Here is a 72089-nt window from a genome sequence, read left to right as displayed (position 1 = left end):
GATCGAATCTAACCTTTTAAAATAATTCGGAGACAACGATCAGAGATCCATAGCAGTTGCTCCTCAAGTGTGAAGCACTCCACCGATATCCACCAAGAAAACGATGTTAAGGAGGAGGAAGGAGGTGGAGAGAATTGGGTTTTCCAAACTTTTTGGGTTTTCGGGTTTGATGTGGGTTAGAATAAAATAGGGTCTATAATAGTGTATTTATAGGCAAAATTTTCAGCTGAAATTTTCCCATAAATAATATTATTATTATCCCATTTATTATTCTAATTAATAAATAAAACACCTTTTAATTATTAATCCTTTTTCTAAACACTTTAGAAATAATTCTCTCTCTTGATTTAATTTCCAAAAATTAAATCCTTAATTAATAATATTAAGAAATTTTCTTAATTAATTTATAATCAATTAAATCTCATTTAATCAATTATTAAATTTGCCAATTAATTATTTATTTCATAAATAAATAATTATTAGCCATTATTAATTAATTCCTCCACCATTAAATCATTCTCTTTTTATGGTGTGACCCTGTAGGTTCAATATTAAGCCGGTAGTAGAAATAAATAATAATAAAACTATTTTATCATTATTTATATAAATTCTCTAATTTATTAAATATGATTAATTAATTAATCACATTTATTCTACATCGTGATGGATACTTCTCAGCATATCGCGACTATCCGGATAATATGAATTCACTGCTTAGAATACCCAGAACCTATTCAGTGAATAGTTACCGTACAATAAACTCCTTCTACCCTACAATGTCCCGATTAAATACAAGGCATGGATCTCGTGTCAAGCCTATCTAATTTAATCACTTGCTTACCATTTACTATGCTTAGTTCTATGCAAATTAGAAACTCCTTTCTAATTTCATTCACTCTGGCCAGAGATTCCTGAACTAGCATAAGTGGATCAGCCTTGAACATTCGCTTCCTTCACTAGAAGGGGTAGATCCTTTATTGATCATACACTATCTTCGTGTACAAATTCCTATACCCAGAAGAGCCCTAATAATTGTCCCTAGAGACTAAGAACTAAACCAAAGCATAGTTCAGTGTACACAAGATGACTATGATGACCTCAAGTCTAAGGATACTTGTACAACTATCACTATGTGAACAACTGCTGACACGTGAGTGAACTCCATCAGTTGTTCAGCTGTGCGAGTCATGTTCAGTGAACTTATTCCATAATAAGCCCCCCAAATCCGGGGTCAGGATTGGGTGTCACTACACAACTTTAAATAATAAAAAAAACTGTATATTAAAATAATATACAGATAACCCCTCATAATCAGGATCGCTTACAGGTTATATTATGAAACAAGAATCTAACCTTTTAAACTTTACATTGTCTAAATACAATTTTATTACCTCACTACTAATTTCCTTGTATTGATCACTCCAACATCTCCATATTTCTTCAGCTGGAATCTCACCACTTTTGCTGTCTACTAAAAGCTATTCACCTTGCCCTCATTTAATACTGAAAGAAATAAGAGTTCACAAAGCAAGAGTGAGCCAAACATGCCCAGCAAGTATCATAAATGGTTTCCAGATATCAGATCAGAAAACTCCTGGAAACGATTGTTGAATGATTTTAAAAACGTCTTTACGTATCTAAATAGTTGAGCGAACAAAACATCGGCCCTCATTGGCCTTCAATCATAAATCACATTTTTTCGTAAAAGGACAGTAATCCTTTCACTATTTCATATTTTTAAAATAAATCTTGGTGTGAGTTTGTAATTATGAACTACTCGGAAAGGAATGCCATTATTGGCGATCAACAATAAATTAGACTGGACACTAGAACCAACATATGCACTATAACCTGCTGATCAGTCAGGAGATAGTACGGATCTATACCCAACTGCATAGACCCAACCAACATATGGGGCACCCAGGCAACTATGGCCTAAAGGGGTCCGGTTCATCTCCGGCCCATAGGATCCAGCTCATCACTGGTCCTCATAATAACCATCCAGCCCGTAGAGTATTTTGATATCAAATCATTTTGATTTCAAAACATCCCAAATTAGGGTTCGCAAATAACCCGAACGAATGGGAATTTGCTTAAGAGAGTAATCGAATTATAGAAACAATAATGGAAAGAACATGCATAATAAAAGTAATTGCAGCGAAATATAAAACAGTTTAACTATTCTGAACTTAGAATAGGAGCGAATAAATATTTACAGTATTTAAGGAGAAAGGTTAGGAATACTTGCAGTATTTAAAGGAAAATTAAGAATACTTGCCTCAATTGATAATCCTCCGATCTTTAACTAGCTGCCATATCACTCAGTCCTGTCGCATCTGTATTACCCTTGACGGGCTACTTGACCTTTCTTATCATTTACCCTCTTAGGTTTATCCTTATTCTGAATCCACTCGTTTCAGTATTACACGCAATCAGGCTTTAATTCTACAATCTCTATCTGGCTTTGAACGTCTCGCACTATGTGCATCTATCACAAATAATACTATTCAATGAACTGACAATATATAATTGACTAGTCTATACACTTATCCCTATCGTCTACCCGCCCGATAATAATATATAAGAATCACATTTCATTCAGATAACGTTCAAAAGACAGGCTGACTCATTATTTACATAATACGTACATATAGAGCATTTAATCATATTATCCACATAACACATAATCACGTAATTCATGTAGCACATAAGTTGAATCGTCAAAAGATAGGTCTCGATATGTTTAGAGTTGAAGTTGGGTCAAAAAGAATATTTTATCAATCAATTATTGACTCGGAATGATCCATAAAATAAACGTCATTTAGATACGAAGGAATTTAGGTCTCGAAATTATTTTTAATAAAAGCAAAATATTTTTCTGAGTCTAGAGGCGTTCGATTCGTATTAAACTGACAAACGGTTGATTTATTATGAATTTTTGATCATTTTTCGGAATTAAAACGATCTCCGAATTATTTTATAATTAAACAATAGGGTTCGAATACCCGAATTTGGCTTTAAAATAATTTTATAATAATTATCGAGCCTTGAAAATAATTTAAAATAATATTTTAAAGCTCGAAACTATTTTTCAGAATTTTTTAAATCCAAATAAATAATTAAATCTAATTAATTAATCAGTTAAATTTAATTAATAAATAATTAAACTAATTAATCAATTAATATTTAAATTAATTGACAAATTAATTAATTAAATATTAACTAAAATTAATTAACTAAATAATTTAGATTTATTTTTGAATTTATAAATCATAAAAATGAATTTTCAGAAATTAAAAATAGATTTTAGAAATTAAAAATACAATTTTTGAATTATTTGAAAATAGAATTTTCAGAAACATTATTTTTAAAACAGAATTGGGGAAATCCGGATCGAACCCGGGTCATGGCGGGTCAAAATTCCGGGTCGAAAAGAACCAACCGGGTCGCGAAGAACACCGGTGGTTCTTCCCAGTTTCCGGCTATCACCGGCGGTTCTCCGACCAGTCCCAACGGAGGTCAAAACAGCTCGGTTCGGCCCTATTTCTTGCTGCAAATCATTCGTATACATTAATAAAACACCCAGGAATTGGTAAACATCAGAAACGACCATCCATCGTCGATTCCGGCGACTTTCCAGCGAAACGTCGGCCATGTCCGGCGAAAAATGATTCTGCAGAATCGGAACTCAAACTCGACGATGTCTATACGAAAATGACGCTTGTAATATGCACAATCAAACCCCCAAGCTCATACTAACCTCAGATCATTAGAAAATCAAAAACGATTATTCGAAATTATTTAGAACCCTAGAATTCGAATATGCCACTCCGGAAATCGTTTGGTTCAAATAAATATGGGAATCAATTGCAAATGATAAGATACAGCTAACCCAATCATCAATTGCATCCAATAACCCCAGAATCAAAATCCCCCAATTATCAATTAAGAATATTTAACCCAAGAACCCTAATTTTAATTTTCGAAAATCAAACACTCCTTTCTATATGATGTGAAGCTCAAAATCAAACATATGATATACCAAAGTGATCAGAAAATTATTCCCTACATGATTATAGCATCAAATCATATCAACAACCTCAAGAACAAAAATTCGTATTTAAATCCTTAATAAATTCGAATTAAAACAATTAAACAGAAAATTACCTGATGTTTCTGGGTTGAAATTGATGATTGATTCAGTTTCTATATTTCGAGAGCTTCGTTTTGATATGCTGCACGCCCGAATCGGAGTTCGATAACGCCTTCGTTCGTACGATTGATTCTCAGGAACGTATCAGTTTCTAGGATTTTCTCTGTATTTACGGTATTTTTTACTGGTTGCAAATGAATAAACGAAATAAATGAAATAAGAAATAAGCTATTTATATTTACGGAATATTGGATCGTTCTGGATCATTTTGGATCGTTAAATTAGTTGCTTAGCCGCTAAGTAACTACAAAAACGATACAATTTAATACTAGAATTGGATAATCATCAAAACCGGGCTTTTCATAAAACACCATATACGAAAACAATATAAAAATATCTCGTCTCTCGAGAATACGGGTTTTATCGATTTATCAAAATAACTATCATATCGAAAATTTTTGCGTCGGGCCGCGCACGGGTCAAACCGTAATCCAGATCGAAAAAGTCAAAACACCAAAAATGTCCGGAATTACCAGATTAGGTTAGGAAGGAATTTTCGGAAGAGTTTCGGGTTATAAAAACATAAAATTGGTTGAAGTCGGACGATTCATAAAAAATTACTATAAAAATACCTTAATTATCTATATTTTATTCTGGACATATTAAAATTAACATACTCACATTTTATTATATACAAACATCCAAATATTATTATCAATCATCAGATAATTCATCAAAAATTCATATAATATTCACATAATAATGATATATTGATACAAATAATGACACGATATTTCCCGGATGTTACAATAATCCATAAAAAGCTTTACTCTAAACTATGGTATATCTTATTTAAACACTTAAATAGATAAAGCCCGTAATAAAAACAAAACAAGTCTTTATTAATATCAATGAAATCAAAACAGATTACATAAAAGTTATTCCTAAATCCTAATACACGATTGGACTTAGGACATATTCCTTTCAATCTCCCACTTGTACTAAAGCCAATCACTCTGGTATCTAATACCCATCTTGACGATCATAGTGACTTTCATAAAGTAGCTTTGTTTGTTATGTGTGTCAACTCTAATTCAATACAATATAAGAAATGTTACCGCGCTCCCACTAACCCTTTTGTAGACGCATGGTTCATCTGCGTTTTTGATAAAATCAAACTCTTTGATTGTCTCAGCAAAACGAATGTTCCATCTTTCGAGAAGCTTGCTTTAAACCACATATGGTTCGCAGCAGCTTACACACTAGGTTTTCATTTCCCTTGGAAAGAAAACCATCTGGCCATCTGCCAGATTTCATAGTCGTAGTAAGCAGCATTCGCAAGCAAAATCCGAACTGATTTTAACAGGGCTACAGGTAAAAGGTTTCATCAAAGTCAATCCATTGCCTTTGTTTGAATTCTTTTGCCACAAGCCTGGCCTTAAAGGTCTCCACCTGGCCATCTGCTCTAATCATTCTTTTGTATCCCGTATACATAGATTTCTTTCCGGATTTCATGGCACTATGTCATTTCTCTGAGTCAACACTACTCATAGCCTCATTATAGGTCACAGGGTCGTCATCATCAATGATCGACAACTCATTGTCATTCTCAATGACAAGGCCATAATACCTCTCAGGTTGGCGAGACACTCTCCCTGATCTATGAATGGGCTGTTCCACAAAAGGTTGTTCAGTCAGAACAGGTGTTTCCACTTGATCCGTAGTAGTTTGTGCTTCTTGAACTTCATCAAGTTCAATTTTGCTCCCACTGTTTCCTTCAAGGATAAACTCCTTTTCCAAGAAGGTAGCATGTCTGGATACAAACACCCGATGATCGGTGTAAAAGTAATACCCTAAAGTCTCTTTAGGATATCCCACAAAACTACATTTTACAGATCGATATTCCAGCTTATTTGGGTCAACTTACTTGACATAAGCTGGACATCCCCAAATCTTAACGTGTTTAAGACTCGGTTTCCTTTCTTTCCATATCTCATATGGAGTTTGATGAACAGATTTGGAAAGCACCTTATTCAGTAAATATGCTGAGGTTTCCAATGCATAACCCCATAGGAATACTGGAAGATTTGCATAGCTCATCATGGACCGAACTATGTCTAACAAAGTTCGATTTCTCCTTTCAGATACCAATCTGGAGGCGTCCACTGGGAGACTATACCATTTACTTTGACATAATCTAGAAACACTCCATTAAAGTACTCACCACCTCGATCTGATCGAAGAGTTATAATACTATGTTTGGTTGTTTCTCCACTTCATACTTATATTCTTTGAACTTTTCAAAGGCCTCAGACTTGTGTTTCATCAAACACATATCCGAATCCAGATCTATTATCTATGAAAGTAATGAAGTATGAAAATCCACCCATGGCTTGCGTAGACATTGGTCCACATACATCTGTGTGTACCATTCCTAGCAAATTTGCAGCCCTCTCTCCATGTCTACTAAATGGAGACTGCAGTGCCACAATGAAGTGAGATTTTCATCATCCCTTTTCTTTTATTAGTTTGTTCAATCTGAAGTAAATTATGTCACATATATACATACCATTATTTAAAGCACCACGTCCATAAAGAATATTATCTCTAAGAATAGAACATTCATTATTCTCAATAATAAATGAAAATCCAGCCAAGTCTAAGATGGGAATAATATTCCTCATAATCGAGGGAACAAAATAACAATTATTTTAAAAACAATAGTCTTGCCCGTAGGCCTATGTAAATGAAATGATTCTACATCTTCAGCAGCAACTCTTGCTCCATTTCCATCAGTAGAATCACCTCCTCTTCCTCAAGAGTCCTACTTCTCCTTGGTCCCTGCAACAAATTGCAGATTTGAGAACCACAGGCGGTATCTAATACCCAAGTAGAAATTTGATTTAATGACATATTCATTTCTATCATGAACATACCTGAATCAGAAGCGGTAGTCTCACTACCCTTCTTCTTCTTCAATTCTGCAACGTAAACCTTGCAGTTCCTCTTCCAGTGCCCCACCTTGTTACAGTAAAAGCAAACAACTTTGCTCTTGGGGTCTTCAGCTTTTGGTGGAACCGGCGTTTTCTCACCTACTTTCTTCTTCTTGGAAGAGTTTCTCTTCTTTTTCTTAGGATTGGAACCTTCACCAATTAGAAGAACAAAACTCTTCTTAGGGGGAAAATTCGATTCCGCAATCTTCAACATGTTGTGGAGTTCAGGCTGGCTGACATCCAACTTATTCATGTGAAAGTTCACAACAAACTGCGAGAACGAACTCCGAAGCGATTGCAAGACCAAGTCTTGGCTCAGCTCCCCATTCATGACAAAACGAAGTTGTCCAAGACGTTTAATCAAATTGATCATCTTAAGTACATGGTCATTCAGATGATCCCTCAGACATCCTACAACCGAACAGCTCCTTCGATATCTCATATCGAGCTGTCCTCCCCGCCACATCATACAACTCTTGTAGATGCATGAGGATAGTGTGAGCATCCATATGCTCATGTTGCTTCTGTAGCTCAATGTTCATGGAAGCTAGCATGATGCATTGAGCAACATTTGCATCATCTATCCACTTACGATACACAATATGTTCATCATTATGCGCATCGCTAGCAGGTTCAGTAGGCTTAGGTGAGTCAATCACGTATTCCAGCTTCTCAATCCTGAGAACAATTCTCAAGTTTCGAAGCCAGTCAGCATAATTAGGACCAGTCAATTTGTGAGCATCTAGTATGCTCCTGAGTGATAGTGCAGAAGACATAATGTATATTGTAAATCTGTAAATGATAAACACATAACAACACTTAGCAAATATTTGATTTCATTTTAAAACACTATATAAATCGGGTCTTTATTCATAAGTGGCTCCCACTAGTTTTCCTAATTTATTCAACCCCCTACGTGAAAAATTAAGCATTCATAATGCTAGTGGGAATAGGGATCCTACATTCCATTACACGACCCCGGCTGTAACACGAACCGCCATGTAATGTTCAATAGGTAGACAACTCTTGTCAATTACATCTCATGTTATTCCCTAATCAAACTTTAGCCTCTTGAATAATTGAGTCACGGCTGTGGCACGACAAACTCAATATTCTAAGTCAAGTCTAACCCAACATTTCGTACAATTGAATCAGTCCCCAAAGGCCCACGGCTGTGGCACGTAACGACCTTTAGATTTTTATTCAATGTACACATCTCTATGTAATAGACAAGTATTTCTTATTTCGAAATCAAAGCCCTCGGCTGTGGCACGAAACGACAATGATTTAAAAATAAGAACTACTTTCTACCATGTTGGAAGGCTATGACCGACACAAGCCCGTTGTGTCATTGGCCAATTACTACTTGATATTATTTAATTTTAGAGGGATTATATTACGTTACAATCATAATCATATTATAAAGTGATTCTTCCTTTTAAATTAAATATTTCAAATCAATAATCAATAATCAGATGATTCCCAGATCGGGTGGAGCATTGTCAAGAGGCGTCACTTAATAACCCTTTCTTACAGATAGAAATATGTTGTTGACAGAATCATCCTTTCTCTCATATCGAAAATTCATATTCAATTACGTGTTTCATAAACACAAGAATCTCATGATTGTATTCATAATATTATTATTAAGGTTATGAAACAATTTCACTATACTAGGTTGTCTAACAAACGCCTTATGTTTATTTAAGTTCACCTAAATCTATCATCGCATGATAAACTAAGCATATATCACATATATTAACATGAATAAACATCAAGGTAGGCATGTTACATCATCTAGCACATTAGAACAAGCAATATACATCTCTATGTATCACATGAAGCATTTAAAAGCAATTAAAACAGTCAAAAACAACTTTAAAACACTTCATGGAAATATAAACAGTTCAAAACTTTTATATAAACTAAAATTGATCACACCATTAGATCCGTCTCGAAAAAACGAATCCAATGGTATATTGCACGCCCAAAACGGAGTTACGAAACTCCCAGAAAATCAATTTTAAAATCAACAGACGGGCTGTAACGCCTTACAGGAACGCGTTACAGGACCTGTAACGCATTCCGGTGATGCGTTACACCCCTCTTCAGCCATTAAAGGGTGTAACGCATTCCGTGAATGCGCCACAGGTGTGTAACGCATTCCCGGAATGCGTTACACCCCTATTTTTTTTTTTCGTTTTTCCTGCAGCAGCCGCCGTTTTCCTCGGTTGATGTGCTGCCGTACTCTTCTTTGCTTTCGTGTCATCAGATAGACAAGACAGCAGCAGTACATATGCAGATGTACATATATATACTTTATATACAAACTAACAATTTATATATATATATATGATTATTTAATTACGAATTTAATTGCAAGAACTTCAAAAATTCATAATAAAAAATCTATACATCCTAAAATTATGAAAAAAATACCCAGACGATCTACAACACTTGTAGAACCCAGATTAACATTCAAAATTATTCTGAGAAATGATTTCTCATCAGACAAAATTAAACCATGATATAACTTGTAAAAATCATAATTAATTCATACAAGCACATAAAATTTTGAAATTTTTACCACAGATCTATATGCATACAACCTATGCTCTGATACCATTGTTGGATTTTAATCGCAGCGGGGCATGGTAAAACACTTTTACACATATAAAATCCAAATAAAAGCATATAAATCGTGAATAAAAATTCGAGGGATCGAATCTAACCTTTTAAAATAATTCGGAGACAACGATCAGAGATCCATAGCAGTTGCTCCTCAAGTGTGAAGCACTCACTAGTATCCACCAAGAAAACGATGTTAAGGAGGAGGAAGGAGGTGGAGAGAATTGGGTTTTCCAAACTTTTTGGGTTTTCGGGTTTGATGTGGGTTAGAATAAAATAGGGTCTATAATAGTGTATTTATAGGCAAAATTTTCAGCTGAAATTTTCCCATAAATAATATTATTATTATCCCATTTATTATTCTAATTAATAATTAAAACACCTTTTAATTATTAATCCTTTTTCTAAACACTTTAGAAATAATTCTCTCTCTTGATTTAATTTCCAAAAATTAAATCCTTAATTAATAATATTAAGAACTTTTCTTAATTAATTTATAATCAATTAAATCTCATTTAATCAATTATTAAATTTGCCAATTAATTATTTATTTCATAAATAAATAATTATTAGCCATTATTAATTAATTCCTCCACCATTAAATCATTCTCTTTTTATGGTGTGACCCTGTAGGTTCAATATTAAGCCGGTAGTAGAAATAAATAATAATAAAACTATTTTATCATTATTTATATAAATTCTCTAATTTATTAAATATGATTAATTAATTAATCACATTTATTCTACATCGTGAGGGATACTTCTCAGCATATCGCGACTATCCGGATAATATGAATTCACTGCTTAGAATACCCAGAACCTATTCAGTGAATAGTTACCGTACAATAAACTCCTTCTACCCTACAATGTCCCGATTAAATACAAGGCATGGATCTCGTGTCAAGCCTATCTAATTTAATCACTTGCTTACCATTTACTATGCTTAGTTCTATGCAAATTAGAAACTCCTTTCTAATTTTATTTACTCTGGCCAGAGATTCCTGAACTAGCATAAGTGGATCAGCCTTGAACATTCGCTTCCTTCACTAGAAGGGGTAGATCCTTTATTGATCATACACTATCTTTGTGTACAAATTCCTATACCCAGAAGAGCCCTAATAATTGTCCCTGGAGACTAAGAACTAAACCAAAGCATAGTTCAGTGTACACAAGATGACTATGATGACCTCAAGTCTAAGGATACTTGTACAACTATCACTATGTGAACAACTGCTGACACGTGAGTGAACTCCATCAGTTGTTTAGCTGTGCGAGTCATGTTCAGTGAACTTATTCCATAATAAGCACCTACATACTAGCTATAGTGTCACCACACAAATGTCTATGAGAACAGACATCCTTCACAATGAAGCAAGCATAATATGTACCGATCTCTGCGGATTATTAATTACCAGTTAGTAATCCTACGACCAGGAACTATTTAAGTTTAGAGTTATCATCTTTTTAGGTCTCACTATTATGATCTCATCATAATCCATAAAAAACTTTACTCTAAACTATGGTATATCTTATTTAAACACTTAAATAGATAAAGCCCGTAATAAAAACAAAACAAGTCTTTATTAATATCAATGAAATCAAAACAGATTACATAAAAGTTATTCCTAAATCCTAATACACGATTGGACTTAGGACATATTCCTTTCAGTTGATATTCGACGGATAACAATATCAACAAATGATGATGTCAAAGGATGATGAAATTAGTATTTGTCACATCAGTTGATCTTTGAGGAGGAAAAGGAAACAGGAACTCAAGTCAATGAAGGACTTTAACTCAAAAGCAATTGTATAGGTTTCCTTGTTGTTAATAGAATAGGATTCCTTATACATTGGTAGTTGTGCTCTATATAAAGCATAGTTTAGGTTCATGTTATAAGTATTGCGATATTTTTATATCTTTCGTATAACCTAGCAGCTCTCAAGGATATTTGTTCATCCTTTAGAGAGAGTACATGTGTAATAAGTTTTTATCAAATAATATAAAAATTGTTGATTCTGTTGAAGCTTTGTCGAATTGATAATATTAACTGTATTACCCCCCTCTACAGTTGATTAAGGGCCTAACAAGACTTTTGATGCCAAGATTATTTGATATAATTGTTACTATAGTTATTTGTTGAGCCCCGTTGCTCTTTTTTTATATAACCTTAGCAGTTAAGCAAGAAGATAGCAATCCTTAGGAGCACAACACGTAGGTGTATTTATAGTGGCCCATTTTGGACTGTTAGGTTTGCTGTTCTAGCACAGGTAGATGGCAAGTGGGAGGATCGCTTTGGTTTGTTTATGTAAACTTTTTGGTTTTAGATACAAATGGGTTATATGGCAATTCCAGATCGGAACTGTAAACTTTTAAAATTATTAAGTTGGTTATGTAATTTTAAACTCGTGGTTGGTAGTTGCGATCTTGTTTCATACCTTATCCTGTATAGATCTTGTTAAGGTCTCGGGGTTAATTATTATATCAATTATGTTGTTTAATATATATATTGTGAGCCCTAAATCAGTACCCCGGGTTTCGGGGCGTCACACTCTACCTCCATACAACCATCTTCACACCTCCAAACAAACTGGATTCAAGATACCCAAGCTCAACCTACTTATATCAATATTATGCTTGTGGATCAAATTGAAGGCTTTGTAAAGATAGCTCAATAATTGCTCACTTCTTATATGGCTAATCAAGACTATCAAGCAATTCTACTATCTTACAGGGAGGAAGTTGAATATTAATAAGCCAAGATAGTAGATGAGGCCAAACATGATGGTTCTTGACATCTAAAGAAGCTTGCTTTTGTTCTTGTTTGAGCCTCACCTTTTCTTCTTTCTTAAGTTCTGCAAACTGTGGATGTCCAGCCACCACACAGATCAATTTGCCATTCCTGTAGATTTTTGAAATTCTTTTCTTTAAGACTGAGTCTCTGGGATCTTTGAAGAAAGCAATAGATCTTCCAAGCAGCTTCTTCTCATCAGGCTTGGGGGTTTTATAAACTAGGTCCAATGGATTTTTGTCTAAATTCTTTGGATAGTTTTTCTTTGGATGAAAAATCACATTGGCCTTTGGAGATTTTATTGCTGAGGGTTGATACCTTTTCAAGCTCACTGAGCTCATTTCATTGACTGAAATTGGCCTCAATTGAAAGAAGTGAGAGAATTGCTTCACAGCTTTTTCTTGTTTCTCAATTGGACCAAAATTCTTTTTAATATTGTCATCAAGCTTCTTCCATTTTTCTATCAGCTCTAGTTCAGCTGCTGCTATCTTGATTAGGTAAATGCTTTCTAGCATTGGTGGCTTTGTGAAGGTAATTGCTGGAATTATTACCTTGCTGAATTGATGTTGAGCACTTTCTCCCCCTCACTAACTAACTTCCCCTGACTAACTGGAATGATAGAATCTTCCCCCTTTTTGTTAGCATCAAGTTGAGCAGAGTTTAAGGTTTGTGCAACCACCAATTTTTGAAGAAGCAGTGTTTGTTGAACTTGATGGAGTTGGACTTTGGTGATAGAAGTTTCTAGGACTTTCAGCCTTGTGTCCAAAGAATCAACCTTTCTAATGAGATCAAAATCTTCCTTGAGTTGCCTGTTTACATCTCTCAATGTAGTGTCAGGAAGAAGATATTCTAATCTTTCATTGATATCCTTCTTGACTTGTCCAATTTCTGTCCTGATCTCAGACACATCTTGATTTTGCTTGAGAAATTGGATTTTGTGTAGGTGAAGAGACTCAAGGTGTTCTTGAAGAAGACTCTTGGTGTTGGCATTAGTAGCTAGAAGAGTTGTCTGAGTCTGATAGATTATATGGAATAGAGTTGATTTAAAGTGGTGCTCACTGTAGTCTTTGCTAAACATCCATCTAGAGTGTTTGTGCTTTATCTAGGACCTGCATCTCCCCCTATGTCCTCCTCTTCATCATTAGAAGCTTCCCCATATGTGCCACTAGAACCTAACTCAAAATCATCACCAGCTGCAGATGGAAGTGAGTTGATTGCATCCGTGGCCCTTAGCGTTGAAGCTGTTGTGTGCACCAAGTTGAAAATTCTCTCAACAGCCTCATTATCCTGTTTAGCCAAAGTTTGATAAGTTGGAATAGGGCGAGTAAATGCCTCAGCTTCATAAGAAACAAAATCTAAGATAACTTGATATTCTTGCTGAAATAGTTGCTTCTTTTTAGCCTCATTGACATCCCTTAACTCACTAACAATGGGCTCTTCCCATTCTTCAATACCCGCCTTCCTCTCATTTTCTCTCTTTTCTTGCATCAAGGGCTCCCCTTGGCTTCCCACCCTCACCTTCACCTTCTAAGGTGGGACTCCTCTAACTCACTTTTGCCAAGCTGGAAGAAATAGCTTGCATTTGTTCACTTATTTCCTCTCCTTTTTCCTGAGAGCAACTCAGCCTCTCACTCTGTTCATTCTCTTCCCTCAATCCTATGAGTGATTTTACAACCACTAAATCATATGCACTTATAACAATAGTTGAGATTTCAAGTGGTGCAGTGACATTCAACGGATGAGAAACATCCATTGAGGTAGTAGTTGAGAGTTTCAACGGATGACTGTTGTTAAACATATCCGTCGAAATACAATCAATATTCAACGGATGAAGAATATCCGTGGAGATAGTAGAAATGACAGAGTTTGGAGTTGAAATTACTATAGAATTTGTGGTGATTGATTTGAGATTTTGCATAGATTTTTCAGTAGAATCATAAAGGAATAGCAAGTGAGCTAACAAATCATTCAAAAGATGATGCTCACTTGCTTGAGATTTTGGCTTCTCCATGAGAGTTAAAGATGGAGAATCAGGAATTGATGTGTGAATCATATCCACGATCGAAGAATTTGTGGGTGAGTTTTATATGTGAGGCAATTTTATTGTAAGAGATTTTGGTTGTGACTCCATATTTATAGGAGCAACATCAAATTGACTTTGAGAGGGTGCTATAACTGAGTCTTTGACTACAGTTTGCACAGTGTGTGCACCCTGTGTATCCCCAAGTTTTTTAGATTTCTTCTTTCTTGTGTAAGTTTGGGGTGAGTCTGTGTCCCTAACCCTTTTCGCCTGTGCTCTTGGCTGAGAGCTTTGTTCAATAGTTACATCCTTTTGGGAGGATACAACTACTAATGAGCTAGAATCCTTATTGAGCACTACAATTTTTTGGGAATCTGCAGTGTGGCTAGGCTGGGTTACACACACCTCTCCCTCCTTATCCTTAGGATTTCTTTGATTTTCACCCTATCCCTCACCAAGCTCAATTCCCTTCACACTCCCCTCTTGATATTTAGTAGATTTTAAAACTAGTTTATTTTGAGAGATACTAGAGTGGGTTTTCTTTGACATGGATTTGGAAATTCTTGATTTTGTGGCTTGGATAGGCACCTGTTTGGTCACTGTCACAGATGCCATAGCCACGGTTTTTTGCAAAGACACTTGTGATAGAGAAGTAGCAGGGATAGAAGTGCTTACCTCACTTACCTAATGCTGCTCTATAATTGGCATGTAGATGAGGGGAACCTCCTTATGGTGATTAGCCCTGTTAAGATCAATAATAACTATTCTCTCTTGGACCCAATAATCCAACTTGTTTGTTGTGTTCACAATTGAGAGATCCTCAGAAACAAAGTTAGCTATCATCATAAAGAATCTAGCATAATAGATGTTCTTAGACCTCTTCTTAATGTCTCCTAATTTACTCCCCAATTCCTATATTACAGAAGTACTAAAATTAAAATACTTATCACTTAGAAGCATATAGAGCAAGTTAACAAGTGAATGAGTTACAACATCAAAATTGCTAACTTTTCCAGAAAATACTTTGATAAAAGGGTCACATAGAAAGCTCCATTCTTTTCTAAATCCTAGTCTCCTAACCTCACCTAACTTGGTGGCAGTAAGAGCATAACCCATAGAAATAAGCATGTTACTCTCATATGTGTCTGTGTATGGAGGAAGAGTATTATTTTCAGGCAATTTAAAGCATTTTTCAAGAGCATCACAGTTAATACAGTGTTCCTTACCTTTGAGAGAGAAAGTAATGGATTTATCCTTGGATTTGAACATAGCAGTAGTCCAAATCTCCTCAATAACTTCACAAAAGATGACAGGGGACTCAAGCATAGCATAACTTAGTTTGCAGCTTCGAATAAAGTCCATCATTTTGTGATAGTCTCCAGCTGCATGAATCTCCTTGTTCACCAAGGCTATGAAGTTGTTCGTTTCCTATACATAAGCAGTTTGAGACATGATTTTGACTACAGGTGCCATTACTGTGGCTGAAAGTGGTTGCAGAAAAGGGAATTCTTGCTTTGGAGAAGAAGAGAGATTAGAGATAGCTTGAGAAAGATAAAAGTAAAAATGAAAATGGAATTGGATTTTATACTTTCTCAAAAATAAACGGTTAAAAAATAAAATTAAAAATAAAATAGCCAATCAAATTAGCCCAAAATTAGCCGTTTAAAAATAAAGAAAACTGTCAAAATTCTAATGATTATCCATCGAAGTATACTTACATGCTGTAAGTAAATTCGATGGATAATATCTAGAATTAATGGCTAAGATTGAGAGCAATTTGACTGATAAGGATTAAAAGTACCCAGAATAATATTTGATATTTCAACGGATAATAAAATTCAACGGATATTTATTTTCAACGGATAATGAACTTCTGTCGAGATGTAAATTCCGACTTAGCCAAAATTTCATCTTAGACAGGAAATATCAAATTTTATTCTAGCTGCATATCAAATTGCTTAGACATCAAAACAAATTAGGAGTAATTAAGCATACCTGACTCACTTACCAACCTAGTAAAGGTGGATTCATCAAGTGGCTTGGTGAAGATGTCTGCAAGTTGTTTTTCACTTGGATCAAAATGAAGTTCCACAGTACCATTCAAGACATGCTCTCTAATGAAGTGGTACTTGATGTCAATGTGCTAAGTCCTTAAATGTTATACTGGATTTTCAGTAATTGTAATGGCACTTGTGTTATCACAGAAAATAGGAATCTTATTCACCTGTAGACCATAGTCCAACAATTGATTTTCATCCATAAAATATATGCACAACAACTACCAGCAGCAATATATTCAGCCTCAATTGTAGAAGTAGAGACTGGAGTTTGCTTTTTACTGAACCAGGATACTAGCTTATTTCCTAGAAATTGATAGGTTCCTTATTACTATTTCTATCAATTTTACAACCTGCATAATCTGCATCTGAGTAGCCAGTTAGATTAAAACCAAAATCTCTAGGATACCAAATGCCAAGTTTTGTTGTTCCATTGAGATATTTGAAAATTCTCTTAATAGCTACTAAATGAGATTCTCTAGGATCAGCCTGAAATCTAGCAGAACGATAAGTAGCAAATATTATATCTGGCCTACTGGCTGTTAAATATAAAAGTGAGCCAACCATGCCTCTATAGCTAGAAATATCCACAGACTTTTCAGTAATGTTTACTTATAGTTTAGTTGCAGTGGCCATATGAGTTTTTGCAGATTTGCAATCCATTAAGTCAAACTTCTTTAAAAGATCATAAAATATTTGGTTTGACTAATGAATATTCCATCACTAACTTGCTTAACTTGTAAACCAAGAAAGTAAGTTAGTTCTCCCATCATGCTCATTTCATATTTACTTTGCATTAATTTGGCAAACTTTTTCCAAAGTTTTTCATCTGTAGAGCCAAATATAATATCATCTACATAAATTTGAACAAGTATACTAGAGCCATTAACATTTCTATAGAATAAGGTTTTATCAACAGTTGCTCTTGTGAAATTATTTTCTAAGAGAAACTTTGAGAAAATGTCATACCAGGCTCTAGGTGCTTGCTTCAGTCCATAAAGTGCTTAAGTGCTTTCAAAAGATAGTAGACATATTCTGGAAAGTTGGGGTCTTCAAAACCAGGATGATGACTGACATAAACTTCCTCCTCCAAATCTCCATTCAGAAATGCACTTTTAACATCCATTTGATAGACTTTGAAATTAGCATGGGCTGCATAGGCTAGAAAAATTATGATGGCTTCAAGTCTTGTAACAGGAGCAAAGGTCTCATCAAAATCTATTCCTTCTTGTTGATAGTAGCCCTTAGAAACTAATCTAACTTTGTTCCTGACTACTATGCCATTTTCATCCAACTTGAATATGAATACCCACTTGGTGTCAATAGGATTCTTGCCTTTAGGCTTGGGTACCAGCTTCCAAACTTTATTTTTTTCAAATTAGTTTAGCTCCTCCTGCATAGCTAAAACCCAATCAGGATCCAACATAGCTTTTTCTACCTCTTTAGGCTCTTCTTGTGATAGAAAGCTGCTGTAAATACATTCTTCTTGAGTTGCTTTCCTTGTTTGCACTCTTGAAGATGCATCACCAATAATCAGCTCAAATGGGTGATCTCTAGTCCATTTTCTCTATTGTGGTAGATTAGCTCTAGATGAAGAGGCCTTATAGTTGTCTTGATGTGTGACTGAGTTTTGATTAGAAGAAACTCCCCCTGAGTTTGTTGATCTTTGACTTGAAGTTGGGGTTTTTTCCGATTGTGATCTGTATTGGCTTTCAACTCATATTGATGGCTCAACGGATATTGATCTTGCCTTTAGATGGATGATGCAGACTGTCTTTCAACGAATGATGCACTTAATCTTTCGACGAATGTTGAATTATGTGCTTCATTAGTTGTAGATTTTTTTGCATTGTCCTTAGATATTGTTTCTAGATCACTTTCATCACACTATCATCACAAATCATCTTAACATTATCAAATTTGAGGCTTTCATGGAAATCTCCATATTACAGTCCTTCAATCTTTTTATCATCAAACACGACATGTACAGATTCCATAACAATGTTAGTTCTAAGATCGTAGACTTTGTATGCTTTTCCAACTGCATATCCAACAAAAATGCCTTCATCTGCTTTGACAATAAACTTTCCATGCTGATCAGTTTGATTCCTTAAGAGATAGCATTTATAGCCAAAGACATAAAGAAAGTTTAATGCTGGCTTCCTATTCTTGAACAACTGGTAGGGTGTCGTGCACTTTTCTTGATTAACTAAAGAAATATTCTTAGTGTAGCATGCAGTATTTACAGCTTCTACCCAAAAATATCTTGGTAACATTGATTCTTCTAGCATTGTTCTTGCATCTTCAATAAGAGATCTGTTCTTCCTTTCCACCACTCCATTTTGTTGTGGGGTTCTTGCTACTGAAAACTCATGTATGATCCCACTTTCTTCACAACACAATCTCATCACAGAATTCTTGAACTCGGTTCCATTGTCACTCCTGATTTTTCTAACTTGAAAATTAGGATGATTGTTGACTTGTCTTATATGATTGATGATGATTTCACTAGCTTCATCTTTGGATTTTAAAAAATGTGTCCAAGAGAACTTTGAGAATTCATCCACAATTACTAGGAAGTATATTTCCTTTGAGATGGACAACACATTGACTGGTCCAAATAAATCCATGTGCAGTGGTTCTAAAGGTTCTTCATTATTGAATCAAGCTTCTTTTTGAATGATGCTTTGATCTATTTTCCTTTCTTACAGGAATCACACAATCCATCCTTTGAGAATTCTACTTGAGGAATGCCTCTTACCAAATATTTCCTGACTAGTTCATTCATAGTCTTGAAGTTAAGATGGGACAGCTTCTTGTGCCATAGCTAACTTTCATCTTGACTTGCGTTGCTGAAGAGACAAGTGACATATTCTGCATTTGATGAGTTGAAGTCAGCTAGATACACATTTCCTTTTCTCACTCCAGTGAGAACCACTTTGTTATTTTTCTTGTTGGTCACAAAAGAGGCTTCAGAATTGAATGTTACTGAGCTGCCCTTGTCACAAAGCCGGCTGATACTGAATATATTATGCTTGAGTCCATCCACTACGGTAACTTCCTCAATGATGACATTGTCTTTAGAAATCAAGCCATATCCCACAGTATAACCCTTGTTGTCATCTCCAAAAGTGATACTTGGGCCAGCTCTCTCCTTGAACTCAATGAGCAGGGTAGAATCTCCAGTCATGTGCCTTGAGCACCCACTATCCAAATACCAAAGATTCTTTATATTTCCCTCCACACAACAAAATTAAATCAAGTTGATTTTGGTACCCAAGTTTCCTTGGGTCCTGTTCTGTTAGCCTTTTTCTTAGGTTTTTTAGGCTTGTCCATATTTGACTTAGGTATTTGAGATTCATCCTTACTCAATTGAGTAGATTTTTTAAAACCATTCATCATTACAGAATTATCATGCACAGGTGTGTTAATATGGATAGGCATATTTTGTGCAAACATGTTATTCCAGTAAGGCATGCCAAATGGTATTTTGGGCATACTGAATGCAGTATAGTAAGGATTTTATGCAAATGGCATATTAGCAAATTGTGCATTCAAATTATGTGCAGGCATAATATTCACAGGCATTGTGGCATGTTAGGAAATGAAGAAGGTGTACACATGGGTGCAGACATAGCAAGTTTGCAATTAACAGATAAATGATTAACACTACCACATTTCACACAGATTTTTCTAGGTGCATATTTATCAGGTGTGTAGTTGTTATATTTGTTAATCCCTACTTTCACATTCCTTTTTGATTCTGCTTTAACTTCAATTTTCTCCAATCTGTCATTCAATAGCTTGATTGATATATGCCCTACATTGACTCTCTTGTTCTTTTTCACTTGACTTGTTTCTCCTGGAACAAAGTTCTTGGAAACTGATCCATATTTCTCATTTAGCTTAGCTAGCTGTGATTTGCTAATTGGATTTTTTCACTCAACGGATTTGGTTACTTATCTTTCGATGGATATTTCTTTTGATCATTCAACGGATAACATTCATCATCCGTTGAATCCACATCCGTTGAAAGTCCTTCTTCCAAGTTGGGATTCAGTTTCTCTTTGCTCTTTTTCCAGGCTTCATCACAGAAGGATTATATACCTTAAACTTTAGTAATTTGAGCATGGACATCTCTAGATGATTTCCTTGCCTTAATTACTTCATGTTCTTGTTCAAGTTGCTTTCCTAAAATATCCTCTTTCTTTAAGGATTCAGTCAGTTCATCTTTGGAAATCTTGCACTCCATCTTCAGTTTTTCAAACTCAACAAATTGAGTTTTTAACACATTGTTTCTTTCACTTAAAAAGAAATTGTTCTCTTTGATTTTAGTGTTTTCTTTAGTGAGAGATTTGAGTGTAACACGTGTGGCGCCCTCCAAACCCGGGTCAGAAGTTTGAGGTCCACAACACATATATAATATATAAACCTGAATAAGAAATATTATTTGCAATGACCCTGCTTTACATAACCACGAATCGCAACAGGTTAAAGTATGAAAACAAGCTACTATCCTAACTTTTATTACAACGTACCAAATCCCAACTAATTTAACTTACAATTGATAATAAAATCATTCTTACAATCTAACTATCTTTATACCGCATGAAGCTTCTGCTAGCTCGGTTCAACTCAACTGGAACCTTAGCCCGCACTTTGGACTGAGGAACTTCACTATCATCCATATTATTTTCAACTGTAAAATATTTAAAAGAATTGCAAGGGTGAGCTAACTAGCTCAGCAAGTCATAATAGTGATAACTGAGGTTAAACAGTGATCAAATGAGATGATTCAAAGGAATCAAGTTTCTTTTTAACTAATCATTAGAATTGGATATTCATTTTAAGTTTTAAAAACCAAGGTTAGGCTGCTGATCAGTCACGCACTAACCCCGAGCTAGCACACAACACTGCTCTAATTACTGGATCCAAGGCACACATTGGCCTAACTTGACCATTGGTATGGTCTGACCACGAATCTGGTCCACATATATAAAAACTATCCAATCCTAAAGCAGTTCAATATGATAACAATATGATTCAATAAAACAAGATCATAATCAATAATGGTTAAACATTTGCATAAAATCGTAAGGAAACTCATGGACATCTCAAGGGTATATCAGGGTATGTATAAGAAACGGTTTTCCAGTTTGTAAAATGATCAGGTATTGGGCCAGTAATGATTTTTCAGGGCATAGTTCTTTGCTGTTATAAAGAATAGTTGAGGTATAGAAATTTCTGTGTTTTCAAACAATTTTGTTCCAGTGTTTGGTAGTTATACATTTGGGTGTAGTATCATATTTATATGGTTTGGTATCGGAAAATCAATGTAGGAAGATTTACAAAGAAAAAGGCTTATGGCTCAAGATCAAGAGAAATCAGGATTCAAGGTTAAATAGTTTATAACACTTGCAATAAAAAACATGAGTTGTTTTTATATTATCGCGACATGTTATGAAACAGTTCGAAAATCATTGCAATATATCTTGAAGAAAAGTTCGGAAGTACTTGCCTCACAGGGCTTTACAACTGCTACTGACCAACTCTGAGCCGATTCTGCTGCTCAGACTTTAACGTCCAACCACTAGACCATATTAGGTTCGATTTTGATACTCAAGTTTTTCTGTTGAAATTCTATTGAGCTCGTCGTCTGAGTACTAGGTCATCTCTAGTCCATCGTTCACTTTCAGGTTCCTGATTATAACCTACAGGGTCGAAATACCCTACGTTAGACGTCTAGGTATGCTTGACATATCCTTGATACTAATTCTTACCCAACAATATTCAAACCCGACTCGTAATTATTCATATTAGAATAACACAGACAACAATTAAGGTTCAGATTCTTGAAATCGATCTAATGTTCGTTATTAGAAAATACATATACTCGTCCTTTTATGAAATTAGGGTTACTGTGTTTTGGTCAAAACATACAACATAGCATACAATCAGGTTCTGTATAAAACATGCGTATATGTATTTACTTATACTCGCTCGATGTCCCGATAATCCTCGGATACGCTCCCGTATTTTCGTAGTTTGATTTTCCCGGAAATCGGGCAGCGTCCCCTTTGTTTATCGGACTACCCGTCGAAACATTAATCGACGTCAATTTAACAACAACAATCCAATTTAAAACACGACAACCAATCACACTCCCACATTCCAATCACCGATACAATTTAGTAATCACCACCAACTTAACCATCACGATTCAATATTTGCTAATTAACTATTTCGATCCAGAATAAAAACACAACACGACTTTTATTTAATAAAAATATTAGGACTCAGAATCGTGTCATCACCGTCCACCGTCCGCTCATCGCAATTCATCACGGACGGCGGTAATTCGGATTCCAGCCAAAATTTCACCGATTATATATATATATATATATATATATATATAAAATCATTTTCTCCACACGGAAAATTCACATCACGAATATTATTCATAGATAATTCCTGCAGAAAAGAAATTAATTAATAAAATAATCCAAATTCCCAAAATGGACAGGACAACATGCGATTATACACGCGCCCAGCGCAAGCCTGTAATCGTGGCCGGAAAAGAAACACAGAAGCAGGCGGCCAAAACACCACCACCACCATACAATTAACACACACAATTCACACAAAGCAAACACATATAAGCACATATACATGCATATATATTACTGAACGGAGTTGAACCAGAGCATTCACCGGAAATAATCGGAAAACCAGGACGGCGGCGGAAGAACCACCAGGAACCGAAGCAACCGAAGAAAAGAGAAGATTAACAGAAAGAAGAAGAAAAAAAAGAAAAGGGCAAGAGAAGATGAAATCGCAGGGAACCAAAAATGAGAGAGAGAGTTGTTGTGTGTTTTATTGGGCTGATTTGTATACTCCTGACATGTGTCTAACCATTTGACATGTACCCCCTGATAGCTAGTCAGTTTGTATCAGTTTTACCCGTTAATGATACAATATCGCGAATAAATATTAATCGAAACAATTCTGAAATAATCTTTAAGTTTTACAAATATCCCGATGCTAATAAAATACAAATTTCATAATTTTTAAAGCATCTTTGAAACGCAGTTTATACCCGTATTTCACAATTAACGAACCGAGGTGCATTTAAAACAAATTCATAAAATTGTGAAAATAATCTTATAATATTATAAATATCCCGAAGTAAATAAAAACGTAATTTTCATAATTTTAACACAATTTTTGAAATGCCACTTATACCCGCTTTTATCAATAAAACGAAACAACGCGCGGGTAAAATTAATCCCAAAAATTTCCAAAATAATTTTAAAATTCTCAGAATATTCCAAACTTCAATAAATATGAGTTTCATAATTTTTGAATAATTCTAGAATTAAATATGGATTTTACAAATAAAAGCATTCAGAAAATCATTTAAAGATAAATAATAAATAAAATATTGATTTCTCAACTTTATAAAATCTTAAAAATAATTACTGTAATTATAAAATCATAAAAACAATTTTAGAGACACTTCAAATATTTATACAAATAAATTTGCATTAAATCCACTTTAAAAGTGAAATAATTCAATACAATTCCTTAATTAATCACGCGAACAACCCTGTACATTATAAATCACACCTAAATAATAATCAAACAACACATATTTTATTTATTTAATAATTTCCATAATTGCACAATTAAATAATTCAAAAAGATTACACGAGTCGTTATATCCTTTCCCCCTTAAAAAGATTCTGTCATCAGAATCTGATCTAGTTACACAAGTGAGGATATTTGTCAAGCATATCTGACTCTAATTTCTAAGTAGACCCTTCTACTCAAGGGTTCAAACGTACCCACAATAGGTATGCACTCATTTCCAAGGACTTTCCTTTGACGATCAAGAATTTGGATTGATTATTATATGCAAAACAACTTGGACAAGAGCCCCACTGGCTCTTGATTAATCACTTAATTCAAACTCAATACTTATCACTTTAACATTGACAAGTAAAATACATTAGATGTACACACTGGTGTGACGGTCATCTCATTTATGAACAACTTTATCTATATTTATCAATACCTCGAATGGTTAACTAATTTTAGGACTTAGCTTGTCCCTTCTACTCAAACTTATCCAATCTCTTTCAAGATGACACTTTTACTAACACTACTGGTCCTATTTCTATACTTATATTCTCTCTCGATACAATTTCGCCTTCTTTCTTTGTCCACCCTGAGCTGCTTTAACCAATAGCACTACGCTCTTGGTGTGTAGAATTAACTTAGAATTTAACAACTTCCTTTCTCTCATTTTATCTCAATAAAAAAAATGGGAACCTACACTCGCATTCGCATGAAGCTTGGTAAAGTAGCATTCCAAAGATGACATCGATAATAAATAATTATTCCAGTGTTTTCTTAAAACTCAACTTCTCAACATATCTTACATTTCTTAAATCACCTCCGTACTTTGACTCTCCGTTTTAGGATGATAGGTGGTGCTCATTTTCAACTTGGTTTCCAAATATTTAAACATTTCTTACTCCTTTTTATTAGTTAAGGCTGAAAAGTAATCTCATATTTTCATGTACTGTTATTTTTAAATATTTGAACTTCAGGTTTCACTCTTTCCAATTCGTTTATTAACTCCTTGGTGGTCTTAATTACATCCCATCCTTTCTATTGGCCTAAAACATCCGTTACCATACGGTTTTGCTTAGGTGGTTGTTAATGAATTAATTCAGAATCTTTTGTTAACCCTAGTCAAAATTTCATTCTTGAAGACTCAACGTATAGTTGATTTCCTTCTGATATGTGGAGAAAAATCCTTGGCCATCCCACGCAGACTTTCTTATTTCTTGAGTAGCTGAGGTTGTTATCAATAAATACAGTTTGCTTATCCAAGTACTCCTTATATACCACATTCCTTAATTCCTTATAGCCACCTGATACACTCGTCATTTCACATAATATCACAAGAGCTAGCTTGCAATGCTCTTAACTCACTTTAATCGTAATCTCTGATATTTTCTCAGGTTGGATCTTAAGTTAATCCTCGAGATATAATATATTGCTTGAATTAGGTCTTGTAGGAAATTAATTCTTTATAGGGGTCACTTATTCTTATTCGTTATTTTGCTAAACTCCCACTTCACGATTCGCCTCTTGTAAAGTCACTTCCTGGGTCTGCCTTATCCACTAGGCTTTCCAATACTTCGTCTTAACTCTTTGACATGTCCAATACCTCCTAATCTATCTTGAAATTTCCTTCTTATACTTGGTTATCACTATTTTTCTTAAAATTATCATATATCTTGGCGTCTCTTCACTAATTAAATACCTAATATTGTGAATTCCATGTGGGATCTTATTTCTTAATTCTTCTACTTGTAGCATCCAAGTGCTAGAAGAAAATCTGGAGATATCGTGATCCATTATCTTCTCTTGACATTTTATCTTTCCCTTCACAACTTCAACTGAGAGGTCACACTATCCATCTTTCTTTCTTTTGGATGATGAACTTTAGCTTCCAATTCCAACTTTGAGAATCCTATAGTTAATCCTTCTGGTATAGTCTCTGTATTCGTTCTCTCCTTTTTGTTTATCGCTTGCCACTATATTTGTTTTTCTCGTGAATACTTACTTCAAACTCTTATGGTCCGTAGCTCTTACACCTTTCTCCAAACATATCATGTCTCCCCATTTTTCAAAACAAATATTATTACTGTTAGCCCTAATGATGAGTAGGATACTTCTGCTTATAAGATTTCGGTTGTCTGGGTGCATATACAATAACTTTATTATGCCACATCAACACACATCCTACTCCCTTATGAGAAGTATCACTATAAATTACCAAATCTCTTTGATATCTTCAAAGTGATAAAGCAGGTACTATAACCATTCCTTCATTTAAATCTACAAAACTTTCTTCACCCTTCTCTATTTCATACTCACTTATCGCTTTTCCTAATTAGCTTCATCAAAGGCATTGCAACTTTCAAGAAACCTTGTACAAATTTTCAGTATAGCCGGTCCATGGTAAAACTTCTTACTTTTGTTGGTGCTTTTGACCTTTCTCTATTCATGGTGACTTTAATTTCTACTGGATCTCCTCTAATCTCCTCCTCACTAATTATTTACGCTTTCTATCATCAAAACTTTCACCTTGCAACTTTACATACAACTTCTTTCTTCTCCGACTCCTCCGTTGTCATTAAATACTTCGCATGGTCCTCCATTGACTTTAAGTAACACAAATACAACTTATCCAGATATTCCTTAAAGATTATATCCATAGGTTCGATCTCCAATTGGTAACACCCAAATCTTAAATCAATTTTAGAAAATACTTTGCCTCTTCTGTTTGATCAACAAATCAGTAGTTCGAGGTAACATATACTTACTCTTGATAGTAAATTTATTGAGTTGGCTTTAGTTGACGCATAATCTCATACTTTCATTTTCTTATTAACAAATAGTACTGGTATACTTCATGGGATACACTGGGTTTAATTGCTTCTTCTTCTAGCATTTCTTGCATCCGCTTTGCTAACTTCCTCGTTCTAACTGGTGCCATTTTGTGTAAGGCCCTAGTCAATGGCTTCGTTTCAGATGCTAAGTCAGTCATGAATTCAATTTCTATATCCGAAGGAAATGTTGATAACTCATCCAAAAAACATATCTTGAAACTTCTTAATTACTATAAAATCTTCAAACTTTGTTTGCTTCCGACTTTTATGTATTCCATAATCACCATAATGCTCATATCTTGATTACCGTAATCATCATTAACAAATTCGTTACCTTCTTCATCTTCTGAACCTCCTCACCTTCTCATTTGGCATCCTCAGAATTATCTTTTTTGTCCCGACGGTCTGTCTTGACATCACGCTTTAGTAGTCAATCCATTCCTTAAATAATATCAAATCATCTTATCTTCCAGGATTTCAATTCTACATAACTTATTTCCAGGAATCTCAATTTCACCATTGGTACTTACTTATTTAACAACTACACGTTCTTGACTTGCTAGTCCTTTAATCACAATCTTATCAATTCAACAGGGTAATTCATCTTATCAACAAAACTTTGAGAGATAAACAATTAAGTTTCTCCCATATCTTTTAATACTTTAACGCATAAGGTATTCACCCTGATCATCCATATCATCACGTCCGTATTCTGAATAACATATTTCACAGGAAAATCGCACATTCTCGTTCTCAAAAACGTATTCCTTATTGGAGTAGATTCCCTTGATTCTTAGTGGCTTCTTCACCGGGACTAGTGATTTACAATCCTCGCCAGGTACCCTTATTTCCTTCCCATACATAAGATGTAGATGGAACTTCATCCCCTTAATTCAGGATACGTTAATTTCTGTTTGAAAACTTCTTGCAAAGAATGACAGTACAACGAAACGACTAGAAGGATTCAAAATTCAACAAAAATTAGAGTTGAAAAGAGAGAAGAAGTATGGATTTGAATATGAATGAGACAACCACATTGGTACTTAAGATGGCCAGTCTTTCGTACCATATGGCATACAGCATATGATTAGGTGGCATCCCACCCGACTCTCCGTCATTCTGACAAAGTGTCTCACCATAACACTGTTTGTCCCAATCAGAAAGCAAAAATTGAGGGAAACAATTAAATTTGAAAGGAATGCAATATCCTCATTTTCGATATCATAGCAAGGAGTTTATTTAAGAAAAGAAGTTCATACTTATTTAGGAATCAAAAAGGGAATATACGCTGTAATATTGAAGACAAGAACAATACCATTGCTCACCGTCCACATTTCACTTGGATTCATCTTTCGAGCTTGTCCGATCATATCCCAATCGCATCATATAACAACTTTAGAAAGTCCGCTGAAATGTCTTCACAACCAAGCATTATAATGAATTCTTACTTGCTAAGTTTTGCATCTTTAACATCGCACTTACACGTATGATACCTTAACAATTCGATCATAATGGCGTTCCTACCAAATAATTTCGAGATTTCTCTTTTAATTGAGAATAACCACGTACCATTCGACATAACGATCCTTTTGTTAACAATATTATGCTTTTAGAGAGGTCTGGAAATCTTTCCAATCTTCTTCGATCACGCTCCGGCTTCTATTAAATCAAAGAATTCTTTAAACTCTGATAGTCCTAGTAATTAAATGTATAGTTACTCCGTACGTTGATTCTGTTGTAAATTTTATCAAACAATACTGGCACTTTACTGTTAGGAATAACCAGCTTCTTCATAATCATAGGTTATTTCGTTCTTGAAATTAGCAATACTAAGAAAATCAACTTCTTGAATTCGAGCTTGGAAAATCTTCTGGATAGAAAAACTAGATGTTCATCTATGTCATCCATATCATCTTGACTAAGATGGTCTTCATGTTTAGCTACTAGCCCTTTCCCTTTTCCTTCACAAACTCTAGGGTTTGGTGCAGATTCTACAGTTTTTACATTTATCTTTTTCTCTCTCTCTTGCTAATCAACCAATACAATGGATCCTCCCTTCCTCCTTCCTTTCTCCAGCTTCTCATCTTGCTCTATTTCAATCTCATAGGTCTTTAGAATCCCATACAGTCTGTCCAAGGTAAATTCCTTGTAATCTTGAGAGTTTCTTAGTGAGACTGTCATAGGCTTCCATTCCTTTGGCAGAGATCTAAGGAATTTGAGGTTTGATTCTTTTGTCTGATAGACTCTTCCATGCAACTTTAGAGCATTTAATAGTTTTTGAAACCTACTAAATATGTCAGTGAGTGACTCACTTTCTTCACTATGAAAATGCTCATATTGCTGAATCCGGAGTTGCATCTTGTTTTCCCTTACCTGCTCAGTTCCATCACATATAACTTGAATTGTTTCCCAGACCTCTTTAGCAGTTTTGTAATTTATGATGTCAAACATGTCACCATCAACACCATTAAACAAAATGTTCATGGCCTTCTTATCCTTATGAACTTGCTCAATATCTGGATCAGACCATTATGTTCTAGGCTTTGAAATAGATGGCTCATTTCTTGTAGCAGCTCTTATAGGGACATGAGGACCTTTCTCAATACAGTCCACATATTCTTCATCTTAAGAGAGGAGATATGGGTGCATTTTCACCTTTCAATGGTGATAATTGTCTTGGTCCAGAAATGGAATCTTTACTCCAACATCTTTTCTGCTCATCTTGTTAGTTGTTGTGATCTTTAAGCTCTTTGTTCTTCAAGAGCTTGCTCTGATACCAATTGTTATTCCCAAACAATCTAACAAAGAATTACAAAGGGGGTTGAATGGAATTCTGTCTACTTCTTGGATTTTAAGAACTGATCTACTTTGAATATATAATTGTGTTTCATTTAGCTAAAGTGCTGAATGAAAGTATTGAATAAATCAAACACAAATCAAATACAAGTATTTAAAAAAATTTGGTGGATTGAACTTTTCCACCAGATATATATATAAATTCGAGAAATTTGTGATGCAAGATTTGCACACAGCTGCTTACAAGTTGAACTTACAAAGAACAGAGAAATTCTTTACAGATATAGCTTTATCTATTTCTCTGTTAATTGCTTATTAACTTCGATATTGTTCTACTTCCTACCCTTGGTTTATATATCACCAAGTTACATGATAAAAAGACAAACAAATAAGAAAAAATATTTCTTAGTCTAATTACATGCTTCTTCATTTCTCTATCCAGCATATTTTAATATCTTCAGTTTAGCATGAAAGTGGAAATGCTTCTTTATTCTCTAAAACCTATAAATAGGCTGCCACATTCGATTTGCATACAATCAACGCATGTGACTGTCAAGTCACTATCAACTGCTTTTGAATTCGATCATCCGTTGAAACTCTGTGGGATCATCCATTGAGACTTTAGTTGATCATCCATTCAGAGTCTAGTTGATCATCCGTTGAAACTCTAGTTGATCATCCGTTGAAACCATGTGGAACATCTGTTGAGAGCATCTTCATAGAAGTTAACTCTATTTCACTTATACAAGATTACAAAGCATCTAATATTTACAGTTGGACAACCTATCTTACATATCAATCTAGTAGTCAACATGACTTAGAACATTCTATAACATTTGGTTCTCTAAGGCATTACAATATGCAAAATTGTGCTACTAAGCTTATTAAAACATAAGCTACCCTTTCAACGGATGTTAAAGTGATCATTCGTAGAAAGCTACAACTTCACTAAATTAAATCTACTATGGTATTTTGTTTAACTTATCAACAAGTACTGAACATATTCCTAACAAAACTCTAGAAAAGACTCTGGACAGTCATCAAACTCACATAAAGAATATGGTGAGTGAAAAGATTGCAGAGCTTCTACCTACTCAAACTGAGATCAAGAACAAATTCATCATATTCACTGATAAAACGGCTAGTATAGATCTCTCCACGGTGGAAGCTAGCATCAAGCAGCTCAGGGAATCCTTTGTAGCACTTCATACAGTGATCTAGAATCAAATCTCCTAAAACAATGACACTAAGGTCAAACTTGATCAACTTCACAAAGCTAGATATGAGCCATCTACTTTGATGATGGAGAAGTAAAAAGAGTAGTACAAAAAAGTTTTGGTAGTGGGATCTCTTCAAGTACAACTTTTTCTCCCTCAACTCTGCAAGTTCAATTTCTTCAAGAACAAGTGGCTGAACTTCAATTATCCAACTTAACCTTAGTCAATCAAGTCAATCATCTCACCGGACAAGTGCAAAGCCATCAAAATGACATTAAGTCTTTGATATAATCCAATAATTATTTCCAAATGTAGAAAATTATGTCACTGGGAGCTATCATGGGTGCTCTAAAGGTTCCAATTCAAGAAATTCCACAAATTGTCAAGGCTCAGCTATCTCAACACCCCATTTAACCTGATAACAAGACTAAAAAGGAGATGGAGGCCAAGCTCATATTTTTCACTCAAGCAGAGGTTAGTACGGAAGAGAGACTCAAAATTACAGCTGAAGGTTCTTATTTTGACAAGTAGTTTGGTGAATTTCATGAACACCTGTAATAACCCCAATTTTTGGAAATTTTTGAAACCCTTATGAATAGTGTTTTTTCTGAATGAGAAAACTTTTCATGCCACACTATGTAGAGGTTCTGGTATGGATATTCTAAGATTTTATTAGTACTTTATATGGGATATAAGTGTATGTAAAGATCGTCAGAATCCAAATTCCGAACACTTAGATTTTTCCGGAAATCCACTAGATACGGAAAGAATTGAGTATAAGGTAACAGGATAAAAAGGATTTAAATTAAAGGATTATAAGAGAGGATCATAAAAGGAATATAATATATTGAGAAAGGTTAAAGGAACCTAAGTAATAAGATCCCGGGTATGATCCCTCAAACGATAAACGAAAACGAAAGTTAAGCGAACCGTATAACAGATCAGCGGTCATTAGGCAAACAATTAGGAAGTTAATCAAAGGGATTAGAGAGGATGATGTCACCCAACCAATGAGAAGAGGACAAGGAGGGGAAGATGACATCATAGCATGACATAAGCATGACATGGGAAGGAAGGAGATGTGGTTGAAGTAGAACCACACAAAGTTAAGGCTAAAAAGGTAATTAACCAAAACAAAAACAAAATTACATCCACCAAGCCAATCATTTCATTTTCATCAAACAAAACACAAAATATTTCTCTTCACCAAGGTTGCTCTCGGCTTTTTTTCAATTTCAAAGGGAGAATTTTCAAAATCCAAGATCCAAGCCTCCTAAATTGGTAAGATAATTCCCTAGTGTTCCTTATGCATAGATATGGCTATATTATGAGTTTAAGCCTTCAATTCTTTCTCAATCTTCTTCAAGAAATCAATGAAGAAGACAGTGAATAGTGATTTCAAAGTTTTTAACTTGATTTTTCTTGTTTTCCTTTAAGATCCAAGCATCCCTAAGACTTCTCAAGGCTTCTTAAGGCTTCCTAGCTACTCCCACCACTTCAAGGAAGGTATATCATCTCCAAACCCTAGATTCCTTTGTATAATAAGATGATTTCGATTGTTATGGTGATATAGTAGCTTAATGCTTGTGGTTTAGAGTTTGGGTTGGAGTGGTAGTGAAATGGAATGGTGAATCTTATTGTTTTGGTTAAAAGAACTTAAGTATAGTTAAATTCAAGCTTAAGCATAAGTATAAATGTTAATATTGGATTTATTGGGGATGTTATGATGTGATAAGGATGGACTTTGGTTGTATGAATGGATTGGGGTTGAATTGTGATGGTTTTGCAATGGTTTAAATTTGGGAAATCGCGTAAACATAGTCGTCGTAATGTCCGATTTACTTTAGACTGCTTTTGTTCATAACATTAGGACCCGAGAACCCCCTTCTAAATGGTTACCATTGCCATGTTTAGATAGCTCATGTTACGAGCTTCGTTTTGATATGTAGTTCGTTTGATTCCGATGTACGGTTTAGGAGAAACGACCGTTTTAAGTAACGGCGTTTCGCGAACGAAACATTTCCCCTCACCTTACTTTGAAACATAGGTCAAAGACCAAAAAGGGTTAATTAGTGTATGAAACAATTATGGTAAGCGTGCTAGGCAGTTGGTAAGACACTCGCGAAAGAATCGCCTTAAAACTCATAATGGTTAATTTATTAAAAATGGTGGAGCCGAGGGTACTCGAGTGACTTAAGAGAATCAGTAAGCGCAGAGCAAGCGTTAGAGTCTAAGTTGTTTAAAGTATAGATTTACAAGTGACTTTGGTATAGAGCCATTTATAACCCCCAGTCGCTCAGGCAAGTTTTCTACCCGTTATACTGTTGTTGTGATGTAAATATATGTATATGCATTATCTTGTGATAAGTGCATGATTGTTATTAGCAAATGTTGCGATATATTGGAGCATGCTGATATGGTATATATGCATGTCTGTTTCGTAATCTGGTTATCTATCTGTTGGTTAAAATGCTTACAGTTGCATAATACCTATGCTAGAGATAAGCGGTATTTGAGTTTACCCTTAGTATAGGGGATTAAAAGGTGAACATATTTCTAAACCGGGAGTCGATGTTCCCTAGTATAATATATATATTTTTATATATATATGGTTATAGTTTTCAAAACTATTAATCGAATAAGGTTTTTCGATAACTTTAACTTTTTTTTATTATTGAATATTATTTCGAATATTCATTCGAGGGCTTATGACTCAGTTATATTATTAATGATTATTAATTGAATATTCATTTGAGGATGTATGACTCCGTTATTTTATTTAATGAATATTATTTATAATATTCATTCGAGGTATTATGACTCCGCTTATTATTTAATAATATTCTTTATTTTATTAAAAAATAATGTTTCGATAATCAAACTTATTTTCGATTATTCAAATAAAGATAGTACTTTCATATAAGTATATCTTTGGTTATTTAATATCCATTTCAAGTATAAGTTTTAAAACTTCTACTTCGATTATTTTTATAAGGATTATCTTTATGAGAATATTATTTAAATAATAATATTCAGATATTTTCTAATATATCAGGACTGATTTATTTTAATAAATCAGCAGTACTCCAAACATTCTTAAAAATGTTTTTGAGTCTTTAAAATGATTTTTAAAAGTTAGAGTGGACCCCAAAACTCATTTTTTTATATTTAAGATCTTCCTTTCAAAGGGGATTTAAATACTTGCTCAAAACCTGGGGGATCCAGCTCTGTGGTGCATTTTACATTCGCAACGTGGTTGCTGTTTTGAGAAAATAAATGAATTGATTACTTACCCAACGTTCCGGAAGTAAGCCCATCTAATTGAGTCGGCATAAGCGACAGGCCGGGGTACGGTCTATCAAAGTGTAAGTGGTTGGGTGGCAGTCCATCAACGCGTAAGAGGCCGGGTGGCGGTCCAGCACAAGGTCCTTATGTGGCCAGGGTGATGACCAGTGGGGGATTCATCCATCTACTAGTAGAAAAGGTTACTTATTGGTATCTTTGCCTGATCAGCAAGATATCAAGTTTATGCCAAAATTCTTTCCTTTCCAAATTTATTGAATATTGCAACTCTGTTCATACTTTACATGACAGAGGTTTTCAGGAAAGGTATGGGAGATATATATGAATATATTTATATATCAGGAATTAATGAAGTATCTCGTAACTTCATTATTTATAATGATGTTCAAAGATTGAATCTATTCAAATCTTGTCTTGTAGTCTCATCTATGTGATGAACTTTTGAAACTAATTATAACTTGAACGGTGGTAGTTCAAGTAGTATTTGGAAAAGATATAAGTATATTGGAGTATCTTGTAACTTCATCTTTTAAACTTATATCTAGTAAATGATTATCTTATGCATGACAAAGATTTTCAGAATAACGTTGAGACAAGGTTAGATATATGATATCACCTTGCAACGATATTTTTATACAGTTATAAACTGAAACTCTGTGTATATTATGTATGGAAGAGGACTTCCAAGATTTTGAAAAGTATATATGTATATATACTGAATATTTTGCGACTTCATCACATTAAGATATCAAACTTGGTTCATTTCTTTTGACCAAGACTTTCATGAGTACTACGAGAAGGCTCATATATTGTTAATCATTATACATATTATTTTGGTGGGCTTGCTGCTCACCCTTGCTTTCTTCTTTCGTTACACAACAACAGATAGAAAAGATGAACAGGACCAAGCTCCCGATTCGCGAGCGGATAGGAAACGTTCCGCAGTTTCCTATAGGCGTTGATGTCGCTGTAGCTGAGGTAGGAACTACCAATAGGCTAGGCTTTCAACTTTTGATGTACCAGACTTATGTATCTTTATCAATTGTAATAATGGCAAAGAAATGTAAATCTATTCAGAAACCCTTTTAAGGTGTAATGACATATAATTTTGGAATAAAATGATTCGTGTTACTTTTGGATATTCATCTCTGAGACTATAACTTGTGGTGTGTGTGCTTATTGTGGGGTCATAGTACAGAGTAGTTGATTATTTATTAAGATTGGGTGTTATTAAGGGAAATGGAACTCGTGACAACCCGGATCCCCAACCCCGAATTTGGGGGTGTTACAGAAATGGTATCAGAGCTAAGCGTTATAAACCTCAGAGATGATGTGACGTTAAGATAATAAGTTCACAAAGATAATAAGAACTCTTGCCAAGTTCATAGTCGGGCTACCTAACGTAGTACTGACAGTTAAAACCCTTATGGGAACCCTTATAAATATCGTGATAGAAGCGTAGTTCGTTATCGTATATGGTAGCGGGACTCCGAACCCTGAGGCTGAGGAGCAACAACGCGATGATATTTTATTAGGTATTGGAGATCAGATTGTGGATCTGATATAGCGTCCTAACGAGGGACCAGATGATGTTCATATTGAGGATGTAGCAGTTGAGGATGTTGTCCTAGAAGGGATTGTTGCTGAGGAGGATCCCGTGGGAGATCCTGACAAGAATAAATAAAGGACCACTGAGGAATTGATAACCATGGTTTGGGAAACTACCAGAGGTAGGATTGGTGGGTCACTACCGGAGGTTCATTCAAGTTCGTAGAGATAGTAGCACCTCTAACGCGGCTTACTCATAAGACTGAGTAGTTCGAATGGATAGAGAAATGCGAGAACAACTTTTAAGAACCGAAGCAAAGGTTGGTGACGTTCCCTATGTTGGCGTTGCCGGATGGAAAATGAGATTTTGTGAAGTGTAGTGACGCTTCGCATAAGGAATTAGGGTGCTTCTTATACAGCACAGCAAGGTAATCGCGTACGCGTCAAGACAATTGAGGTAATATGAAATTCGATATCCCCACCCATGAGCTTGGGCTCGTGGCAATAGTTTTGCCCTAAATATTGGAGGCACTACTGGTATGGATAGAAGTGCGAGATTTACACAAACCATAGGAGCTCTAGTACATTTTTACGCAGAAAGAGCTCAACATGCGCCAAATGAGGTGGTTAGAGCTAATCAAGAATTATGATTGGGAGATTCTTTATCATTCAGGGAAAGCCAATGTGGTGGCTGATGCCCTTAGTAAAAAGGAGAGACTCAAGATAATAATGCCTTTGGGAGAGTTTATAAGAGATTTTGAGAAAATGGAAATAGAAGTGAAGGTAACCGGAGCCGGTACCGAAAAGCTGTTTGAGATTGCAATACAGACCGAATTTTTGGAAAAGAACATATTGTGCCAGAAAAAGTGATGAATGAAGGCAGAGAGTCAATGACTGGAGAAGAGATCCATACCGAGAAAGATGATAAGGGGATAGTGAGGTGTTCTTACAGAAATTGGGTTCCAAAAGTTCAAGAGCTTAAGGATGAGAACTTAGATGAGAGCCATAGTTTGAGGAATAAGATTTAGGGCAAACCCTGAATGTGATAGTCAGGGAGGTTGCCATCAAGAAAGAAAGAACCCATAACATAATAGAGTGGAAAACAAGGTTTTTAATTTATAAGATAACCCCGATTATGGGAGAAGTTAAAACATTTCATACTAAGGAAACAGAAAGTCGAGTAAGGAAAGGAGACCCGAGACGGTACTCCTATACGGCAATTCATGGACCTTTCTAGACAGAACTTAGACTATTATCCCCAACCACCAACTTGAGGAAATAATGCGGTAGGAAATTCTTTCATGACCTTTAAGTCACTAAGCTCTCAGAGTTCCAAGGAACAGGTTGACCCAGTCGAGGCAAGAGCCTGGCTAAAGGAAATATAGGAATCATTGGAGATTCTAAATGATTGACGAATCACAAAAGACTGTTTTTGTCACTTACCCTCCTAAGAGAGAGACCACTCGCTGGTGAAAGGCCAAGGAAGGCACGGAGCAAGAGATTATAATAAACTGATTTAAGTTCAATCAATTGTTTTCAGGAAAGTAATTCCCAAGGTTATGGAGATAGTGTAAAAGCTTTAGTGCCAGAACAAAGGCGGACGAGTATGATGAATTATGAAGCTAAGTTGTAAAAGTTGTCAAGATTCATTCTGATGACAAGAATCCCAGAACGATGTGATGTTTGAAGTCAATGATTAGTGGGTTCGTGAAATAATGATAAGTGAAAGGAAAATAAAAAGAAACTGAAGTGGAAAGGAATATAAAGGCAATAGAGTTTGAGGAATGATAAGGGAGTTGGGTATGAGGAAACCCTAAAGACTCATAGCAATAGAAATAGAAAAGTATGTAATCGTCAGGATGAGGGTGATTCACCATGAGTTAAAATTGTAAGTTGAAGGCATAAGAGATACATATATCTTATCCCCTGTAAGTTGGGAGGATTCGAGGAAACCTTGAGATAGTTCGAAGGATAAATAATAAGACGCGGATAGACTAAAGAGACAAGAAAGTAAGAAAGTATGAAAATTGGATGAAGGAAGTGACCTTCAAGAATGTGAAGTGTAAGACCGGTGGCTTGATACCCAGAAAGGAAGACGCCAGGTATGAAAGATATCCCAATATTGAGGTGACTGTTGAGATAAACAACAAAAGTAAATACGGAATTATTAAGAAGAAGTTCACGTTGAACACGACCAATATCTTCCAGAACATCCCTGTTGACATTACCAAATTAGGAAAGAAAAGCAGATAACCGTTGTTATCTTTTGAAGGCCATAATTGATTGACCTCATTTTGAATACAGATGTTATTGTGAAATTAGGCATATACTATCGAGGTGGGAATGATTGAATAAGACACCCTTATCAGGGATATATGACTTGATTTATCCATGGAAGGATGCATGTATTTTTTAAAAAAAGGTGGAATTAAGGATAGAACATCGGTAACTTAAAATGAATCCTAGGGGAATGCATAAAGGTTCGCATTTCACCCTTAATAGGGATATTATGAGTTTTGACAGTATGAATTGGAAAGGATTAAAGTAATAACAACCTTTAAGAATCAGTGGAGAAATTTTTTTTAGAAGTATATAAACAATGATTCTGGTATTAATAAATGGTATCTTGATATGCCCTGTATCTAGAGAATACATGAGGAACGATTCAAGGATAACCTTAGAGGTTTTACAAGGAGAGAGGTAATATTCAAAATCCTCAAGAATAGAAATGTTGATAAAGGAAATATGACATAATTATAATGATGCCAAGTGGGGCACGTGTTAAATCACGAGAAGGTATGGATCGAACCAGTAATGGTCGAAATTGTTCAGGGCAATTAGGACTTAAGATAAAAGATATTCTAATTATGATTGAGAGTTAGTCATGACAGTGATTAACCTCTAAAGACTGGGGCAATAACTTATGGAAAAATGGTGATTTTTTTTTACTCACCAGATTTTAAGGAAAACATCTTCACATAAGCAGTGATTGAAATGAGGTAGAAAATTTATTTGGAGGTGGCTAAAATGACATTGACTGTAAGGAAATTTTACTATCAGGAAAGGCCAAAGATGTGGCCAACACTTTAAAGGTAAGAGGATAATTATAGGCGCTTGTGCCAAAGGAATACATTGATGATGGTTAAAGCTATGCAGATTGTATTATGGTTTAGAAGATTGACATTCCTTCTGATGACTGTGCAATACCCAACCGTAATAGTAGTTGGTAAAGGTTTAATTCGTGTAATCGCCATGAGCGGGCTATCTATCTTAGAAGGTACTATCTTGAGAATGAGCCTGGACCATGTTTCAAAAGGACTAAACGAACCTTTGAGTTAAGTCTTCTATCGAAGGCATATGATTAAGAATGGTATTAACCTGCTATTGTTGCTTTGATTGAAACTCTTCTGCAATTTTATCTACTTCATGTCATGTATGTATGGCAGGATCAGGAGTGTTCTTTATGAATCATGAATGGTGAATATGTTAACTCCTTAGAAGAATTCGATACGATATGTATGGACTCCGTATGGTTTGATATTAAGATTTCATGGAAAGTGAATGACGACAGTAGGTCAGTGGTGGACCATAGTAGTGCAGCAATGATTCTGCGAGTAATGAGCTGATTATAACCGTGAGAGTTGTATTGGAATGGATGTTGAGATTGAGTACCACTAATCGGGTCGTGGTAGTGTATAAGTTATCATTGATAGACTAATTAAGTAGAGTATCTACCTATTGAATATTTATTCCCTCTTATAAAAAGAGAGTCGTATTACTATATGAGGAAGGTTGCGGTGCAAGCATAGAATTCTAGTAACGATGATGTCTAGAATGAGATCCCAGATTTGATTTTCGATGTCGAGGGAGTTTCAAAGGTGATTGTGTATAAGCTCGAGCAAGAGCATGGGTCCATAGAATGATGGATGGAATAGTACATATTTAAGCATGTGAAATGCGATGCGATAATACTTGATATTGATATAAATACATATATGTTTTGTTCTCCTATGACAAACCTCTATAGTTCAGAGGTAGATTCCAAGCCAGATATTTTATGGCAATATTTTTACATATATACAATTCCCTTCAGTTCGTTCTTTTCTCTTCTTTTCATTTCATGTAAGCTGAGAAGAACAACCCTTCCAGAAGGGGAGGTATTGCCGAATGACTATCTATCTTTGTGATAGAAGCCTAGTAGGATACCACATGTTGTTTAATTGCTTGTCAAGTACTAAAGGCTGGCCACCTTCTGTACTAACTATGCGATATAACAAGTGTTCATGATCATAGTGATCTCTCAACAAATTCCTTTACTTCTATATGATTGATCAAATTTTGGAAAATAGAAACAGCGGAAAAAAAGGAGTAATAAAGTTGTGGTAGTATTCGGAATGGAAACACATTCGTGATACTAAGGTTGACGAGGTTATTAAAAGGTTATAGAATTCTAAACGAGCAAAAGTATAACCAGTTAATATTAGGAACGGAAGGTAGTAGCGATTATGAACTGGAAAAGAATGGGTATTGAGAAGCAAAAGCTCTAATGCTAAAAGCTATGATGAGAGTCTGTGCAATAGACTTGAAAGAAATTGGAATGATCACTTAACACGGACTGAGTTTTCTCACGATAATAAATCATATGTCAGGTATCGAGATGTCGTCTTATGAGATTTTTTATGTATCTTTATATCAGGTAGCTGAGGTAGGAACTACCAATAGGCTAGGCTTTCAACTTTTGATGTACCAGACTTATGTATCTTTATCAATTGTAATAATGGCAAAGAAATGTAAATATATTCAGAAACCCTTTTAAAGTGTAATGGCATATAATTTTGGAATAAAATGATTCGTGTTACTTTTGGATATTCATCTCTGAGACTATAACTTGTGATGTGTGTGTTTATTGTGGGGTCACGGTACAGAGTAGTTGATTATTTATTAAGATTGGGTGTTATTAAGGGAAATGGAACTCGTGACAACCCGGATCCCCTACCCCGGATTTGGGGGTGTTACAACACCTGAGAATTTCAGTGAACCAAAACCACCATACAAATAAGAGAGTTATTGAAAGAAACATCAATTTATTGAGGGTGGTTTTAGTCACCAAGGATATGCTAAGGGAGAAGGGAATTGTTGTCAACATCAAGGACACTGGATTTGATAGGTGTATGCAGGTCTCACTAGATTTTCTCAAGTCTAGGAGAGCCTCAGGACTGGACTCCTTATCAACAAAGTTAAGGTGATGACTCCAGAAGACACTCAATTTCTAAGGGAACTTAAAGTAGGGCAAGAAGGAGCTTTCCTGAAGCCTATCTCAAACCCAGCAATGGAGTGGCTTACATATGCCCAACTACCAAGAAATGCATATATTTTCTGATTTATAACCATTGTATCATGAAGAACAAAAAGCTAAAGATGGTGATAGATACAATATTGAAGGTGAAGAAGATCAAACATTATCATGGTGACGGTCTAAACCCCGGGGTCAGGAGTTGATGTCATCCACAACACAACAACGAACATAATATAATCCATTTCAATGATAAAACATAATCACGATCCCCTCTTACCACGATCTTTTCTAGGTTTAAGTATGACTTGGGTTATAATTACTACAAAACTAATTCATTACAACCACATTGAAAATACTATCTTAATACAGCAACTCAACATACCATTTTTGGTCTGATACAACTACCTCAGAGGAGCCTGACACAGAAGAAACTGGAACTCTGCCCAGACTACCACAAAAGAATCTCCTAGGTATCTGCAATACATATATAAAACATTTTGCAAGGGTGAGCAATCAATTGCTTAGCAGTACCAATATATGAATAACAAGTAAAATAGTTTATGATAAACAGTTGTAGGAATATAAATCATAACTCGTTTATGAAAAACAAGTAAAACATGTATAAACTGGATATTAATAACTAGCATGCTCTATAAAATGTATCATTAGTTGTGTGTTGTGTTAATACCAGAGTGCAATTTTAGCATGCTACTTTCATTTACAAATCTTCCGTTCCATTACAGGACCATAAAACAATTTGTCCCGTTACGGGAACCATAAAATCATTTGTTCTGTAACGGGAACCTCAAAATCACTTGTTCTATTACGGGAACCTCAAAATCACTTGTTCCGTTATGGGAACCTCAAAATCATGCTCAGATATGAATGTATTGGATGATCGCTAGTGAGACAGCTGATCAGGCTATTTCCATAGGATGGCTCCATCTGCCTTCCAATGAAACTTGTTCTGGAACTCAGAGACTAGCTAGGTCCTTGTCATGCTGGGTTGGTGGTTAAAATAGGGTGTGCAACCACTTCGCCTCTTATGCTATCTTCCTGGCCGTTACGGGCCCTTGTACACGCTCATCCAGTTATCTGATCTATTTTATCCAGTTTTCCAAATCACTTACCTATCTCTTTTCAAAACAATTATATTACAGCACACTTTCCAAAACATTTTCATTTTATTTAAAGTTTAGAGATAGGTAATTTTAGAAGTTACTTTTCCCCCGAAACTCAGGTTAACAAAAAAATTTGAACACAGGGGGTACGTAACTTAAAAAGTTCTGTTCCAGTACATAATTTAAATCAGTAATTATTCATATATTACTAAACCATAAAGATATGGTCAGGGGTACTTGCCTTGCAGAGCTTTACAACTATTTCTTATTAACCTTGAACCGATTTGGACACTCGGCTTTATTGTCTTACTGTTTGACTATCCTGGATCCGACCTCGACACTCAGGCCCTTCGATTGGAACCTTGCGGAGCTTGTCGACTGATCATTAGGTTATCTTTAGTCCAGTGCCAATTCTCGGGCCTTCCGACTAGAACCTACAAAGTCGAAATAACCTAACTTAGACATTCGATTATGCTTGACATATCCTCGCTATTAATCTACCCGTACGCTAACAAAACCTGACTCGTAACATACACATTATTATAATACATGCATCAGTTAGGGTTCACGTTCTTAAAAATCGGTTCGGTGTTCGTTTCCAGAAAATACGTATACTCGTCATTTTACGAAATTAGGGTTATTGGTTTTGGCAAAACATTTCACCACAACATACAATCAGGTTTTGTATAAAACATATGTATGTATTTATATATACTTGCTCGATGTCACGATAATTACTGGATACGCTCCCGTGTTTTCCGTAATTTGATTTTCTAGAAATCGGGCAGCACTTCCTTTGTTTATCGGACTACCCGTCGAAACATAAATCGACGTCAAACCATTCAACAACCGCAATTCACAAACCCACAATCACAATTAATCAATCACAACCCGACTATGCAAATTCACAATTCCAATTCTGACCTTAACAATGGTATCCAACTATTTATATTTCGAAAATAATTGTGCAAATTAAATATTAAATATTGTTTTATAATTATAGGACCCAATTACGTCGATTCAGCCCCCACCCCCCGCGTAAATATGAATTTGTATCTATCCCTGTGTTTTACTTTTTGATGTTGTAGCTTTTATTTATGTTCTGTTTTGTTTTTTTGTTACAAATCAACAGCTGCCATGCATCAATTGATTCAAAGGAGTACGACACATGTCTCCTCTTTTGACTGTAGGCTAATTTCGGTTCGCAATTAAGCAATTAAGAATACGAGCTTGCTAATGATTTTTAACCGAATTGATCCCAAAATAGTTTAAAATTTTCTAAATATCTCTAAATTAATAAAATAAAATTTTCATAATTTTTAAACCATTATTGAAATGCAACCCATACCCGTATTTGATAATTAAACGAATCAAAGCGCGGGTGAAATTATTCCCAAAAATTTCCAAAATAATATTAAAATTCTCAGAATATTCCAAACTTTATAAAATACGAATTTCGTAATTTTTTAAACATTTCTGATTTTAATATCAAATTTACAATAAAATACAATTAGAAAATCATTCAGGGCTAAATAATTAATGAAATATTGATTTCTAAATTTTATAAAATCCTAAAAATAATAAATAAAATTATAAAGCGATAAAAATAATTTTATAGATAACCCAAGTATTTATGAAAATAAATTTTGAGTGAAATCACCTTTAAATATATAAAAACAAAACAACATGGCTCCACAACGAATTACACAAATGATCCTCAAACACCAACTATCACACATAATTAATAACAAAATAATATCCAGCTGATAGAATCCATGCACATATTTTATTTATTTAGTTATTCAATAATTACATATTTTAAAAATATTAAAATATACGAGTCGTTATATCCTTCCCCCTTAAAAAGATTATGTCCTCAGAATCTAATCTAGCTAAACGAGTGAGGATATTTGTGAAGCATATCTGACTCTAACTCCCAAGTAGGCTCTTCTACTCGAGGATTTATTCAAAGCATACTCACTATAGATATAAACTCATTCCTGAGGCCCTGCTTTTTACGATCTAATATCTAAATTGGTTCGTATACACCGTCTTGATTCAATTCGAGGGTATATTCCTTTGGCATAAAGACATTATAACATGCTACGAGTATGCTGCAGCTATGGCAACAGTGCTAATTTATAGGCGACTCTACCTAATTTTCTCAGTATCTCAAACAGTCCACTATATCTAGGACTCAGCTGCCCTTTGGTTCAAACCTAATCAACCCTTTTCAAGGTGATACTTTCAGCAATACCAACGATCATATTCCCATGTCCATGTCTTTTCGATGAAGGTCTATGCTCTTTTTTTGTCTATCTTGAGCTGCTTCTAACCTTTTTTGAATCAATACTATTGCGTCCTTGGTCTGTTGAACCAACTCAGGACCTAATAACTTCTTTTTCTCCTACTTCATCCCAATAGAGTGGGGGTTTATACTTACGTCCATATAAAGCTTCATAGGGCAGCATTCCTATGCTGGCATGATGACTGTTATTATAGGAAAACTCAATCAACGGCAAATGATCATCCCAGTTTCCTTTGAAATCCAAAGCACAAACCCTTAACATATCTTCTATCATCTGAGTCGTCTTCTCACTTTGACCCTTCGACTCAGGATGGTAGGCGATACTCATTTTCAACTTAGTTTCCAACATTCGAACACCTCTTACTCATTTCCACCCGTCAAGGCTGGAAAGTAATCTCGTGTATTCACTTCTTATCCCCCTTAGGTATTTGAACTTCAACTTCCATTTTTTTCAATTATTTTATTAACTCCTCAATGATTTTAATTACATTCAATCCTTTTTCTTATAAATAAGGCATCGGTTACTACACCGGCTTTGCTTAAATGGTCGTTAATGGAATAATCGAAATTGTTTGTTAATCTCATCCAAAACTCATACTTGAGAGCTTAACGTATAGTTGTTTCCCTTCTAATATTTGTAGGGAAATCCTTGGGCATTCCACATAGACATCCTTAGTCTTTGAATAGCCGAGGATGTTATCAATAAATAAAATCATGCTTATTCAAGCACTCCTTATACACCATGTTCACTGACTGAAACACTTGTTAATCCAAATAACATTACTAGAAATTGTAATTCCCATATTTCGTTCTAACCGAAGTCTTCGATATGTCCTCATGTTGGATCTTAATTCAACCCTCGAGGGATAACACACTTCTTAAATTAGTTTTTAAAAGTAATCAGTTTTAGATAGGGTTACTTGTTCTTATTCGTCATTTTGTTAATTTCTCGATAAACTGTAAATAATCTCATAATTTCATTCCTCTTCTCCTATAGCATCACTAGTGCGCCCCACGAGGATATATCTAGTATAATTGCCTCCCTTTCCGATAACTTATGTAATTACTTAATTAATTACTTCATTCCTACTGGCCGCTGGAGAAATTCCAGGGCATTCATTCATTACTCGAACTTCTTCCAGCTTAAATACTTTCTTCTTCATATCTCTACATATGGTGGATCTACCTTACATCCTTAGCTTATTACTTCTTTTCTCGCATGATTGGAAGAACCTCTTATATTGCTTTTCCCCTAGAAACTTACCTTACTATTGGCTTCCGTACACTTTACAATTCACTTCTTCTGAAAATCAACCTTTGCCTTATGACATGACAACCAATCCGTTACTAAAATCACATCGAACTCTTCTAGCTCGAAGGGCGTCAGATTAGCTGAAAAGAATACTCATGGATTCTAATTGACAGTTAAGACGGAAGTGACTCACTGAAAGTCCATCTTGATTGATCACTTTTATAGTTAAAGGCTTGACTAAGTCTTCTAATATCAAATTCATTTTACTCACACATTTCTTTGGTATAAAAGGCTTAGATGCTTCTGAGTCAAATAAAACTTTAACAGGTATGGAGTTGAGAGAAAATGCACCTGCAACTACGTCCGAGTCCTAGGCTTTCGATCTCTTGGTCACTCTGAAAGTTCTGCCTCTAGCTGTGTTGGATGTTGACCCTTGGGATGTAGTACGTTGAGTAACCGTTCCACAACTCCTTGCAATATGACCAACCTACCCACAATTGTAATAAGTAACTCCTAGATTTTCTGGATTGTATTCCGACGCATAATGATCCTTATGACCATATTTGAAATACTGAATATTCTTTATTTTCGGATCTGAAAATCACATCAGAATTTGACTTAATCTAATTGGAACCGACTTCTATCTAACTGGCCATTAGTGGGTAAAATTAACCAAGTCTCTCTTTTAATTGATCAATCGGACCAAGTAATGGCTAGGTAACTGAAACCAAAGACCCATTATATAAAGTCAGTTTGGCTATAACAACCGTTTTCACGAACCGAGATTGCGCTCAAGTGGATTATCAACAGGAACATCAATAACACACAAAAGTATACATTGTACTTTTCAAAGTAGGGTATTTTCCAAAAAAATGAGCAGCATTTCCTCTGTATTATTGACTACCAGTCGGACTTAAGCTGACACCAACAATCATATCAATCCATCACCATCAACCAACCACCAACAAGTATACTAACCAACTGCCACCACTCAACTCCATGATTCACAATACTGTGACATATAACATACCAATAACCATATGTATCACTAATCAACATAACAAAACGGGGTTAGCTATAGCAGCCACAACTACCAAAAAGTAACCTCGCAAACCAGGTCAAACTTAAGGAACTCTGAACCCTGTTGGGCCTACTAGTCCAAGTTTTAACCAACCATTCTTCTAAAGGCGGTTCCCTATCATTTTCTATTGACTCACCTACCACTGAATTAACTTTTCTAAGACGACAACCTTTTCCAATGGATCCATAATCCTTTCAGCTGCCATTATTCCGAAATAGCCACCGAATATAGAACTTTATCCCTCCTAACAATCAACTCTTCATTTACTTTCCCTAACTAGGATTGTCTAACTACAGAGGTTACCGAAGAAATTCATTGTCATAGAATGCCAAATAAAATTTCAAAATCAAGGTAATCCATTATGAAAGAAAAGTGAAGAAGATGGGGATATGACTGAGAGCAACCATACAAGTACGTAAGATGGCCAGTCTTAGTACCCTACAATTTATAACACATAATTCGGTGGCATCCCACCAGATCCTTTGCCACACTGACAAATAGTCAAATCATATGTATTGTTTTCCCCAATCAACTGATAGAACCTCCGAGGTAAGAAACATAAGAGTTCAAGATATAAACCAGAATACTGATCCACATTCCCTATGAGACTCGGCTGTAATAGCAGCCAATGACTATTACCATTCCATTTGACTTTCACAGTCAGACTCGCTTCCTCGAGATAGGAAACTAGAAACCTCTACCAGATATTTCCAATGATACCTAAATACAAGGTAGACTTACTAAAAGCTAGGGCAGTTTCAGTCAATTCTCAATAGGAGTCAAGGTACACCTTCAGAACCCTTGACTGAACTATTAGACTCGCTCCTCTGATTGAGTTATTGACTCACATCTATGTATAAACCTTCCTACATTCTTTTGACTCTACTCTTAACCTAAATCACGGACCCAAACCTGTAGCTCTGATACCAACTGTGACGGTCTTAACCCCGGGGTCAGGAGTTGACGTCATCCACAAAACAACAACCAACATAATCCATTTCAATGATAAAACATAATCATGATCCCTTCTTACCATGATCTTTTCCAGGTTTAAGTATGACTTAGGTTATAATTACTACAAAACTAATTCATTACAACCACCTTGACAATACTATCTTAATACAACAACTCAATAGACCATTTTTGGTCTGACACAACTACCTCAGAGGAGCCTGACACGGAAGGAACTGGAACTCTGCCCTGACTACCACCGAAAAATCTCCTAGGTGACTGTAATACATATATAAAAAATTTTGCAAGGGTGAGCAATCAATTGCTCAGCAGTATCAATATATGAATAACAAGTAAAACAGTTTATGATAAATAGTTGTAGGAACAGAAATCATAACTCGTTTATGAAAAACAAGTAAAATATGTATAACTGGATATCAATAACTAGCATGCTCTATAAAACGTATCATTAGTTGTGTGCTGTGTGAATACCAGAGTTCAATTTTAGCATTCTACTTTCATTTCCAAATCTTCCGTTCCATTACAGGAACCATAAAACATTTGTCCCATTACGGGTATAATAAAATCATTTGTTCCGTTACGGGAACCTCAAAATCATTTGTTCCGTTACGGAAACCTCAAAATCACTTGTTCCGTTACGGGAACCTAAAAATCACTTCTTCCGTTATGGGAACCTCAAAATCACGCTAAGATATGAATGTATTAGATGAACTTTGGTGAGAAATCAATTGCTCAGCAGTACCAATATATGAATAACAAGTAAAATAGTTTATGATAAACAGTTGTAGGAATATAAATCATAACTCGTTTATGAAAAACAAGTAAAACATGTATAAACTGGATATTAATAACTAGCATGCTCTATAAAATGTATCATTAGTTGTGTGTTGTGTGAATACCAGAGTTCAATTTTAGCATGCTACTTTCATTTCCAAATCTTCTGTTCCATTACAGGAACCATAAAACAATTTGTCCCGTTACGGGAACCATAAAATCATTTGTTCCGTTACGGGAACCTCAAAATCACTTGTTCTGTTACGGGAACCTCAAAATCACTTGTTCCGTTATGGGAACCTCAAAATCATGCTCAGATATAAATGTATTGGATGATCACTAGTGAGACAGCTGATCAGGCTATCTCTATAGGACCGCTCCATCTGCCATCCCATAAAACTTGTTTCGGAACTCAGAGACTAGCTAGGTCCCTGTCACGCTGGGCTGGTGGTTAAAATAGGGTGCGCAACCACTTCGCCTCTTACGCTATCTTCCTGGCTGTTACGGGCCCTTGCGCACGCTCATCCACTTATCTGATCTATTTTATCCAGTTTTCCAAATCACTTACCTATCTCTTTTCAAAATAATTTTATCACAGCACACTTTCTAAAACATTTTCATTTTATTCAAAGTTTAGAGATAGGTACTTTCACAAGTTACTTTTCCCCCTAAACTCAGGTCAACAAAACAATTTGAACACAGGGGGTACGTAACTTAAAATGTTCTATTCCAGTACATAATTTAAATCATCAATTATTCATATATTACTGAACCATAAAGATATGGTTAGGGGTACTTGCCTTGCAGAGCTTTACAACTATTTCTGATTGACCTTGAACCGATTTGGACACTCGGCTTTATTGCCTTACTGTTTGACTATCCTGGATCCGACCTCGACACTCAGGCCCTTCGATTGGAACCTTGCGGAGTTTGTCGACTGATCATTAGGTTATCTTTAGTCCAGTGCCAATTCTCGGGCCTTCCGACTAGAAACTACAAAGTCGAAATAACCTAACTTAGACATTCGATTATGCTTGACATATCCTCGCTATTAGTTTACCCGTACGCTAACAAAACACGACTCATAACATACACATTATTGTAATACACGCATCAGTTAGGGTTCACGTTCTTGAAAATCGGTTCGGTGTTCGTTTCCAGAAAATACGTATACTCGTTATTTTTCAAAATTAGGGTTATTGGTTTTGGCAAAACATTTCACCACAACATACAATCAGGTTTTGTATAAAACATGTGTATCTATTTATATATACTCGCTCCATGTCCCGATAATTACTGGATACGCTCCTGTGTTTTCCGTAATTTGATTTTCCGGAAATCGGGCAGCACTTCCTTTATTTATCGGAATAATCGTCGAAACATAAATCGACATCAAACCAATCAACAACCGCAATTCACAGACCCACAATCACAATTAATAAATCACAACCCGACTATGCAAATTTAAAATTCCAATTCCGACCTTAATAATTGTATCCAACTATTTACATTTCAAAAATAATTGTACGAATTAAATATTAAATATTATTTTATAATTATAGGACTCAGAATTAATTAATCACGGTCCACCGTTGGCTCGTCGGGCTCATCGCCGACGGCGATAAAATTTGCGGGTACCCGAACAATTTCGGTTTTCCAACGAAAATTCTATCGATTAGTAAAAATCAATTTTTGTAAATACCGAATAATTTTCATCATAAATAACCACAAGAAAATCAGAAATTCCGAAACCACTACCACGCGTATACACAAGCGGTTGTGGCCAAACAAACCCAGAACACAGCCTAAAAACATCAACAACAGGGGACATCAGACACACAAATATACTCCTTCAACTGATGTATACAAATACAAACACGTATGTATATACTTATGCATCAATTAAACAGATGAAACCGAAAGAAGGTACGGTGGCCGGAAAACCGAGACGGCGGCCGAAACTTACCAGAATCCGGGAAACAGACACATGGGAAAATAGGGAAGAACCACAGGGGAAATTAACAGGGAAGAAATAACAGGAAAAGGAAGAAATGGATCCCAATTCCGTTGATTCAGCCCCCCTACGCAGGTATGAATTTGTATTTATCCCTGTATTTTTCTTTTTGATACTGTAGCTTTTATTTATGTTTTGTTTTATTTTTTCGTAACAAATAAACTGCTTCCACGAATCAATTGATTTACAGGAGTATGACATGTGTCTCCTCTTTTGACTATAGGCTAATTCCGGTTCGCAATTAAGCAATTAAGAATACGAGCTTGCGAATGATTTTTAATCAAATTGATCCCAAAATAGTCTTAAAATTTTCTAAATATCCCTAAATTAATAAAATAAAATTTTTATAATTTTTAAACCATTATTGAAACGCAACCCATACCCATATTTGACAATTAAACGAATCAGCGGGCGGGTGAAATTATTCCCAAAAATTTCCAAAATAATTTTAAATTTATCAGAATATTCCAAACTTAATAAAATATGAATTACGTAATTTTTTAAACATTTCTGATTTTAATATCAAATTTAAAATAAAATACAAACATAAAATCATTTAAGGCTAAATAATTAATGAAATATTAATTTTTAAATTTTATAAAATTCTAAAAATAATAAATAAAATTATAAAGTGATTAAAATAATATTATAGATAACCCAAGTATATATGAAAATAAATCTTGAGTGAAATCACCTTTAAATATATAAAAACAAAATAACACGGCTCCACAACGAATTACACAAATGACCCTCAAACACCAACTATTACACATAATTAATAACAAAATAATATCCTATTGAGAGATTCCATGCACATATTTTATTTGTTTAGTTGTTCAATAATTACACATTTATATAATAATAAAATATACGAGTCATTATAATGATGATCTTGAAATGATCACTATCTTGGGGAGATTCATTCACATGCTGAGAGCATGCTACCTGTTGCTGCTATAAATGACAAGGATGATGATGAGTAAAAAAATTATGAACACAAATCTTTTGGCTCAAATCCAAGTCAATCTAGCAAAAGCAGTGGGAGTCATAAGGATGAAAAGAGTAGCAAGTATGATAAGAAAGGGGGGAAATAAGGATGGAGATAAGAAGAAGAATGACAAAGATGGGAGAGACACAAAAAAACACCAATAAGCCAAAAACCAACAACTCTTCAAACCTTAAACCAACTACCTATCCAATCAAACACTCCAAACTTTTAAAACTCCAAGCCTAAACACTTTTACAAACTCACATCCAACTTTCTACTAAAAATACCTATCTTAACCAACCAAACCTCATTAAAGAAACTAGCCAAACCTCCATCATTCAAGCCACTAGTGAAAACACACTTCAAGTCTACTGGAAGAAAATTTAAAAAAATAAAGATTGAAATGGGGGCACTATGGAATTGCCTTAATCAAGATGATTTTCCACCAATTTCAGAAGAAATCTCAGAAGATGACTACAATGATTAACAATATGAATTCATAGTCAAAGTCTTTGTTGATACTCTGTGATAGGTGAAGATATATGGCTCATTCAACCTGCTCAATTAAGAAGTAATAAAAAATTACTCAACAGTGGAACTTGAGAGAGTGATCAACTTAATTACTGAGAATGATGTGTTCATCTCTTCTTTCGAGAACTACATCGAAAAGTCAATTTGGTATGTAGAGCAATCTCTTTACTTGTAGAGAAGTCAGTTTGGCCTATAGAGAAGTGAAGATATCGACAATCCATTTACACATATAGAGAAGTGGAGATATCGACAAGTCAAAATGCATGTAGAAAAGCGGAGATATCGACAATCCATTTACACATGTAGAGAACTGGAGATACGGACAAGCCATTTACACATATAGAGAAGTGGAGATATCTAAAAGTCAAAACGAATATAGAGATGTGGATATATCGACAACCATTCTCCATCTTGATAGAAACATCTCTATACACCTTGAAAGTCTCCATAAAAGCTTCATATATAGAATGCATCTATCCTAAAGATTCAAGATTATCTTTCAACAAACCATTTTATCATTAAAATGGAATGTCTACAAATGTAGCTTGAAGAGTGCAAGATCAAGGGCCAAGATGAACTGGACACAGGAGGGTCATAGACCTAGAAGATTGTATGTAAATTTATAGCACTTATAACAAAAATAGACAAAAGGACTTTAGAAAATATGTTAGTCTATTTTAGTGTAATTTCTGTAAACTGTGCATGTTGATCTATAAAAAATTTCACGAGTTCTTAGTTCCAGATGTAACAAAGCAGTCTAGGATTTCTTGTATTCTCTCAAGAAGTAGTTGAGTTTCTAAACATTCAAGAACACATATTTGTTGCACAACATATTTGGTTTTTAATATAAAGATCAAGTAAGTTTTGATAATTGTTTTATGTGTCTTTTATAGTAAATTGATTGTCACTGCAACTTATCTTAACTGTCAACTTCAAGAGTAAGCCAAACACATTACTTGATTTTAAGAAAGAAAAAATAAGAAACACATATTCACCTCCCCCTGTGATTTCTTACCTAAAACATACTCATGCAATCTGGCATCTATGACATGAGATTCAAAATAAAATCCGACGCCCCAAAAAATCCATATTTGACATCTATTATTCTTTAATCATCTGAATATGGAAATATTTTTTAAAACATTTGAACCTAACTTCATGATCTTTACTAGGTGCAACTTTAGAAACAACACTAATACCTATGGATGATAACAGGTCGGGTCGGGTTTTATAAGATCCAAATCTGATTCGTATGTTTCGGTTCAGTTCAGATTCGTGTTCGGATATTGAAAATAAAGACCCATATCCGATCCTTCGGGTTTCGGGTTTAATTCAGATACTTTAAAAGTAATTAGTTAAAAATAAATATTATTAATAAATATGTTACATAACATATTTTCATTTAATGATAAAAATACAAAAGTAGTATATTATATATATATAATTACTAAAGGTTTGATGCAATAGTTAAGGTCTTACTTTTCTAAATGTAGGTTAAAGGATTGACCCAATTAGGCGTGTTCGTTTGATTAACTAAAAAAATAGTACTCTACCAATTTATGCAATTCAATATTAGCGTCAAATATAATAAATTTAATTATCAAAAATTATTAAACATATCAGTTATAAACATTAAATTTAATTATTTGAAGTATATAAATCATGTATTATTGTTAAAAAAATTATGTAAGATATATATATGTTATCAGATTTTCTCGGGTTTCGGGTTTGGATCGGGTTTGGACCGGATTTTGGGTTTTGGGTCGGGTATCGGTTCGGTATACCTAGGATCCAAATCCAGATCCAAACTCTTTCGCGTCTAAAAATAAGATCCAAATCCGGATCTAAATTCAAAAAATTGGGTTCGGGTAAATCCAAACGGGTCGGATATGCATCAGGTTGGGTAAAATTGCCATCCCCACCAGTACCACCTTTTAACCGTGCTTCATCGTACTACCTAAGGACAAGGGAATGAGTCATACAATAAAGAGAAGTATTACTTTTATCCCACTGATTTAATAAACTATATTGAATACCATTAAAATAAGAGTAAAGTGCACTTTGTTAATCATAGCTTGGTAATTAACAATTTCATAACATTCCTAGAAAAAGTTGAACAAATTGTAGCAAAAGATAAGGTACATTCAAATATGACAAATCAATTGGTAATAAATGTTGTTCACAAAAGTGACATAATGTAACACCCCCAGATCCGGGGTCGGGGATCCGGGTCGTCACGATCTTTTTTTCCACAATATCACTAAACTGAATTAATAATAAATAACCTCATGCTGTGACCCCACACTAACACACAACACAACCCGTTATAGTCTCAGAGATGAAATTGAAATAAGTACAAGTCCTTGAATCCACAATTTAAATATTATTACAACCCAAAATGATTACTTGATAAGTTTACAATTAATTGCCATTATCTGCCACAAGTTATAATTATACATAATTGATTCCCAAAAGTAGAAGGTCTGATCTACAGATAGATCTACCTCTGCAGCTATAGCAGCTATGATCTCAACGGGAAGGCGCGGGGCGCTTCCCACGCTCTTGCGCTGGGTCTGCTTGAGTCTGGCCATCTTTCCTAACTGTTGTTGTGTGATGAACAGATGAAGCAAGAGTGAGCATTACAGCTCGCAAGATAATATATAGTGTAAACAATAATGCAAGTATCTAAATGGATAACTTACTGGAAACCTTTATCAAGTGTAAGATAATTACTTACTGGATATAAGCAAAAACAAGGGATGAAGTTACCAAATACTTCACTACACTTATATCATTTATAAAACTACATGAACTACCACTGTTCAAAGTATTATAGGTTTCAAAAGGTCATCCCATAGATGAGACCACAAGTTAAGACTTGAATAGATTCAATCTTTGATATATTATTGAATGAAATGAAGTTTCGAGATACTTTATTTAGTCCCGATATATATATCCATATATATATCTCTTATACATTTCCTGGAACCCTCTGTTATGTAAAGTATGAACAGAGTTTGTAATATCCAATGAATTTTGGAAAGGAAAAGAATTTTGGCATAAACCCAATATCTTGCTGATCAGGCAAAGATACCAATAAGTAACCTTTTCTACTAGTAGATGGATGAATCCCCCACTGGTCATCACCCTGTCCGTATTAGGACCTTATGCTGGACTGCCACTCAGCCACTTACGCATTTGATGGACTCCCACTGAACCACTTACACTTTCATGGACGCCCACTGAGCCCATGTTGCTTATGTCGACTCAAATAGATGGACTTACTTCCCGAATGTTGGGTAAGTAATCAATTCAATTATCAAAACAGCAACCTTGTTGCGAATATAAAATACACCACAGAGCCGGATCCCTCAGGTTTTGAGCGAGTATTTAAATTCCCTTTAAAAGGAAGATCTTAAATATAAAAATGAGTTTTGGGATCCGCTCTAACTTTTAAAAATCATTTTGAAGACTCGAAAACACTTTAAAGAGTGTTTGGAGTAATACTGATTTAATAAAGTAAATCAGTCCCGATATATTAGAAAATATCTGAATATTATCATTTAAATAATATTCCCATAAGGATAATCCTTATAAAAATAATTGAAGTAAAGGTTTTAAAACTTATACTTGAAATGAATAAAAAATAATCAAAGATATACTTATACGAAAGTACTATCTTTATTTGAATAATGGAAAATAAGTTTGATTATCGAAACATTATTCTTTAATAAAATAAAGAATATTATTTAGTAAATAATCGGAGTCATAAGTCTTCAAATGAATATTCAAATAATATTCAATAAGTAGAATAAACGGAGTCATAAGTCCTCGAATGAATATTCAAATAATATTCATTAAATAGAATGAACAGAGTCATAAGTCCTCGAATAAATATTCAAATAATATTCATTATTTAAAATAAAGTTATCGAATAAACCTTATTCGATTAATAGTTTTGAAAACTATATCAATATATATATATAAATATATATATAATATACTCGGGAACATCGACTCCCGGTTTTTAGAAAATGTTCACCTTTGGGTCCCCTATACTCAGGGTATACGCAACTACCGCTTATCTCTAGCATAGGTATTATGCAACTAATAAGCATTTGAATCAACAGATATATATCAAGATTACGAAACAGACATGCATATATATACCATATCAGCATGCTTCAATATATCGCAAAATTTGCTAATTAACCAACATGCATCTATCAGAAGATAATGCATATACATATATACATCACAACAACAGTATAACGGGTAGAAAACTTGCCTGAGCAACTGGGGGTGACAAATGGCTTGGGACGAGTCTGGTAACCTATAAACAACATATAAGTTGGAATTAAACCAAAGTCGCTTATGAATCTATACTTTAACCAATTAGACTCTAACACTCGCTTTGCGCTCAACGATTCCCTTAAGTCGCTCGAGTACCCTCGGCTCCACCATATTTAATAAATTAACCATTAAGGGTTTTAAGGCGATTTTTTCGCGAGTTCCTTACCAACTGCCTAATACACTTTACATAAATGATTCATACTCCAATTAGTCCTTTAAGGTCTTTAACCTATGTCAAAGTAAGGCGAGGGGTAATGGTTCGTTCGTGAAACACTGTTACTTAAAACGGTCGTTTCTCCTAAACCGTACATCGGATTCAAACGAACCATATATCAAAACGAAGCTCGTAACATGAACTATCTAATCATGGCAATGGTCAAATCCTAACAGTGAGTTCTCGGGTTCTGATGTTAAGAGCAAAAACAGTTTAAGTAGATCGGACATTACGACGGCTATGTTTACGCGATTACCAATTTTTATTCTACTCCAAACCAACCACCAATCAACCACAATTCATTCATACAACCAAAATCCATCTATATCATACTACAACAGCCCCAACACCTCAAGTTCTCCAATTTATATTATTCCCAAACATGAATTAAAACTATACTTAAGTTCATTAATCAATAATCCAAGAATTACAACTCCAACTCACTACAAAACCAACCACACTCTAAGTCTACAAGAATCATGCTTCTCATGAACCATAACAAAAAAACTAAACCTAATACTCAAAGTAAAGTTAGGGTTTAGAGGGGTTATACCTTCCTTGGAGAGTGGAGAATCAAGTAATTAGCTTGGAATCACCCTTAAAAGTCCTTATCCAAGCTTAATCTAAACAAAAACTCAAGAACAAAAATTTAAGTTCTTAAAAAACACTATTCACCATCTTCTTCCATGATTTTTAGAAAGAGATTGTGAATGAATTTGAAGCTCAAACTTGTAGGATAGCTATATCTATGCATAAGGAGTATTAGATAATTACCTCATTAATTAACAAGGCTTGGATCTTAGATTTTGAATTTTCCTTCTTGAAATAAAGAGAAAAGCCGAGAGCTTCCTTGAAGAAATGAAGTCAACTTTGTGTTTTTTTGGTGAAATGAATTGTTTTGGCTTGGTTGATGTTGTTTTGTTTTGATTTATTACTTTTAACCATGGTAACTTTTGCATGGCCAAGAATCAACCAACAACACACTTCCTTTTTGTCATGCTTATGTCACCTTGTTATATCATCCTCCCACACTTGTCCTCTTCTTATTGGTTTGATGACATCATCCTCACTAACCTCTTTGATTAGCTTCTAATTACTTGGCTAATGACCGCTGATCTCTTATACGGTTCGCTTAACTTTCGTTTTCGTTTATCGTTTGAGGGATCATACCCGGGATCTTATTACTTGGGTTTCCTTAACCTTTCTCAATACATTATATTCCTTTTATGATCCTCTCTTATAATCCTTAAATTTAAATCCTTTTTATCTTGTTACCTTATACTCAATTCTTTCGGTATCTGGTGGATTTTCGGGAAAAATCAAAGTGTTCGAATTTGGATTCTGACGATCTTTACATACACTTATTTATCATATAGAGTACTAATACGATCTCAGAATAACAATAAAAGAACCCCTACACAGTGTGGCATGAAAAGTTTTCTTATTCAGCAATATCAGCAATAACACTATTCATAAGGGTTACAAAAAAAGTTCAAAATTTTGGGGTTATTACAGTCTCCCCTCCTTAAAAGGATTCTGTCCCGGAATCAAATAGAAAACAAATGGGGGTACTTTTCTAGCATTGCGCTCTCTAGTTCCCAAGTTGATTCTTCCATATTATGATTCTGTCATAGCACTCTGACTAGCTTGATCACTTTGTTCCGAAGCACCTGCTCCTTCTTATCCATAATCTTTACTGGTTTCTCCACGTAAGTCAGATCTGGTTGCATATCCACATGCTCGTACTCCACTATGTGTCTGGCATCCCGATGATACTTCCTTAGCATTGACACATGGAACACATTATTAACTTGTTGTAGGTTCGGGGGTAAGGCTAGCTCGTAAGCCAACTTCCCAATCCGTCTTAGTATCTCAAAAGGTCCAATGTATCTTGGGCTTAGTTTTCCTTTCTTTCCGAACCTCATTAACCCCTTCCAAGGGGATACTTTTAGTAGTACTAAGTCCCCTACTTCATACTCCCTGTCCTTTCGGGCTAGGTCTGCATATTTCTTTTGTCTGTCTTGGGCTGCTACCAGCCGTCCTCTGATGAGATCCACTATGTCTTTGGTCCTTTGGACCACTTCGGGTCCGAGCATCTTCCGCTCTCCTACTTCATCCCAGTATAAGGGAGATCGACACCTTCTTCCGTACAGGGCCTCATAAGGAGGCATTCCGATGCTAGCATGAAAGCTATTGTTATAAGAAAACTCGATCAACGGTAAGTGATCATCCCAACTTCCTTTAAAGTCTATTGCACAGACTCTCAACATATCCTCTAGTGTCTGGATGGTACTTTCACTCTGCCCATCCGTCTGGGGATGGTAAGCGTTACTCATATTTAACTTGGTCCCCGCACATTCTTGAAAGATCCTCCAAAATCTGGAGTTGAACCTGGGGTCTCGGTCTGAGACAATGGACGCTGGGACTCCATGTCGCGTTACTATTTCCTTAAGGTAGATGTCCACCAGTCTATCGACTGTGTATCTCTCATTCATAGGAATGAAATGAGCTGACTTTGTCAGTCGGTCTATAATCACCCATAAGGGATCATGGTTGGCTTTCGTCCTTGGAAAACCGACAACAAAATCCATGGCTATTTGTTCCCATATCCATTCGGGAATCTCCAGGGGTCGTAAAAGTCAACTGGGTCTCTGGTGCTCTGCCTTTACTCTTTGGAAAGTCAAACATTTGCTTACCCATTCTGCTACATCCCTCTTCATGTTGGGCCACCAGTAATACTCCTTCAAATCCCTATACATCTTGGTGCTTCCCGGGTGAATGAAATACCTTGAACTATGGCTTTCATCCAAAATCTTGTCTTTAAGCTCTTGAACGTTCGGAACCCAAATCCGGTAGGAGTACCTCATTATCCCTTTATCATCTTTCTCAGTATGGATCTCTTCTCCAGTCATTGACTCTCTGCCTTCATTCATTACTTTTTCTTGGCACAATCTAATCTTTTCCAATAACTCTGGCTGCATCGAGATCTCAAACAATTTTTCAGTTCCGGTTCCGGTTACCTTTACTTCTATTTCCATTCTGTCGAAATCCTTTATCAATTCTTCCGAAGTGATTATCATTCTAAGTCTTTCCTTTCTACTAAGGGCATCAACCACCACATTGGCTTTCCCCGGATGATAGAGAATCTCACAATCATAGTCCTTGATCAGCTCTAACCATCTCCTCTGGCGCATGTTGAGCTCTTTCTGTGTAAATATGTACTTGAGGCTCTTATGGTCTGTGAAAATCTCGCACTTCTCTCCATACAAGTAGTGCCTCCAAATCTTTAAGGCAAAAACTATTACCGCGAGCTCAAGGTCATGAGTAGGATATCTAATCTCGTATTCCTTCAGTTGTCTCGACGCATACGCAATCACCTTAACGTGCCGCATAAGCACACACCCTAATCCTTTGTGCGACGCGTCACTATATATCACAAAATCTCCTTTTCCGTCGGCCAATGCCAACACCGGGGCCGTTACCAACCTTTTCTTTAATTCTTGAAAACTGTTCTCGCATTTTTCCGTCCATTCAAACTTCTCTGTCTTATGAGTAAGTCGTGTCAAAAGGGCTGCGATCTTCGCAAAGTCCTGTACAAATCTACGATAGTAGCCGGCCAATCCTATGAAACTCCTTACCTCTGTGGGTGTGGTTGGCCTTTCCCAATTTGAGACCGCCTCTATCTTGGAGAGGTCGACCAATACTCCTTCTTTATTGATCACATGTCCTAAAAACTGTACTTCATTCCGCCAGAATTCACACTTTGAGAAATTGGCAAATAAATGTTCCTCTCTGAGTATTCCTAGAGCTATCCTCAAATGCTCTGCATGTTCTGCCTCAGTCCTTGAGTAGATTAAAATATCATCGATAAAAACTATCACACACTTGTCCAAGTACTTCTTAAATACTCTGTTCATTAAATCCATGAAAGCCGCTGGGGCGTTCGTTAATCCAAAGGACATTACCAAGAACTCATAGTGCCCATACCTGGTACGGAACGTGGTCTTGGAAATATCTTCGGGTTTAATCTTTAGTTGGTGATATCCAGTTCTTAGGTCAATCTTGGAAAAATAAACAGCATCCTTTAGCTGGTCGAACATATCATCTATTCTAGGTAGCGGGTACCTGTTCTTTATGGTTAGCTTGTTCAACTCTCGATAGTCGATGCACAGCCTCATGCTCCCATCATTCTTCTTAACAAATAACACTCGTGCTCCCCACGGAGACACACCGGGTCTTATCATACCCTTATCCAAGAGTTCCTGCAATTGGGTAGCTAATTCCTTCATTTCTAATGGGGCTAACCGGTAAGGTGCTTTTGAAACTTATACTCTTTGAACTTTTCAAAGGCTTCAGACTTGTGTTTCATCAAACACATATCCGAATCTAGATCTATTATCCATGAAAGTAATGAAGTATGAAAACCCACCCATGGCTTGCGTAGACATTGGTCCACATACATCTGTGTGTACCATTCCTAGCAAATTTGCAGCCCTCTCTCCATGTCTACTAAATGGAGACTGCAGTGCCACAATGAAGTTAGATTTTCATCATCCCTTTTCTTTTATTAGTTTGTTCAATCTGAAGTAAATTATGTCACATATCTACAGACCATTATTTAAAGTACCACGTCCATAAAGAATATTATCTCTAAGAATAGAACATTCATTATTCTCAATAATAAATGAAAATCCAGCCAACTCTAACATGGGAATAATATTCCTCACAATCGAGGGAACAAAATAACAATAATTTAAAACAATAGTCTTGCCCGTAGGCATATGTAAATGAAATGATTCTACATCTTCAGCAACAACTCTTGCTCCATTTCCTATCAGTAGAATTGCCTCCTCTTCCTCAAGAGTCCTACTTCTCCTTGGTCCCTGTAACAAATTGCAGATTTGAGAACCACAGGCGGTATCTAATACCCAAGTAGAAATTTGATTTAATGACATATTCACTTCTATCATGAACATACCTGAATCAGAAGCGGTAGTCTCACTACCCTTCTTCTTCTTCAATTCTGCAAGGTAAACCTTGCAGTTCCTCTTCCAGTGCCCCACCTTGTTACAGTGAAAGCAAACAACTTTGCTCTTGGGGTCTTCAGTTTTTGGTGGAACCGGCTTTTCTTCACCTACTTTCTTCTTCTTGGAAGAGTTCCTCTTCCTTTTCTTAGGATTGGAACCTTCACCAATTAGAAGAACAGAACTCTTCTTAGGGGGAAAATTCAATTCCGCAGTCTTCAACATGTTATGGAGTTCAGGCAGGCTGACATCCAACTTATTCATGTGAAAGTTCACAACAAACTGCGAGAACGAACTCGGAAGCGATTGCAAGACCAAGTCTTGGCTCAGCTCCCCATCCATGGCAAAACCAAGTTGTCCAAGACGTTCAATCAAATTGATCATCTTAAGTATATGGTCATTCAGCGATGATCCCTCAGACATCCTACAACCGAATAGCTCCTTCGATATCTTATATCGAGCTGTCCTCCCCGCCACATCGTACAACTCTTGTAGATGCATGAGGATAGTGTGAGCATCCATATGCTCATGTTGCTTCTGTAGCTCAATGTTCATGGAAGCTAGCATGATGCATTGAGCAACATTTGCATCATCTATCCATCTACGATACACAACATGTTCATCATTATGTGCATCGCTAGCAGGTTCAGTAGGCTTAGGTGAGTCAATCACGTATTCCAGCTTCTCAATCCTGAGAACAATTCTCAAGTTTCGAAGCCAGTCAGCATATTTAGGACCAATCAATTTGTGAGCATCCAGTATGCTCCTGAGTGATAGTGCAGAAGACATAATGTATATTGTAAATCTGTAAATGATAAACACATAACAACACTTAGCAAATATTCGATTTCATTTTAAAACACTATATGAATCGGGTCTTTATTCATAAGTGGCTCCCACTAGTTTATCTAATTTATTCAACCCCCTACGTGAAAAATTAAGCATTCATAATGCTAGTGGGAATAGGGATCCTACATTCCATTACACAACCCCGGCTGTGGCACGAAACGCCATGTAATGTTTAATAGGCAGACAACTCTTGTCAATTACATCTAATGTTATTCCCTAATCAAACTTTAGCCTCTTGAATAATTGAGTCATGGTTGTGGCACGACAAACTCAATATTCTAAGTCAAGTCTAACCCAACATTCCGTACAATTGAATCAGTCCCCAAAGGCCCACGGCTGTGGCACGTGACGACCTTTAGATTCTTATTCAATGTACACATCTCTATGTAATAGACAAGTATTTCTTATTTCGAAATCAAAGCCCTCGGCTGTAGCACGAACCGACAATGATTCAAAAATAAGAACTACTTTCTATCATTGACCAATTACTACTTGATATTATTTAATTTTAGAGGGATTATATTACGTTACAATCATAATCATATTATAAAGAGATTCTTCCTTTTAAATTAAATATTTCAAATCAATAATCAGTAATCAGATGATTCCCAGATCGGGTGGAGCATTCTCAAGAGGCGTCACTTAATAACCCTTTCTTACAGATAAAAATCTGTTGTTGACAAAATCATCCTTTCTCTCATATTGAAAATTCATATTCAATTACGTGTTTCACAAACACAAGAATCTCATGATTGTATTCATAATATTATTCTTAAGGTTATGAAACAATTTCACTATACTAGGTTGTCTAACAAACGCCTTATATTCATTTAAGTTCACCTAAATCTATCATCGCATGATAAACTAAGCATATATCACATATATCAACATGAATAAACATCAAGGTAGGCATGTTACATCATCTAGCACATTAGTCTAAGCATTATACATCTCTATGTATCACATGAAGCATTTAAAAGCAGTTAAAACAGTTAAAAACAGCTTTAAAACACTTTCGGAAATATAAATAGTTCAAAACTTTTATATAAACTAAAATTGATCACTCCATTAGATCCGTCTCGGAAAACTGAATCCAACGGTATATTGCACGCCTAAAACGGAGTTACGAAACTCGCAGAAAATCAATTTTAATGTAAATAGTCGGGCTGTAACGCATTACAGGAACGCGTTACAAGCCCTGTAACGCATTCCGGTAATGCGTTACAACCCTTTTAAGCCATTAAAAGGTGTAACGCATTCCGTGAATGCGCCATAGGGTGTAACGCATTCCCGGAATGTGCGACACCCTTTTTTTAGCGTTTCTACTGCAGCAGCCGACACAGCCGCCTGACTTTCATTCTCGATCTCCGTGCAGCAACAGACTTTTGTGTCTTTTCTTGTTTCAACGTGCATCACAGACAGCAGACAAGCAGATATTATTTGTAAGTATATATTATATATATGATTTATTTAATTACGAATTTAATTGCAAGATCTTCAAAAATTCATAATAAAAAATCTATACATCATAAAATTATGAAAAAAATACCCAGACGATCTACAACACTTGTAGAACCCAGATCAACATTCAAAATTATTCTGAGAAACGATTTCTTATCAGACAAAATTAATCCATGATATAACTTGTAAAAATCATAATTAATTCATACAAGCACATAAAATTCTGAAATTTTTACCACAGATCTATATGCATATAACCTAGGCTCTGATACCATTGTTGGATATTAATCGCAGCGGAGGCATGGAAAAACACTTTTAACCATATAAAATCCAAATAAAAGCATATAAATCGTGGTAAAAACGTAGGGATCGATTACTAACCTTTAATATGCGATCCAAAAGCAACGTTTGGAGATCCTTAGCAGCTGCTCCTCAAACGTGAAGCACTCCACCGGTATCCACCAAGAAAACGACGTTAAGGAGGAGGAGGAGGTGGAGAGAATTTGGTTTTCTAAAACTTTTGGGTTTTTGGGTTCGAATCCAAATAGGGTCTATAATAGTATATTTATAGGCAAAATTTTCAGCTGAAATTTTCCCATAAATATTATTATTATTATCCCATTTATTATTCTCATTAATAATTAAAACACCTTTTAATTATTAATTCTTTTTCTAAACACTTTAGAAATAATTCTCTCTCTTGATTTAATTTCCAAAAATTAAATCCTATAATTAATAATATTAAAAACTTTTCTTAATTAATTTATAATCAATTAAATCTCATTTAATCAATTATTAAATTTGCCAATTATTTATTTATTTCATAAATAAATAATTATCAGCCATTATTAATTAATTCCTCCACCATTAAATCATTCTTTTTTTATGGTGTGACCCTGTAGGTTCAATTTTAAGCCGGTAGTAGAAATAAATAATAATAAAACTATTTTATCATTACTTATATAAATTCTCTAATTTATTAAATATGATTAATTAATTAATCACATTTATTCTACATCGTGAGGGATACTTCTCAGCATATCGCGACTATCCGGATAATATGAATTCACTGCTTAGAATACCAAGAACCTATTCAGTGAATAGTTACCGTACAATAAACTCCTTCTACCCTACAATGTCCCGATTAAATACAAGTCATGGATCTCGTGTCAAGCCTATCTAATTTAATCACTTGCTTACCATTTACTATGCTTAGTTCTATGCAAATTAGAAACTCCTTTCTAATTTCATTCACTCTGGCCAGAGATTCCTGAATTAGCATAAGTGGATCAGCCTTGAATATTCGCTTCCTTCACTGGAAGGGGTAGATCCTTTATTGATCATACACTATCTTCGTGTACAAATTCCTATACCCAGTAGAGCCCTAATAATTGTCCCTGGAGACTAAGAACTAAACCAAAGCATAGTTCAGTGTACACAAGATGACTATGATGACCTCAAGTCTAAGGATACTTGTACAACTATCACTATGTGAACAACTGTTGACACGTGAGTGAACTCCATCAGTTGTTCAGCTGTGCGAGTCATGTTCAGTGAACTTATTCTATAATAAGCACCTACATACTAGCTATAGTGTCACCACACAAATGTCTATGAGAACAGACATCCTTCATAATGAAGCAAACATAGTATGTACCGGTCTTTGCGGATTATTAATTACCAGTTAGTAATCTTATGATCAGGAACTATTTAAGTTTAGAGTTATCATCTTTTAGGTCTCACTATTATGATCTCATTATAATCCATAAAAAGCTTTACTCTAAATTATGGTATATCTTATTTAAACACTTAAATATATAGAGCCCGTAATAAAAACAAAACAAGTCTTTTATTAATATCAATGAAATCAAAACATATTACATAAAAAGTTATTCCTAAATCCTCATACATGATTGGACTTAGGACATATTCCTTTCAGCCCTGCTGGCTCCTGAAGCTGCTGGTTTGTTCATTGGGCATTCCCTCTTCCAATGACCCGGGCGTCCACACTGATGACAAGTGGTGGTTGGAATGACAGCAGGGGTTGATGAAGGGCACTTAGTTGAATAGTGACCCTCTCGACCGCACTTAAAGCAGGTTACTGGCTTTCCCTTACACTCCCCTGTATGCATCCTTCCACAAGTGTTACAGACTGGCAATGGGGGTCGAGATTGGTTGGAATAGGACATTCTTGACTTCTGGCCGCTCTGGCTCACATTCACACTCATAGTAATAACCCCAATTTTTGGAAATTTTTGAAACCCTTATGAATAGTGATTTTGCAGATTATGCTGAATGAGAAAACTTTTCATGCCACACTATGTAGGGGTTCCTTTATTGATCTTCTGAGATATTATTAGTACTCTATGTGGTATATAAGTGTATGTAAAGATTGTCAGAATCCAAATCCGAACACTTTGATTTTTCCCGAAAATCCACCAGATATCGAAAGAATTGAGTATAAGGTAACAGGATAAAAAGGATTTAAATTCAAGGATTCTAATAGAGGATCATAAAAGGAATATAATGTATTGAGAAAGGTTAAAGGGAACCCAAGTAATAAGATCCCGGGTATGATCCCTCAAACGATAAACGAGAACGAGAGTTAAGCGAACCGTATAACAGATCAGCGGTCATTAGGCAAGCAATTAGGAGTTAATCAAGGGGTTAGTGGATGATGATGTCATCACACCAACAAGAAGAAGACAAGTGTGGAAGATGACATAAGCATGGTGACTTAAGCATGACAAAAAGGAGGGATTGGTTGGTTGATTGTGGACCATTCATTCTTTACCATGGTAAAAAGTTAATTAAACAAACAAGGTGGATCAACCAAGCCAAAAACAAATCATAACAACAAAAAACACAAAACACTCCATTTCTTCAAGGAAGCTCTCAGCTTCTTTTATCAAAAATGAAGATCCAAGCTCCACCACTTACTATTTGGCAAGGTATTTATCTAAGCTTCCCCGTGGATAGTTACATACTTCCTATAAGTTTAAGGTTCTAATTCCAAACCAATCTTTTTTTAGAAATCAATGAAGAAGACAATGAATAGTGATTTCAAGGTTTTTAACTTGATTTTTCTTGTTTTTCCTTTAAGATCCAAGCATCCCTAAGACATCTCAAGGCTTCTTAAGGCTTCCTAGCTACTCACATCACTTCAAGGAAGGTATATCATCTCCAAACCCTAGCTTTACTTTGTATATTAGGATGATTTTGGTTGTTATGGTAATAGAGTAGCTTAATGCTTGTTGGTTTAGAGTTTGGGTTGGAATGGTGGTAAATTGAATGTTGAAATCTTATGGTTTGGTTAAAGGACTTAAGTGTAGTTTAAATTCAAGTTTAAGAATAAGTATAAATTGTAATGTTGAGTTTATTGGGGCTGTTATGATGTAGTGAGGATGGATTTTGGTAGTATGAATGGATTGGGATTGATTGGTGGTTGAATTGGAATGGTATAAAATTGGGAAATCGCGTAAACATAGCCGTCGTAATGTCCGATTTACTTTAGACTGCTTTTGTTCATAAGATTAGGACCCAAGAACTCCCTTCTAGGTTTTGACCATTGCCATGTTTAGATAGTTCATGTTACGATCTTCGTTTTGATATGTGGTTCGTTTGATTCTGATGTACGGTTTAGGAGAAACGGCCGTTTTAAGTAACAACGTTTCGCGAACGAAACATTACCCCTCTCCTTACTTTGAAACCTTGGTTAAGGACCTTAAATGACTAATTGGGGTAAGAAACAATTATGTAAAGTGGATTAGGCAGTTGGTAAGGTACTCGCGAAAGAATCGCCTTAAAACCCTTAATGGTTAATTTATTAAAAATGGTGGAGCCGAGAGTACTCGAGCAACTTAAGTAAATCGTTAAGCGCGAAAGCGAACATTAGGACTCTAAATGGTTAAAGTCTAGTTTCTTATGCGACCGGGGTCTAATTCCGACTTATGTTGTTGTTCATAGGTTATTGGACCCACTCTAAGCTTAAGCCTATCCGGGAGCACTCAGGCAAGTTTTCTACCCGTATAACTGTTGTTGTGATGTATATGTGTATATACATGATCTTGTGATAAATGCATATTTGTTATTAGCAAATTCTTGCGATATATTGGAGCATGTGATATGGTATATATGCATGCATGATTCGTATTCTTGACTTATATATCTGTTGGTTCAAATGATTATTAGTTGCATAATACCTATGCTAGAGATAAGCAGTAGTTGCGTATACCTTGAGTATAGGGGACCCAAAGGTTAACCCTTTTCTACAACCGGGAGTAGATGTTCCTGAGTATATGATATATATATATATATATATATATATATATATATTGATATGGTTTTTAAAAACTATTAATCGAATAAGGTTTATTCGATAACTTCATATTATTTAATGAATATTATTTGAATATTCATTCGAGGACTTATGACTCCTTTTATTTTATTTAATGAATATTACTTGAATATTGATTCGAGGATTTATGACTCCTTTATATTATTTAATGAATATTACTTGAATATTCATTCGAGGATTTATGACTCCTTTTATTTTATTTAATGAATATTACTTGAATATTCATTCGAGGATTTATGACTCCTTTATATTATTTAATGAATATTACTTGAATATTCATTCGAGGACTTATGACTCACTTTATATTATTTATTGAATATTATTTGAATAATCATTTGAGGACCTATGACTCCGATTATTTACTGAAATATATTCTTTATTTTATTAAAGAATAAGGTGTCGATAATCAAACTTATTTTTGATTATTCAAATAAAGATAGTACTTTCGTATAAGTATATCTTTGGTTATTTAATATCCATTTCAAGTATGAGTTTTAAAACTTCTACTTCGAATATTTTTATAAGGATTATCTTTATGAGAATATTATTTAAATAATAATATTCAGATATCTCTAATATATCGGGACTGATTTATTTTAATAAATCAGCAGTACTCCAAACATTCTTAAAATTTTTTTTGAGTCTTCAAAATGATTTCTAAAAGTTAGGGTGGATCCCAAAACTCATTCTTTTATATATAAGATCCTCCTTTCAAAGGGGATTTAAATACTCGCTCAAAACCTGAGGGATCCGGCTCTGTGGTGTATATTATATTCACAACGAGGTTGTTATTTTGACAAATGAATTGATTACTTACCCAACGTTCGGGAAGTAAGCCCATCTAATTGAGTCGGCATAAGCGACAGGCCGGGGTACGGTCTATCAAAGTGTAAGTGGCTGGGTGGCAGTGCATCAACGCGTAAGAGGCCGGGTGGCGGTCCAGCACAAGGTCCTTATGTGGCCAGGGTGATGACCGTTGGGGGATTCATCCATCTACTAGTAGAAAAGGTTACTTATTGGTATCTTTGCCTGATCAGCAAGATATCGAGTTTATGCCAAAATTCTTTTCATTTCCAAAATTCATTGGATGTTACAAACTCTGTTCATACTTTACATAACAGAGGTTCCAGGAAATGTTTAAGAGATATATATGTGGATATATATCGGGACTAAATAAAGTATCTCGTAACTTTATTTCATTCAATAATATTTCAAAGATTGAATCTATTCAAGTCTTATCTTGTATTCTCATCTATGTGATGAACGTTTGAAACTAATTATAACTTGAACGGTGGTAGTTCAAGTAGTATTTGGAAAAGATATAAGTATATTGGAGTATCTTGTAACTTCATCTTTTAAACTTATATCTGGTTAATAATTACCTTATGCATGACAAAGATTTTCACAAAAACGGTGAGACAAGGTTAGATATATGAGATCACCTTGCAACGATATTTTTATACAGTTATAAACTGGAACTCTGTGTATATTAGGCATGGAAGAGGACTTCCAAGATTTTGAAAAGTATATATGTATATATACTGAATATTTTGCGACTTCATCGCATTAAGATATCAAACTTGGTTCATTTCTTTTGACCAAGACTTTCATGAGTACTATGAGAAGGCTCATATATTGTTAATCATTATACATATTATTTTGGTGGGCTTGCTGCTCACCCTTGCTTTCTTCTTTCATCACACAACAACAGATAGAAAAGATGAACATGACCAAGTTCCCAATTCGCGAGCGGATAGGAAACGTTCCGCAGTTTCCTATAGGCATTGATGTCGCTGTAGCTGAGGTAGGAACTACCAATAGGCTAGGCTTCAACTTTTGATAGACCAGATTTATGTATATTTATGAATTGTAATAATGGCAAAGAAATTTAAATTTATTCAGAAACCCTTTTAAGGTGTATTGGCAGATAATTGTGGAGTAAAATGACTTGTGATTATTTTTGGATATTCATCTCTGAGACTATAACTTGTGGTGTGTGTGTTTATTGTGGGATCACAGTACAGAGTAGTTGATTATTTATTAAGATTGGGTGTTATTAAGGGAAATGGAACTCGTGATAACCCGGATCCCCGACCCCGGATTTGGGGGTGTTACAGAAATGGTATCAGAGCTAAGCGTTATAAACCTCAGAGATGATGTGACGTTAAGATAATAACTAAGATAATAGGAACTCTTGCCAAGTTCATAGTCGGGCTACCTAACGTAGTACTGACAGTTAAAACCCTTATGGGAACCCTTATAAATATTGTGATAGAAGCGTAGTTCGTTATCGTATATGGTAGCGGGACTCCGAACCCTGAGGTTGGGGAGCAACAACGCGATGATGTTTTATTACTGATTGGGGATCAGATTGTGGATCCAATGGAACACCCTAATGAGGGACCGGATGATATTCATATTGAGGATGTAGCGGTTGAGGATGTTGTCCCAGAAGGGATTGTTGTTGAGAAGGATCTCGTGGAGGATCCTAACAAGACTGAAGAGATGATCACTGAGGAATTGATAACCATGGTTAGGGAAACTCCCAGAGGTAGGATTGGTCGGTCACTACCAGAGGTTCGTTCAAGTTTGTAAAGATAGTAGCCCCTTTAACGCGACTTACTCGTAAGACAGAAAAGTTTAAATGGACGGAGAAATGTGAGAACAATTTTCAGGAATTAAAGAAAAGGTTGGTAACGGCCCCGGTGTTGGCATTTCCAGACGGAAAAGGAGATTTTGTGATATATAGTGACGCGTAGCCCAAAGAATTAGGGTGCTTCTTATACAGCACAGCAAGGTAATCATGTACGCGTCAAGACAATTAAGGGAAAATAAAATTCGATATCCCCACCCATGAGCTTGGGCTCGTGGCAATAGTTTTGCCCTAAAGATTGGAGGCACTACTTTTATGGAGAGAAGTGCGAGATTTACACAAGCCATAAGTGCTTTAGTGCATTTTCACGCAGAAAGAGCTCAACATACGCCAGAAAAGGCGGTTAGAGCTAATCAAGAATTATGATTGGGAGATTCTTTATCATTCGGGGAAGCCAATGTGGTGGCTGATACCCTTAGTAAAAAGGAGAGACTCAAGATAATAATGTCTTTGGGAGAGTTTATAAGAGATTTTGAGAAAATGGAAATAGAAGTTAAGGTAACCGGAGCCGGTACCGAAAAGCTGTTTGAGATTGCAATACAGACCGAATTATTGGAAAAGAACATATTGTTCCAGAAAAAGTGATGAATGAAGGCAGAGAGCCAACAAATAGATATGAGATTAATATCGAGAAAGATGATAAGGGAATAATGAGGTATTCTTACAGAATTTGGGTTCCAAATGTTCAAGAGCTTAAAGACGAGATCTTAGATGAAAACTAGTTTGAGGAATAAGATTTAGAGCAAACCCTGAACGTGATAGTCAGGGAGGTTGACATCAAGATAGAAGAACCCATAACATAATGAAATGGAAAACAAGGATTTTAACGTATAAGATAACCCTGATTGTGGGAGAAGGATGAAACATT

The sequence above is a fragment of the Apium graveolens genome, chromosome 5 (genome assembly GCF_009905375.1).
Source record: "Apium graveolens cultivar Ventura chromosome 5, ASM990537v1, whole genome shotgun sequence".
NCBI lineage: Eukaryota > Viridiplantae > Streptophyta > Magnoliopsida > Apiales > Apiaceae > Apium > Apium graveolens.
Note: the sequence above shows the minus strand (reverse complement) of the source record.